Source organism: Rhea pennata, chromosome 10, assembly GCF_028389875.1.
Source record: "Rhea pennata isolate bPtePen1 chromosome 10, bPtePen1.pri, whole genome shotgun sequence".
In the NCBI taxonomy this organism is placed as follows: Eukaryota; Metazoa; Chordata; class Aves; order Rheiformes; family Rheidae; genus Rhea; species Rhea pennata.
Window position 1 is genome coordinate 25,119,592 of NC_084672.1, and position 71,784 is coordinate 25,191,375.

Here is a 71,784-nt window from a genome sequence, read left to right on the forward strand (position 1 = left end):
TCTATGGGCAACTGGGGAGTCCTGGAGAGTAGTATGGTGTCTGGGAGTTGTTGGGACAACTGAATAAACTGGGGGCAACTGGAAAGTCGCAAAGAGTGTCTAAGGGACAGTGAGGGGGTTCTGGGGGCACTAAGGAAAGGTGGTGGGTCCCAGAGAGCTATTGAGTGGTTCAAGGGGAAGAAGAAGTGATCTATGATGATTCTGAGTGCAAGTGAGGGAGTCTCAATATGAGCTTGGGGAGCATCGAGATCCCAGGGGTGTAGGGAGATCCCAAGTGTCTATGGCATCACTGGGCCCCTGGGTCCCCTTGGGGTTTTGTAGGGAATCCTGAAGGGCTGGAGGTCCAGACAGGTTAAGGAAATCCAGGTCCACCCCCCATGGTGGATCTGTGGAGGCCCTGAGATGCCTGGATCTCAGGGGCTCGGTGTTCCTGAGGATTTGGGTGTCCCAGGTTAGGGAGGCTAACACCAGTAGCAGAATGAACCCCATCGAGCAGAGTGCCAGCCCCAGCCCAGTAGCATTCTAGGGTGTGAGGGTGTCCTGCTGTCAGGCCAGCGCAGCACAGCCCTGAACTGTGCCTGGAGTCCCCATTCTGCCTCCACAGTGCCTCCTGACACTGCAAGGGCCCAGGTGCCTGGGCAGGGGGGGCATAGCCTGTCCCCCCCCAGGGTCCCGGGTGTCCTGGGGCTCCTGCTCCACTCCACAAACCTCACTATTTCCATAAGGACCCAGGTGTCCTGGTGCCCCTCTTCCACCCTGTATACCCCACAGGCACTGGGGAGTCTCCATTGCACCTCCTCACCATGGACTCAAGTGACCTGGCAACCTGCTCATACACTCCCACGTACGTTCCTGGATTTCCGCTCCAAGGGCTTCACTCCATACTCCACCTCCCTCCCCACACACACTGTCCCTAGCAGACCCAGGAGCTTGGGAGCATCATTGAGGAAGAAGTACTTGCAGGCCAGGGTCTTAGCGTGGGCTCCCAGGCTGCAGGTGATGGTTCCCAGAGGAGGGATAAGGGTGGGGGGTCCTTCCATGCCCTCCTGCAGCTCTTCAAATAGTGTCAGGTCCTGTGTGCGCAGCTGAGGCATGGGAGGACACATCAGCACAGCCTGGCCCAGGCATGTGATTGCATAGTCATGTCCTTTGCTCACATATGTACATGCACAAATGTGCCCAGCACACACTCCTTGTGCCCCCTGCACATAAATGTGCATGCACAGTCACATCCTACATGTGTGCACACAAGTCAAATCTGTGCAAACACGAGTGACCTGCCTCCTGCTTGCATGCACCCTTCACGTGGGTGCGCACTTGCTAAAGGCCTGTGCGTGCTCACACTTGTGCTACTTATAGAGTAAGTTCTCATGTCAGCTACACAAACAAGTACACAAACATACGAAGGCCTTGCTGCACAGTCCTCTCATGCATACTCAGACACTCTTTGCATGTGCATATGCAACTCACATCCTTGGCGAACATCCAGGTGATGGGCAGCTCGGGGGAGGGGGGGTGGCAAAGGGCACAACACAGTGCAGCATGACAGCTTCACCCTCATGGGTCCACACATCTGTACTAGGGGCATAGGCAGATGAGTGCTCACACATGCTCGTGCACTCACAGGCGGTTGTGTATATGCACATGTGTATGCCCAGCTTTGAGATGGCACTTGTCCCAGCCTTGCCTGGATGCCTGAGTCACCTGTGGCCTCCTTACCTGGGCAGTCCAAGGGGAACTGACAGTCCACAAGACGGCATGTTGCACATTGGAAGGTGCGGGCAGCCAGCTGGTACCCTGAGAAGGAGAGGTTTGGCAGTCCTGGGAACACAAGGGGCATACTACAGGACAGGGGGACAGATGATGGAGGGATGGGTGCTCACCACAGGGTGGGACACAGGCTGGAGCTGGTGTGGGAGGAGAGAATCAACATTAGTTTGGGGGGGGGTCACTGAGGTTTCGCATTCCTGTGATGCACTGCCGGGGCCCAATCCTTGTCCATCCTGGGGATGGAGGGCATGGGGGTCTCTGGAGTGAGAAGCTCCAGGGTAAGGGTCCCAGGTGGGCATCCCCCACTGGTGCCGTACCTTCCTCCAACTGTCTCAGCTTCACCCAGATTCCATTAACAGCCTTCTGCAGCGATACCTTGAAGGGCTCTGAGAGGGTCCAAGGTACAAAAGTGAAACCAGGCTCCTTCACAAATTCTCACACATCTCTCTGATCCTACAGACCCCATACACAAATCACCTGGACCCTGTGTAGCCACTCTGGAGTGCCATCTGTCCCTAAATATCCCATTCAAAGCCACCAGACTCTATAAAACTCCACAGGCACAACCCTCCAGGAGCTTCCAAATGCTCCTTTTCAGCCCCCAAATCCCCAATGGACTCCCCAGACATCCATTCAAGGCCTCCATGTCCCATTCCCCATGTTTGTCCTATGACCTGTGTCCCATCCCTCACCCCGCCCATGCATGTCACCCATCATGTGCCATGTCCCCTGCTTGCCCATGCCCCCCTGAACTTCCAGCAAGTGTAGGGCATCAATTACAATTTCCTGAAGATCCTCACGATGCCCTGACCCTGGGACCAGCACAGGGGCACTTGGACTAGTATATTGTCAGGCTTAGCACATTTCAGTAAGGGCTGGGGGATGCTTGATGTCTCAGTGAGGGTTTAGAGGTTGTGGAGAGGGCCGGGGATCCCTGGGGGTCCCTGAGATCCCAGTCAGGATGTGTGTGGGTCCCTGGAGGCCTTCAGAGTCCCCAGGCAGGAGGGTTGGAGGGTCCTCAAAGTCTCAGTCAGATTTGGAGTCCCTGGGGATCCCTGGGCTCCAGGTCAGTGTTGGAGAAGAGGTCCTAGGCAAGATAAAAGGATCCCTGTTCAGGTCCCTGCAGGTGTAAGTTAGGACAAGGGGATCTGGGCATGGTAGTGGGTCCTTGGGGTCCTGGTCTGAGTGGGGTAGCTGAGATCCCCATTCTGGAGAGAGGTCCCTAAGTGCCCAGTTATAGGCAGTGTCAGGAGGTGCCTGGTCAGGGTGGGAGTCCCTGGTTGTGTAGGGTTCCTGATTGGGGTTGGGGTCCCTAGAGGGCTAGGGAGTGCTGTTCAGAGTAAGGGTCCCAATCAAGGTCATGGGTACTCAGTTGGGGTGGGGATCCTGTGCAGGATGGTAGTCCATGGGCATGGCAGGGCTCACCATCAGGATGGGGGTCCCTAGGTCTCACTACACACCCACTGTGACAGAAGCAAGCGGTGCAGCAGCCTGGACGAGGGCTTCAAGGCAGCGCTGGTGTTGGGGGACTCCAGGGAGGGCACCAGTTACATCATGGCAGAGCCGGGCCCACTGCAGGGGAGGACCAAAGCAGAGCAGGCAGGGGAGCACCCCAGGGATCCAGGGGACCAAGACTACCCACCGCCACCACCCAGGCCCCTCCACCCAGATTCCAGGTCCCTGGGGATCCAGAGGACCAGTGCCAGTATAAGAGGTACCCTTTGCCACCCCGTGGCTGCTTTCCACAGCAGCTGGACACTTCCATGACAGGGACCACTAGGGTTCCAAGACGGGGCTTGCTTGGATCCCTGAGAAACAATGGCATTCTGAGGCAGTGCTGAGATGCCTGGGTCCACTGTGGCAGGGGGATCAGGGGCACCTGGATACCTCAGTACTCTGGGGTGTGGGATGTGTAGGCTGGGCTCCAGACCTCAAGGTCCCCTCATTTGGTCTCCCCAGTCCTCTGCTTTCAGCCTTTGCCAATCACATTTAGTGTCTCCAAATCCCCTCTGTTTGAATCTCTCATCCCCTCCCTTGCATTCCCCACAGTTCTGTGCCTTCAGTACCTCCAATCCAGTCCCTTGCAGGGACTCCCATGCACCCCAGCGTTTTCCCTGCAGGATCAAGCTCTGGGTGCCATATAGGCCCCCAGGGTCATTCTACAGATAGGATGGGAATTCTGGGTGCTGTACAGGTACCTTAGGGTCACCATATGGACTAGCCAGGGGCCATTTGCTCAGAGGCCATAAAGACCGCCAGGGTCACAGTGGAAAGTGAGAGCATCTGCTTCATTGCAATTATCAGATCAAGGAACTTCTCAGAGAGAGTCAGAACTAACAGGAAAAGCACTAAACAAAACACAGAAAAAAACCTAATAGACAAGTGATAAGAGAGACAGTGAAAAGAACAGAAATCTCCAGTCACTAATTGATGGGCAAGTAAGAAACTACAAGCATGGCTTTGGATCTGCGGGACCAGATGTGCCTCAACTGCCCTTCATAATTGATAAGAACCGGGGAAACAAGACATGAGAATTTTGGATATCCAAGGGATGCCTTTAGGACTATGCAAAGTTTATCAAGAAATGTTTAAGGAAGGAGGCCAGAGAAGAACAAAGAGAGGAATAGAAAGGACACAGTATAAAAATGGCTGGTCACATCTAAGTGGCTGCCAGGGAGTGCACCTGTATAACTGAACCCTGTGCCAGGTCACCACTGTCTATCTTATCTTCCTATTTAACCCTTTTCCAGCTGTCTTTTTATGTAGTCTCACTCCCAACTTCTTGTGTAAGTGCAGTAAGGTCAAGGTGCCAGCAACTGAGGAGATAAGAATGAGGTGAATTTGGACCAGCAACTCAAGGGAGACCTTTGGCAATGGTGGCCCCCATGTCTGCGGTACCAGTAACTGGGGGGGATGAGGATCTCAGCATCAGTCACTGACGTGGGATCAGGGGTCATAGGGCCTGTGGGCCCTACATGCCAGCTAATGGCAGGGCTGGGGTGAGAGGAGCAAGGGCCTCAGCATCAGCAGTTGGAGCTGGGTTATAGAGCCTGTGTGCCTGGGCAACAGCTGCTTGTGGAACCACAGTGTTGGCATTTTTCTCTAAGCTAGTGTGCATTGGTATGCATATGTGTAATTTTCTCAAAAACTTCAAGCTAGACTAGCTAGCAAGTAAGAAGCTCATATAGCAGGCAAGAGAGCTCAGGATCCAGGCAGGGTTTTCAGATGGATGGAGTAGCCATGCTGATACTCAAGAGATCCCCAAATGTGCGTGTACTTCTGAACCAGACAGTGAGGGCATGTGTGCTTTCACGAGTGAACTTCAGTCTTTATTAACTGAAGAGGAGGAAGGGGACTGACTATTTGTGTTTTAGGTGGGTTTTGTTAAAGATAGTGTCTTACCTGCAGCAGTCTGTGTCACTGTTCATGTTAGTGTCCTCTGTGTGCATGTATGTGTGTTTTTATCTCTGGGATAAATGCTCAGTCTCACTATTGGCTACACCTGCAAGCAGGAGAGCAGGAGTGGGCTCCTGTGGCATCCACCATCCTGGGATGGAAAGAACTCTGGGTCATCAAGCTCACTGGGCTGGGTTCCAACATCAGGGCAGGGGGAAACCCTGCATCACTGAGCCTACCAGATGCGAAGACCCTCATAGCATCCCTTAACAGCGTGGGTCCTTGTGCAAATCACTTCTCCCTCTGCAGCTGATAGGCCAGAATGAGTTTATGGCTTCAGTGTTTGTTGTGAGGCAAACAACAAGCACAGGGCCAGCAAAGTGGCTGTGAGGTCACTTCTATTTGAGCAGATGACAAGCTAGCCACAGGGATATGGCTTGATATTAATTGTGAGAACACTCCTATCTCTGAAGCTGATAGGCCAGAAGAAGGCTTATGACTTCAATGTTGACTGTGCAGTTGCTCCTGTCTCAGCACTAGATAGGCCAACATGAGACACAAGGCTTTGATCCTGACTGATAGATCACTTCTGCCAGAGAACCGAGGCAGCAGGCAGATGGCTATGGTTTGTGCTTCTGTAATCATGTCTCCCTGAAGACATGAAAGGATAGCAGTAGGCACACAGCTGCTACAAGGTTACAGCTGTCCAGGTACATGATAGGACAGTAGAGGGTACATTGGCAAAGTTCTCTTGGGCCCCTGCACTGGACCTGGCATGTTTTTCCCACCCCAACATATAATCTACACCTGTATTTCCTCTCTCTTCAGAAACTGACACGTGCCTACCAGCAGATTTGCAGCCCAAAAGTGATTCAGGTGGAACAGTCTACTCACCAGTAAGTGCTTGAAAACAAGTTTTGTTGGGTCCCTACACAGACCCTGACATGCTTACTGCAGCTTCACAGCTGCATCTGTGCTTCCTCTCTCTTCCCAGGCTGACATTTTACCTTCTGCCAGATTAAAAGCACAAATGTACTTCTGGCAACAACACTCAACCAACAATGTAGGCTTGCAGAAAAGTTATCTTGGACCTCCACACTGAAAAGCAAAGTTGACTTAGGTCTTTGCCCTGGCATACCTAGTCCAGCCCTACTAATGGAACACTGCACTTCTCTCATCCCAAATGGACATCATGCCTGCTGGCAGGTTAACAACACAAATGCAATACTGGCACTCACCAACAAACCTCTTGCAGTCAGGTTCATGGCAGCCTCTACCCTGGCCTTGCTGTACTAGCCCAGTCCCTCAGCAACTGCTCCTCTTTGCTTTCTATCACTCCTCAAATTGACTTTGTGCATAGGTCAAGATTCATCTCACTCACGAATACTCACCCACTGACAAAGGTGTTGGAGCCAAATTCCCTTCCATCCCTACCATGGCAATGGCATGCCCATTCTGGACTTACTGCACCACTGCACTTCTGCTCTCTTCACACACTGACTCCTTGCCTCGTAGTAGTGAGGAAGCCCAAATTCATTGCTGGAAAATTGGCTCACAGCCAACAAGTGCTCTCTGGCAAGTTCTTCAGGGTGCCCAACCTGGCTGTGGCACACCTACTCCAGTCCCAGAATAGCTCCACTTCATCCTTTCGTCTCTCTTCCCAAAACAAACACATGGCCTACAGGGAGATTCTCAGCCCAAACGTGACACTGGTGTATATACTTGACTATCTACAAAGGAGGCCTTGCAGCCAAGTTTTCTTGTGTTCCTACCCTGGCCATGGCAGGACTATTCCAACCCCAAAGCAACAGAACCTCAGGGCTTCCTCTCTCTTCCTAGACTGGCACAAAGCCTTTTAGCAATTTGCCAGCCCAAATGCGATTCTGCCCCCAAACCTTACCCACCAACAAAAACTCACAGGCAAGTTCTGTTGGTGCTCTATGCAGGCCCAGATGTGCCTATTCTAGGCCTACAACAACTCAATCCTGTGCTTTCTCTGGCTTGCCAAGTTGAAACCTTGCCTTCTGGAAACCCGGTAAAAAAAGTAGGCTTCTGGCAGAAACACTCACCAACTGCAGACACTCACAGACAAGTTCCCTTGAGGCTCTACCCTGGCCTTGGCATAATGACTGCTGACCAACAACTACACCTCTGTCCTTCCTTCCTCTTCCCAAACTTATGACTTATAACATCAGTGTATACTTATACACTGATGGTGTAACCCTGGACCCCTGTAATGCAGTGCTACTTACAGGCCTCCAGCTAGACTTTGTGGCACTGACCACAACCCTCTGAGCTCTGCCATTTGTCCAGTTTTCATTTCACCTCACTATCTGCTCATCTAGCCCATACATCATCAGATTGCCTGTGAGGATGTTATGAGAGACTCTGTCAAAAGCCTTATGAAGTCAAAGGAGGTAACATCCACTGCTCTCTCCTCATCTACCCAGACAGTCATTTGCTCAGGGAAGGTTGTCAGTTGTTTAAGTGTGATTTCCCTTTGGTCAATCCACTCCTGATCACCTTCTTGTCGCTCAAGTGCCTGGAAATAGTACCCAGGATTAGCTGCTCCATCACTTTCCCAAGAATTGAGGTTAGAGTGATTGGCACCCTCAGCAGCTTGTCACACAGAGGATTCCAGCCAGCCAGCTGAAGAGAAAATATCGATCAACTAATCTACTGCTGAGGAACAGGTCTCACCTCACATCACTTTCCAGTGAGATGAACCAGCTGCAGCAGAAGTCGAGGCTCTCAACATGAAGTTCCAAGCAGGCAGGACATTTAGTCATCAGGTACAAGGAGAAGAACAGCACATCCAAAGTAAGAGCTGCTGACATGTCGCGTCCCCTGGCCATGCTTTAGGCTAGCTTAAACAAGTCTGGCTTTAAAGCATGTTTCAAATGCTGAATTTTCTGTTTTCACGGGGTAAGATTCAATAGAGGTTAGCAGCAAAGTGAAATACTGTGAAATTTGATGGCCTTGGACACAATCCATGCAAGCTGGTATCCTTCACATTTGAGAACTAATGCCATTCCACACTCTGTGCTAGAAAGTTGTTAGAAAGACACTGAGTACATCATCATCATCTCTGTAAATGCTTTGGCCTTCTTCAGATCAAACCAAATATTGTCTTATTTTGCCTGTTTTGAAAGGGAATGACTGCTGCACTGATAATTCAAATCCAGTTTCTCTCCTCTCACATTAGGCTGTTGTTCCCAGAGTTATTCAAGTTTTTAGATAATATGTGTCCCTGGAAATGCTGGCAGGGGCATAGTCCACTTCTTCCACTTTGCCTTCACAGTACTGGTAGAGTACTGCCATGCACTGAGTCCTGCCTTAGTTTTCTTTCTAATGCTCCAGTACTGTTGATTCTCTCTGGGGAAAAGGTATCAGGTGTGCCAGGCAAAATGCACTGCATAACCACATGTACCTGGTTATACTCAAGCCAGCTCTCCAAAGGGACCACCACAGCTTGAAAGAGTGCCTCTGACAAGATTGTTTCCTTGTTAACTGCTATATCTTGCATCTTTGATTAAACATCAATTCATGAGACAGGAGACCCCATATGAAATAAGGTATGGAAATAAAGGAGAATAACAGACAAAAAGACAAAGCGTTCAGTAGGCATTCCAATTTATTTCACTGCTCTTTCTATTTTCCTGTACCTGACAATTTTTTCATGTCTCATACATTTCATTTCCTAGTAAGAGTAGAGAAAGTTATTCTAGTCTTCCTGGCCAGAGCAAGTTTGTTATAAACAGGGTAAGTCTATTAACTGACATGTTAAGATGTAATGAAAGCTTTTAAGCTAGAGTTGACAAACTAGAGTTCATCAATTACAATGTTCCCTTGGCACTAGCTTGACATAGTCATGTGTTTCAGTTGCTTCTGGGGGTGTCCCTGGCAGGGGGATGTGCCCATTGTTTGGACTTTCTGACTGCCTGCTGCTGCCCAGGACTTTGTTGGGGTGGGGAGAGTGGAGGGCAAGGCTGCGCCTGATGCACAAAGACAGCTCTGTTTATTTTTGACTTGTTTTGATATCAGGAGTCAAACTGCAATCACAAGATCACAAGCTCCTCAAGGAATAAATAAAGGTGAAACTAAGCTCCTCCTTCTTCAAATGGTTCTCTGGAAACCAAAATGACTTATTATTTGCAGCTGCAGCTGGAATCTAAAACGGTAGCCCAAGATGGTTACTGGAGAGGTATGTGAGAATCGAAATAGCAGTTTTTCTCAGCAAGAAGCACCTAGGAAAAGACAATGTTCATTTAAATGGAAAAATAGCAGGAATAGTAACTGCAGGCAGTTTTCCTCTACCACTCCTAGGGCTTAACATGGATGCATGCCTCCATACCCAGGAAAGGGTAGGCATGGAGCTCTACACATGGGATCTGTGCCCACCAGCACCATCAGCCCCAAAGCCCAATCACTGCTCAGTCCAGGGAATCACTTCCTAGACTGATAGAGTTGCTACTGATGGGTCCACAGTGAACCTGCAGCTCCACAAGTCACACCATCTGGCCAGATCTAGTGCTTGGGCCAGCAAAAAAAGATCTACCAGCAGCACTACAAGGAATAGGGCAGTCAGCAAGCAACCTCCTCCCTGAGGGGTTGCAGTGTGCGTAAAGATGCCTGCTCTCACCAGGTGGTGTTTGCCTCCAGGTAGCAGAGCACCTCATACCTGTTGCAGCCCCAGCTTGGGCGGCCTCCAAGGCCCAGGATACCAACAGGCAACAAGGTCACGAGGAGAGCATGCATTAGGGAGAGACGCCGGCTGAGCATGGTCCCAAGAAAGACATGGAGCTGCTGGAGAGAGTCCAGCGTAGGGCTACGAGGATGATCAGAGGGCTGGAGCATCTGCCCTGTGAGGAACGGCTACAAGAGCTGGGCCTCTTTAGCCTGGGGAAGAGAAGACTGGGGGGGGGGGGGGGGGATCTTATCAATGTCTACAAGTACCTGAAGGGAGGGTGTCAAGGGGATGGGGACAAACTCTTTTCAGTTGTCCTATGCATGGGGCAATGGGCAAAAACTGAACCACAGGAAGTTCCGCCTTAATGTGAGGGGGAATTTCTTCACTGTGAGAATGACAGAGCACTGGATCGGGTTGCCCGGAGAGGTTGTGGAGTCTCCTTCTCTGGAGATAGTCAAATCCTGCCTGGATGCATTGCTGTCTAATATGCTCTAGGTGACCCTGCTTGAGCAGTGGGGTTGGACTAGATGACCTCCAGAGATCCCTTCCAACCTTACCGATTCTGTGATTCCGTGAAACCCAGGATGATGGGCATCACAATTCCCCAGGCATCCCACCAAGGGCGTACTGTCCCTGGGTGGACTTGAAACACCAACTTTTCAGTTAGTAGATGAATGCGCTGTCCTCCTGCACCGCAGGGACACCCCCTCCCCCTCCCCAGGGCTGTCCTGAGGCAACTCTGGCATCATGACAGTCCCTGGTGACGTGGGAATCAGAATGTCTCTTAGCCAAGCCACGTCAGCAGCCCTAGGGAAGGGGATGCTGCCCTTTGCCCACTGCTAGGTGATGTTGGGTGGAGTGGTGTAGGGGGAGGCCTGATGCCTGGGTGAGGGTCTGTGGGCAAATCCTTGCCCAGGATCAGCTCTGCCTGCTCCCGTGGCCCCTCTGACTGCACACCCCAGCAGGGCAGTCAGGTGCCTCATTCTGAGGAGAGCATTTCTTTCACCTTGCTCGGTCCTCCTGCTGCTGCTGGGACAGATGTGACACACACAGGAGTGCTGCACGAGCTGTCAGAGGTGGCCCTGGGAAGGTGTTTGCTCCTGTCCATCGACCCTCCCTGGGAGGGCTGCAGCATAAGGGAGCAGTGCCTGCGGTGACAGTCTCCTGCTGCTCCCATCAACGGCAGAGATGTTGAAGGGGCAGCTCCATGGTGCAGCCCTGGTCCAGGATCAGTCCCAGGTGAGAGACAATCCCAACTTCCCCTATCCCCCTCCTGTGGTCCAGCAGGAGGGTTTGAATACTGCTTTCTTATGAGGATCTAATGGTACCCAGAATAGGGCTGTGCTTGTCAAAGGCACATCATGGAATAAGAGTGTGTCCCACCCCTCAGCAGATTGTAAGGAGATGTACCTCAGTGGAAGAGCACCTACTTTGAATGAAGGAGTTACTGGGTTCAATAACTGGCATCTCCAGGCACACTTTTATCCTGAATCTCCATCCACCCACCATTGGAGCGAGGGCTGGGAAGTGGACACATTGCTTGGTAGGCTTGTCCTCTGATGGAATGGATGGAACAGTGGCTATTGGAGCTCTCCATGTGGGAAGAGCCCAGCTGCGCCCAGACAACACATCAGAAAACCTGTCCAGTCAAAATGACATAACTATGCAAAGTCTGAGGGAGTTAACTGACACTATTGGGACATGGGTTTTTATGTTGCTACTATTGCAGCAATCTGACCAGAAAGAGAAACAGGCAGAAGAGAAACAGGCAGAAGCTGAGAGGCCCTCAAGTGCATTCAAATGCCCTCTCAGCAGAGACCACAAGTTTGTGAGACAGCAGGGGTGGTGTGTATAAAGGTGATGGGACTGGATGCGGACTGGGAGGTTATTTTAGCTGTAGTGGCAGGATTGCTCTGGGCATGCAGTCAGGTGCTGTGAGGGCATCAGGTATGTCAGATGTACCTGATCACAGGAGCTGATAGCTCAGAAGAGGGAACAGGGGAGACAGGTGGAGGTGACTGCTGGGACATTGCTGGTGAATCACTCCTATCCCAGCAGTACCCACCAGCAGCAGACAAATAGGCACAGGGGTCACTGTGGGTGGCAGAAGCTGATTCAGCAGCTGGGGAGGTGAGAGAGGGAGCAGACAAAAGAGGTATGTTAAAAGAGGTGTGTTAATTGTGAGGTCACTTCTATTACACTTACTCAATTGGCTGGCAGTGGGCAGGCAGGCATCTGAGGCCACCAATGGCATCACAAAGGCTGCCCATCAACAAGGAGAGCTTGGTAGAAGGTGAGAAGGAGGGACAGGTGAAGATGACATTGGTGGGTTTGATTGTGAGATCTCTCCTTTCACAGTAGGCAATGGTTTTCCAGGCCCTGCTGTCACCTCCTGGCTCACTTCTGTGGAGCCACAGTCCAGCTAACCCTGTCACTGTAGCTCTGTGGTGGTCTCTGTGCTTTGGGACCAGAGTAATTTGGCAGAACCTCTGGGAAAAGAATAAACAAGGGCACTCCTGTGGTAAGGAGACTGGCCCTCCCTCCTCAGAGGCACATTGTAGGACCCTACAGAGACTCGTTTTGGCTGAAAACTGTGGTTTGCAGGATGGAAGTGTCTCTGCCAGCAGGAATATACTCCAGCTGGGCTGTTCACTATTCCCGTGCTCCATGGACCACATGCACTTGCAGGTGTCCTGAGATGTGCCCCTTTCCCACTGCTATTTTTTTGGTGCTTTGCTCTCCCTGATCAGCCTCAGGGCACTCCGACACTTGGGGAGTGAAGCATCAGCTCTGGATCAAATCTCCAAAGGATTTTTATAAGAACCAATAGATACCAATAGATGTCGGAAGAGTAGAGGAATAAAAAACAAAGGAAAAGTCAAGCTATTCCTGCTACTGATGGAGGAAGGGAGGCTGGTCTCTAGCACTCATAGCTTTCTCAGCTGCACAGACCTCTCTTCCATTTTTTTCCATCCCAGGTGCGCCCTCCTGGCCATGGCCTTAGGGACCATTTGGCGCCAGGGTCCACTCTCATAGCCTTAGAGTCTTTATGAGGATGTGCCAGAGACTCTTCTGCAGCACCATCTTACCTTGTGTCTGCAGGGGGCAGAGATAGAGTGGCTCCCTCAGCTATGGGGGCCCTGTCCCTTCCCTAGCAATGCAGATCTCTTCCTGGAAGCAGTAAGTGTGCATTACAGTTTATCCCATGTGCACGTCCCTCCTAGGCTGCAAACTCCCTTCCTCCCCCTCCTCTTACTGCCTCGAGACCTTCAGCCCATTATCCCACTCCAATTTCCCCACAAGGAAAACCCCTGGGGCAGGTTCCCTCTGTGTCCCAGGAGGTCAAGCTCTCAGTACACAGTGACTCTCTGGGCACTGGGGATGGTACCCCAGGAGCTGGCATTCCCCCCTCCCCACCTCTGTGGGCCTTCCTGGGTCTGTCTCCCTCCTCTACTTTCCTGGATGCTTCCCTGTCTTGCTGCCCAGGAACAAGATCATCTTTGAGGTCAGAGACTTCCCTTGTATCATCATAGCCATCTGTTGGGTTGCCTCTGGGCAGGATGAAGACATCTGAAAGGAGAGGTTGTGGAGTCTCCTTCTCTGGAGATATTCAGAACCCACCTGGATGCGATCCTGTCTAACATGCTCTAGGTGACCCTGTTTGAGCAATGGGGTTGGACTAGATGATCTCCAGTGGTCCTTTCCAACCTCAGCCATTCTGAAATTCTGTGATTCTATGAGAGAGGAGCCGCTGGCAATGAGAAGAGCCCTCCCACAGAGTGGACAAAGGTAGAATGTGCAAGAACAAGGGGCCAAGATGTGTACTGGCAGGGCCATAGGGGAACCGGTGTCTTGCCTACTTCCATAGGGTTGCAGGAGCACATGTGCAGCAGCAGAGATCCCTCTTGCCCAGCTGCATGGTCAGCAGTGCCAGACTCTGCACTGGAACTGGTTGCGGAGACTCCTCGTGTGCTCAGAGACGTGGCAGTGTCTTGAGACACAGCTCCTCAGGGCAAGCTTGGAGCCTGCTAGAGGCCCTTGCCCCTTCACAGCACAGAACTAGCTTCTGATCAGTGCTTTTTTAGATTGAGATTTGAAGGGCAGTAGCCTCATCAGGGGAACTAGCAACACCCATATCGTCTTGCTCCAGTCCTGCTCTCTCAGCAAAGGTAATGCTGTATGGTTGCAATGAAGCATCAGAAGGACCTGGCAAGGACACAGCTCCCCAGATACAGGGAAAGAAGGGGGATGTGGGAGATGTCAAATAAGTGTCCCAAAAGAGTGAGAGACCAAAGGAAAACCCCAAGGTGGCTTTGGGGCCTGGAGGATTCAGTTCCTGGTTGGGGGGGAGAGTTCCGATGTGCTTCATATGTCCACACAGGAGGGTTCCACAGAGATCCATTGCTGTCTGCCAGAGGCATGGTAATCCTGGGAGCATCTGTAAGGTTCTATGACCAAGGTGGTTACTGGGGGGCTTTTGGGGAATGATACACTGGGCATACGATGCTGCACTGCAGAGGCAGCAGCTGGAGCATGGTCTTCCCATGGGAAAGGGTACCAGATCCAAATAAGCTGCAGCACAGTTAAAACTGAACTCCAGCGGGAGGCATCCCCTCTTGTCCGTCCCACTGGAGATGTTTTTGCAAAACTTCCTACTTAGCAAAAGAGAATGCTTTGTAGCAATGATTCAGCTACACTTTTGCTCAAAGAGAAAATCCCGTCATAGGTAGATGAGAGAAGAATTGGAGTGATACTGATACAGTTCTCGCTGGTGCCTACCTTTCAAAGTCTAACCTAAAAAAAATGTGGGAAGGGAACAGGCTCTCTTACTGCTAAGAGACAGGACACAGCACCTCTTGAAAGTGACTTGCTTGGCAGCAGCCAGAAGGCAAAAGGAAATGATAGGGTCAAATGGGAGCAGACAATTGTGCTTGCCCTACAGCCTCTGCTCAAGGCAGGAGATGGCAGTTTTGCTGTCAATGCCTTGTGCCTTTTGGGAAAACAGAGGGGTTTACCCTACTGTATATAGAGGAAAGCTGCCTAGAGGTTTTATTCCAGCAGAAAAATATGCCTGTTGTTCTCCAAGGCTCTTGTTGCTGTGAGATAAGCTGCATTTTGCTTCTTGCCTGCCCCTCCAGTAGCTGTTTGGGGTCACCTTTGCCTTTGGCTGGGCCCAGCTCCCAGTCCTCCCTGCATAGCATCAAACTGCTCCGCCATGCTGCCAGGAATGCTGCAGATGCCCCACAGCCCACTGACAGGGCACTGCGAGCTGCTGGGCAATGCCCCACGCTGGCCAAGCTCCTGCTCACTGAAGATTTGGAGCAGGGCCCAATGCACTTGGGGCTCAGGCCTGCTCTGCTGGTGGGGAGATAGACCCACCATGAGGACAGCAGTGAGAGTGGCCAGGGTCAAAATCTAGCTCCTCTGGCCCTCCCTCGTGCTGGCTTTGGCTTGCTTGCCTGCGGGTGCCTGGGGAAAGGCCTGGTGACATCACAAAGCCTTTGATGACAGTGACTTGAAGCTGATAACATCATCCACTGCCCACTGAGCAGATGCTCAATGCCACCCCTCAATCCTGGCAGTCAGCTGGCCAATCTCAGTGGAGGGTGACAGCCAGCACTTGCAGAGATTTGTCCTTGGGAGGGACTGGGACCATGCTCAGCCAGCGTCTCTCCCTAATGCATGCTCTCCTTGTGACCTTGTTGCCTGTTGGCATCCTGGGCCTTGGAGGCCGCCCCAGCTGGGCCCAGATCGGGTGGGACATTCTCCCCAGGGAGCTGGAGCAATTGGGCAGCAGCCCAGAGTGTCAGCACTGCTGCCTTCCTTACCCCCTGGACCAACTCTGGCCCTCCTGTTCCCAGCTGGATATAAGCTCCGTGGTGCTTCAGGTGCTCTCTCTGTGCAGCCAAGCCCTGGGACTGCTTGGCGGGCTTTTGCTTGTGGGCTCGCTTTGGTACAAAGTCAGAAGTCACTGGAGACAAGTGAGTGCTAGAGGGGAGGCAGATGGGATGGTGACAGGGTGCTGGGAGCAGGGGACAATACAGGCTGTGGGCCAAGTTTGCTTGGAACAAGAGAGAAAGCCCAGAAGGACCAGAAAGCCTTGGTAGAGCAGTCAAAGTCTGTGGCCTCTTCCCCTAGCCTCTTCCTGCCTGCAGGAGGCAGAGGGTGATCTCAACCTCAGAGGAAGAAGTGGGGACATGCTGCCCCATAGGGGTTCAGATTGTTGAGAGGGAAACATACAAGTGCTGCCTGAGGTCTTCTTGGTACAACCTGCCACCTGGAGAAGTGCTGGGATGCTTGAGTTTCTGGAGACAAGGCCAAACCCTGCTGGACAGGTCTGATGCCCCAAGGCCCCTACCTTTTTCATCATGCCCCTGCCCTGTCATTCCAGGAGATGGTCCAGGCTCCCTCAGCACCTGTGGGGACTATCTGCCAGGGCAGGTGCCCCTGCAACAGCTATGATGTGCTCTTCCAGCTGGAGGCAAACACTGCCTGGACAATGAAGTACCTGAGGCACCTGTGTCACTGGCACCCGAAGAGGGGCAGGCTCCAGACACCAAATAAAGAGAAGGAGGAAGACGGGGAAGAGGAAGGGAGGGTTTTCTCCATCTGCACATACAGCCACCACTCCAGTGTGGTTCCAGGGGTGCTGGGAGATTAAAGGGAATGCCATGAGCGCTGCTGTCCCTGCGCCTTTGGAGGAGGCCGCTCCAGAAGTGAAGAGGGAAGCCATGCGCAGAAAGGTCCCTGTTGCCCACTCTCCCCAGATATTGCACCTCAGAGCTTGAGCCTGAGTGGAGCCACACAAGAACTGCCTGGGTAGGACTCTCTGGCCCAGGTACAGCACCTGGAAGAGTGGAGGTAGCCTGAGTGTGGGCATGGATATTGGATGAACATCAGTCCTAGGCTGATATTTAGGGAAGCTGTGAGAGTGGTGTGCATGTGGAGGTGGGAGGTGTTTGCACTCATGCCTGTCAGATGTGCCCAGGGGCAAGGAGGACTGAACAAGGCTCTCCGTGCCTACAGTGATATGAGCACTGTGTGTTTTGGTGGGTGCTGATGGCACAGCTCTGTCTGCACCAGGTTGTGTGGACTACAAGGCAGCAGCTAGAGCATGCTCTTCCCCCCGAAAGAGACTGCTCAACTCAAAGAAGCAGGTGCACAGCTAAATACGAGCTCTGGGGTGGGCCAGGCCTCAAGGCAATGTGTGGTCCTGGTCATTGCACTCCCCCACCCAAGCTTGCCTGGAAAAAGATCCCCTCTGCAAAAGGTGCTGCTGAAAACAGAAAATTGTGCTTGCCCTACAGCCTCTGCTCAAGGCAGGAGATGGCAGTTTTGCTGTCAATGCCTTGTGCCTTTTTTGGGAAAAAAGAGGGGTTTACCCTACTGTATACAGAGGAAAGCTGCCTAGAGGTTTTATTCCAGCAGAAAAATATGCCTGTTCTCCAAGTCTCTTGTTGCTGTGAGATAAGCGGCATTTTGCTTCTTGCCTAAACCAGGCAGGGAAGCATCCAGGAAAGTAGAGGAGGGAGACAGACCCAGGAAGGCCCACAGAGGTGGGGAGGGGGGAATGCCAGCTCCTGGGGTACCATCCCCAGTGCCCAGAGAGTCACTGTGTACTGAGAGCTTGACCTCCTGGGACACAGAGGGAACCTGCCCCAGGGGTTTTCCTGGTGGGGAAATTGGAGTGGGACAATGGGCTGAAGGTCTCGAGGCAGTGAGAGGAGGGGGAGGAAGGGAGTTTGCAGCCTAGGAGGGACGTGCACATGGGATAAACTGTAATGCACACTTACTGCTTCCAGGAAGAGATCTGCATTGCTAGGGAAGGGACAGGGCCCCCATAGCTGAGGGAGCCACTCTATCTCTGCCCCCTGCAGACACAAGGTAAGATGGTGCTGCAGAAGAGTCTCTGGCACATCCTCATAAAGACTCTAAGGCTATGAGAGTGGACCCTGGCGCCAAATGGTCCCTAAGGCCATGGCCAGGAGGGCGCACCTGGGATGGAAAAAAATGGAAGAGAGGTCTGTGCAGCTGAGAAAGCTATGAGTGCTAGAGACCAGCCTCCCTTCCTCCATCAGTAGCAGGAATAGCTTGACTTTTCCTTTGTTTTTTATTCCTCTACTCTTCCGACATCTATTGGTATCTATTGGTTCTTATAAAAATCCTTTGGAGATTTGATCCAGAGCTGATGCTTCACTCCCCAAGTGTCGGAGTGCCCTGAGGCTGATCAGGGAGAGCAAAGCACCAAAAAAATAGCAGTGGGAAAGGGGCACATCTCAGGACACCTGCAAGTGCATGTGGTCCATGGAGCACGGGAATAGTGAACAGCCCAGCTGGAGTATATTCCTGCTGGCAGAGACACTTCCATCCTGCAAACCACAGTTTTCAGCCAAAACGAGTCTCTGTAGGGTCCTACAATGTGCCTCTGAGGAGGGAGGGCCAGTCTCCTTACCACAGGAGTGCCCTTGTTTATTCTTTTCCCAGAGGTTCTGCCAAATTACTCTGGTCCCAAAGCACAGAGACCACCACAGAGCTACAGTGACAGGGTTAGCTGGACTGTGGCTCCACAGAAGTGAGCCAGGAGGTGACAGCAGGGCCTGGAAAACCATTGCCTACTGTGAAAGGAGAGATCTCACAATCAAACCCACCAATGTCATCTTCACCTGTCCCTCCTTCTCACCTTCTACCAAGCTCTCCTTGTTGATGGGCAGCCTTTGTGATGCCATTGGTGGCCTCAGATGCCTGCCTGCCCACTGCCAGCCAATTGAGTAAGTGTAATAGAAGTGACCTCACAATTAACACACCTCTTTTAACATACCTCTTTTGTCTGCTCCCTCTCTCACCTCCCCAGCTGCTGAATCAGCTTCTGCCACCCACAGTGACCCCTGTGCCTATTTGTCTGCTGCTGGTGGGTACTGCTGGGATAGGAGTGATTCACCAGCAATGTCCCAGCAGTCACCTCCACCTGTCTCCCCTGTTCCCTCTTCTGAGCTATCAGCTCCTGTGATCAGGTACATCTGACATACCTGATGCCCTCACAGCACCTGACTGCATGCCCAGAGCAATCCTGCCACTACAGCTAAAATAACCTCCCAGTCCGCATCCAGTCCCATCACCTTTATACACACCACCCCTGCTGTCTCACAAACTTGTGGTCTCTGCTGAGAGGGCATTTGAATGCACTTGAGGGCCTCTCAGCTTCTGCCTGTTTCTCTTCTGCCTGTTTCTCTTTCTGGTCAGATTGCTGCAATAGTAGCAACATAAAAACCCATGTCCCAATAGTGTCAGTTAACTCCCTCAGACTTTGCATAGTTATGTCATTTTGACTGGACAGGTTTTCTGATGTGTTGTCTGGGCGCAGCTGGGCTCTTCCCACATGGAGAGCTCCAATAGCCACTGTTCCATCCATTCCATCAGAGGACAAGCCTACCAAGCAATGTGTCCACTTCCCAGCCCTCGCTCCAATGGTGGGTGGATGGAGATTCAGGATAAAAGTGTGCCTGGAGATGCCAGTTATTGAACCCAGTAACTCCTTCATTCAAAGTAGGTGCTCTTCCACTGAGGTACATCTCCTTACAATCTGCTGAGGGGTGGGACACACTCTTATTCCATGATGTGCCTTTGACAAGCACAGCCCTATTCTGGGTACCATTAGATCCTCATAAGAAAGCAGTATTCAAACCCTCCTGCTGGACCACAGGAGGGGGATAGGGGAAGTTGGGATTGTCTCTCACCTGGGACTGATCCTGGACCAGGGCTGCACCATGGAGCTGCCCCTTCAACATCTCTGCCGTTGATGGGAGCAGCAGGAGACTGTCACCGCAGGCACTGCTCCCTTATGCTGCAGCCCTCCCAGGGAGGGTCGATGGACAGGAGCAAACACCTTCCCAGGGCCACCTCTGACAGCTCGTGCAGCACTCCTGTGTGTGTCACATCTGTCCCAGCAGCAGCAGGAGGACCGAGCAAGGTGAAAGAAATGCTCTCCTCAGAATGAGGCACCTGACTGCCCTGCTGGGGTGTGCAGTCAGAGGGGCCACGGGAGCAGGCAGAGCTGATCCTGGGCAAGGATTTGCCCACAGACCCTCACCCAGGCATCAGGCCTCCCCCTACACCACTCCACCCAACATCACCTAGCAGTGGGCAAAGGGCAGCATCCCCTTCCCTAGGGCTGCTGACGTGGCTTGGCTAAGAGACATTCTGATTCCCACGTCACCAGGGACTGTCATGATGCCAGAGTTGCCTCAGGACAGCCCTGGGGAGGGGGAGGGGGTGTCCCTGCGGTGCAGGAGGACAGCGCATTCATCTACTAACTGAAAAGTTGGTGTTTCAAGTCCACCCAGGGACAGTACGCCCTTGGTGGGATGCCTGGGGAATTGTGATGCCCATCATCCTGGGTTTCACGGAATCACAGAATCGGTAAGGTTGGAAGGGATCTCTGGAGGTCATCTAGTCCAACCCCACTGCTCAAGCAGGGTCACCTAGAGCATATTAGACAGCAATGCATCCAGGCAGGATTTGACTATCTCCAGAGAAGGAGACTCCACAACCTCTCCGGGCAACCCGATCCAGTGCTCTGTCATTCTCACAGTGAAGAAATTCCCCCTCACATTAAGGCGGAACTTCCTGTGGTTCAGTTTTTGCCCATTGCCCCATGCATAGGACAACTGAAAAGAGTTTGTCCCCATCCCCTTGACACCCTCCCTTCAGGTACTTGTAGACATTGATAAGATCCCCCCCCCCCCCCAGTCTTCTCTTCCCCAGGCTAAAGAGGCCCAGCTCTTGTAGCCGTTCCTCACAGGGCAGATGCTCCAGCCCTCTGATCATCCTCGTAGCCCTACGCTGGACTCTCTCCAGCAGCTCCATGTCTTTCTTGGGACCATGCTCAGCCGGCGTCTCTCCCTAATGCATGCTCTCCTCGTGACCTTGTTGCCTGTTGGTATCCTGGGCCTTGGAGGCCGCCCAAGCTGGGGCTGCAACAGGTATGAGGTGCTCTGCTACCTGGAGGCAAACACCACCTGGTGAGAGCAGGCATCTTTACGCACACTGCAACCCCTCAGGGAGGAGGTTGCTTGCTGACTGCCCTATTCCTTGTAGTGCTGCTGGTAGATCTTTTTTTGCTGGCCCAAGCACTAGATCTGGCCAGATGGTGTGACTTGTGGAGCTGCAGGTTCACTGTGGACCCATCAGTAGCAACTCTATCAGTCTAGGAAGTGATTCCCTGGACTGAGCAGTGATTGGGCTTTGGGGCTGATGGTGCTGGTGGGCACAGATCCCATGTGTAGAGCTCCATGCCTACCCTTTCCTGGGTATGGAGGCATGCATCCATGTTAAGCCCTAGGAGTGGTAGAGGAAAACTGCCTGCAGTTACTATTCCTGCTATTTTTCCATTTAAATGAACATTGTCTTTTCCTAGGTGCTTCTTGCTGAGAAAAACTGCTATTTCGATTCTCACATACCTCTCCAGTAACCATCTTGGGCTACCGTTTTAGATTCCAGCTGCAGCTGCAAATAATAAGTCATTTTGGTTTCCAGAGAACCATTTGAAGAAGGAGGAGCTTAGTTTCACCTTTATTTATTCCTTGAGGAGCTTGTAATCTTGTGATTGCAGTTTGACTCCTGATATCAAAACAAGTCAAAAATAAACAGAGCTGTCTTTGTGCATCAGGCGCAGCCTTGCCCTCCACTCTCCCCACCCCAACAAAGTCCTGGGCAGCAGCAGGCAGTCAGAAAGTCCAAACGATGGGCACATCCCCCTGCCAGGGACACCCCCAGAAGCAACTGAAACACATGACTATGTCAAGCTAGTGCCAAGGGAACATTGTAATTGATGAACTCTAGTTTGTCAACTCTAGCTTAAAAGCTTTCATTACATCTTAACATGTCAGTTAATAGACTTACCCTGTTTATAACAAACTTGCTCTGGCCAGGAAGACTAGAATAACTTTCTCTACTCTTACTAGGAAATGAAATGTATGAGACATGAAAAAATTGTCAGGTACAGGAAAATAGAAAGAGCAGTGAAATAAATTGGAATGCCTACTGAACGCTTTGTCTTTTTGTCTGTTATTCTCCTTTATTTCCATACCTTATTTCATATGGGGTCTCCTGTCTCATGAATTGATGTTTAATCAAAGATGCAAGATATAGCAGTTAACAAGGAAACAATCTTGTCAGAGGCACTCTTTCAAGCTGTGGTGGTCCCTTTGGAGAGCTGGCTTGAGTATAACCAGGTACATGTGGTTATGCAGTGCATTTTGCCTGGCACACCTGATACCTTTTCCCCAGAGAGAATCAACAGTACTGGAGCATTAGAAAGAAAACTAAGGCAGGACTCAGTGCATGGCAGTACTCTACCAGTACTGTGAAGGCAAAGTGGAAGAAGTGGACTATGCCCCTGCCAGCATTTCCAGGGACACATATTATCTAAAAACTTGAATAACTCTGGGAACAACAGCCTAATGTGAGAGGAGAGAAACTGGATTTGAATTATCAGTGCAGCAGTCATTCCCTTTCAAAACAGGCAAAATAAGACAATATTTGGTTTGATCTGAAGAAGGCCAAAGCATTTACAGAGATGATGATGATGTACTCAGTGTCTTTCTAACAACTTTCTAGCACAGAGTGTGGAATGGCATTAGTTCTCAAATGTGAAGGATACCAGCTTGCATGGATTGTGTCCAAGGCCATCAAATTTCACAGTATTTCACTTTGCTGCTAACCTCTATTGAATCTTACCCCGTGAAAACAGAAAATTCAGCATTTGAAACATGCTTTAAAGCCAGACTTGTTTAAGCTAGCCTAAAGCATGGCCAGGGGACGCGACATGTCAGCAGCTCTTACTTTGGATGTGCTGTTCTTCTCCTTGTACCTGATGACTAAATGTCCTGCCTGCTTGGAACTTCATGTTGAGAGCCTCGACTTCTGCTGCAGCTGGTTCATCTCACTGGAAAGTGATGTGAGGTGAGACCTGTTCCTCAGCAGTAGATTAGTTGATCGATATTTTCTCTTCAGCTGGCTGGCTGGAATCCTCTGTGTGACAAGCTGCTGAGGGTGCCAATCACTCTAACCTCAATTCTTGGGAAAGTGATGGAGCAGCTAATCCTGGGTACTATTTCCAGGCACTTGAGCGACAAGAAGGTGATCAGGAGTGGATTGACCAAAGGGAAATCACACTTAAACAACTGACAACCTTCCCTGAGCAAATGACTGTCTGGGTAGATGAGGAGAGAGCAGTGGATGTTACCTCCTTTGACTTCAGTAAGGCTTTTGACAGAGTCTCTCATAACATCCTCACAGGCAATCTGATGATGTATGGGCTAGATGAGCAGATAGTGAGGTGAAATGAAAACTGGACAAATGGCAGAGCTCAGAGGGTTGTGGTCAGTGCCACAAAGTCTAGCTGGAGGCCTGTAAGTAGCACTGCATTACAGGGGTCCAGGGTTACACCATCAGTGTATAAGTATACACTGATGTTATAAGTCATAAGTTTGGGAAGAGGAAGGAAGGACAGAGGTGTAGTTGTTGGTCAGCAGTCATTATGCCAAGGCCAGGGTAGAGCCTCAAGGGAACTTGTCTGTGAGTGTCTGCAGTTGGTGAGTGTTTCTGCCAGAAGCCTACTTTTTTTACCGGGTTTCCAGAAGGCAAGGTTTCAACTTGGCAAGCCAGAGAAAGCACAGGATTGAGTTGTTGTAGGCCTAGAATAGGCACATCTGGGCCTGCATAGAGCACCAACAGAACTTGCCTGTGAGTTTTTGTTGGTGGGTAAGGTTTGGGGGCAGAATCGCATTTGGGCTGGCAAATTGCTAAAAGGCTTTGTGCCAGTCTAGGAAGAGAGAGGAAGCCCTGAGGTTCTGTTGCTTTGGGGTTGGAATAGTCCTGCCATGGCCAGGGTAGGAACACAAGAAAACTTGGCTGCAAGGCCTCCTTTGTAGATAGTCAAGTATATACACCAGTGTCACGTTTGGGCTGAGAATCTCCCTGTAGGCCAAGTGTTTGTTTTGGGAAGAGAGACGAAAGGATGAAGTGGAGCTATTCTGGGACTGGAGTAGGTGTGCCACAGCCAGGTTGGGCACCCTGAAGAACTTGCCAGAGAGCACTTGTTGGCTGTGAGCCAATTTTCCAGCAATGAATTTGGGCTTCCTCACTACTACGAGGCAAGGAGTCAGTGTGTGAAGAGAGCAGAAGTGCAGTGGTGCAGTAGGTCCAGAATGGGCATGCCATTGCCATGGTAGGGATGGAAGGGAATTTGGCTCCAACACCTTTGTCAGTGGGTGAGTATTCCTGAGTGAGATGAATCTTGACCTATGCACAAAGTCAATTTGAGGAGTGATAGAAAGCAAAGAGGAGCAGTTGCTGAGGGACTGGGCTAGTACAGCAAGGCCAGGGTAGAGGCTGCCATGAACCTGACTGCAAGAGGTTTGTTGGTGAGTGCCAGTATTGCATTTGTGTTGCTAACCTGCCAGCAGGCATGATGTCCATTTGGGATGAGAGAAGTACAGTGTTCCATTAGTAGGGCTGGACTAGGTATGCCAGGGCAAAGACCTAAGTCAACTTTGCTTTTCAGTGTGGAGGTCCAAGATAACTTTTCTGCAAGCCTACATTGTTGGTTGAGTGTTGTTGCCAGAAGTACATTTGTGCTTTTAATCTGGCAGAAGGTAAAATGTCAGCCTGGGAAGAGAGAGGAAGCACAGATGCAGCTGTGAAGCTGCAGTAAGCATGTCAGGGTCTGTGTAGGGACCCAACAAAACTTGTTTTCAAGCACTTACTGGTGAGTAGACTGTTCCACCTGAATCACTTTTGGGCTGCAAATCTGCTGGTAGGCACGTGTCAGTTTCTGAAGAGAGAGGAAATACAGGTGTAGATTATATGTTGGGGTGGGAAAAACATGCCAGGTCCAGTGCAGGGGCCCAAGAGAACTTTGCCAATGTACCCTCTACTGTCCTATCATGTACCTGGACAGCTGTAACCTTGTAGCAGCTGTGTGCCTACTGCTATCCTTTCATGTCTTCAGGGAGACATGATTACAGAAGCACAAACCATAGCCATCTGCCTGCTGCCTCGGTTCTCTGGCAGAAGTGATCTATCAGTCAGGATCAAAGCCTTGTGTCTCATGTTGGCCTATCTAGTGCTGAGACAGGAGCAACTGCACAGTCAACATTGAAGTCATAAGCCTTCTTCTGGCCTATCAGCTTCAGAGATAGGAGTGTTCTCACAATTAATATCAAGCCATATCCCTGTGGCTAGCTTGTCATCTGCTCAAATAGAAGTGACCTCACAGCCACTTTGCTGGCCCTGTGCTTGTTGTTTGCCTCACAACAAACACTGAAGCCATAAACTCATTCTGGCCTATCAGCTGCAGAGGGAGAAGTGATTTGCACAAGGACCCACGCTGTTAAGGGATGCTATGAGGGTCTTCGCATCTGGTAGGCTCAGTGATGCAGGGTTTCCCCCTGCCCTGATGTTGGAACCCAGCCCAGTGAGCTTGATGACCCAGAGTTCTTTCCATCCCAGGATGGTGGATGCCACAGGAGCCCACTCCTGCTCTCCTGCTTGCAGGTGTAGCCAATAGTGAGACTGAGCATTTATCCCAGAGATAAAAACACACATACATGCACACAGAGGACACTAACATGAACAGTGACACAGACTGCTGCAGGTAAGACACTATCTTTAACAAAACCCACCTAAAACACAAATAGTCAGTCCCCTTCCTCCTCTTCAGTTAATAAAGACTGAAGTTCACTCGTGAAAGCACACATGCCCTCACTGTCTGGTTCAGAAGTACACGCACATTTGGGGATCTCTTGAGTATCAGCATGGCTACTCCATCCATCTGAAAACCCTGCCTGGATCCTGAGCTCTCTTGCCTGCTATATGAGCTTCTTACTTGCTAGCTAGTCTAGCTTGAAGTTTTTGAGAAAATTACACATATGCATACCAATGCACACTAGCTTAGAGAAAAATGCCAACACTGTGGTTCCACAAGCAGCTGTTGCCCAGGCACACAGGCTCTATAACCCAGCTCCAACTGCTGATGCTGAGGCCCTTGCTCCTCTCACCCCAGCCCTGCCATTAGCTGGCATGTAGGGCCCACAGGCCCTATGACCCCTGATCCCACGTCAGTGACTGATGCTGAGATCCTCATTCCCCCCAGTTACTGGTACCGCAGACATGGGGGCCACCATTGCCAAAGGTCTCCCTTGAGTTGCTGGTCCAAATTCACCTCATTCTTATCTCCTCAGTTGCTGGCACCTTGACCTTACTGCACTTACACAAGAAGTTGGGAGTGAGACTACATAAAAAGACAGCTGGAAAAGGGTTAAATAGGAAGATAAGATAGACAGTGGTGACCTGGCACAGGGTTCAGTTATACAGGTGCACTCCCTGGCAGCCACTTAGATGTGACCAGCCATTTTTATACTGTGTCCTTTCTATTCCTCTCTTTGTTCTTCTCTGGCCTCCTTCCTTAAACATTTCTTGATAAACTTTGCATAGTCCTAAAGGCATCCCTTGGATATCCAAAATTCTCATGTCTTGTTTCCCCGGTTCTTATCAATTATGAAGGGCAGTTGAGGCACATCTGGTCCCGCAGATCCAAAGCCATGCTTGTAGTTTCTTACTTGCCCATCAATTAGTGACTGGAGATTTCTGTTCTTTTCACTGTCTCTCTTATCACTTGTCTATTAGGTTTTTTTCTGTGTTTTGTTTAGTGCTTTTCCTGTTAGTTCTGACTCTCTCTGAGAAGTTCCTTGATCTGATAATTGCAATGAAGCAGATGCTCTCACTTTCCACTGTGACCCTGGCGGTCTTTATGGCCTCTGAGCAAATGGCCCCTGGCTAGTCCATATGGTGACCCTAAGGTACCTGTACAGCACCCAGAATTCCCATCCTATCTGTAGAATGACCCTGGGGGCCTATATGGCACCCAGAGCTTGATCCTGCAGGGAAAACGCTGGGGTGCATGGGAGTCCCTGCAAGGGACTGGATTGGAGGTACTGAAGGCACAGAACTGTGGGGAATGCAAGGGAGGGGATGAGAGATTCAAACAGAGGGGATTTGGAGACACTAAATGTGATTGGCAAAGGCTGAAAGCAGAGGACTGGGGAGACCAAATGAGGGGACCTTGAGGTCTGGAGCCCAGCCTACACATCCCACACCCCAGAGTACTGAGGTATCCAGGTGCCCCTGATCCCCCTGCCACAGTGGACCCAGGCATCTCAGCACTGCCTCAGAATGCCATTGTTTCTCAGGGATCCAAGCAAGCCCCGTCTTGGAACCCTAGTGGTCCCTGTCATGGAAGTGTCCAGCTGCTGTGGAAAGCAGCCACGGGGTGGCAAAGGGTACCTCTTATACTGGCACTGGTCCTCTGGATCCCCAGGGACCTGGAATCTGGGTGGAGGGGCCTGGGTGGTGGCGGTGGGTAGTCTTGGTCCCCTGGATCCCTGGGGTGCTCCCCTGCCTGCTCTGCTTTGGTCCTCCCCTGCAGTGGGCCCGGCTCTGCCATGATGTAACTGGTGCCCTCCCTGGAGTCCCCCAACACCAGCGCTGCCTTGAAGCCCTCGTCCAGGCTGCTGCACCGCTTGCTTCTGTCACAGTGGGTGTGTAGTGAGACCTAGGGACCCCCATCCTGATGGTGAGCCCTGCCATGCCCATGGACTACCATCCTGCACAGGATCCCCACCCCAACTGAGTACCCATGACCTTGATTGGGACCCTTACTCTGAACAGCACTCCCTAGCCCTCTAGGGACCCCAACCCCAATCAGGAACCCTACACAACCAGGGACTCCCACCCTGACCAGGCACCTCCTGACACTGCCTATAACTGGGCACTTAGGGACCTCTCTCCAGAATGGGGATCTCAGCTACCCCACTCAGACCAGGACCCCAAGGACCCACTACCATGCCCAGATCCCCTTGTCCTAACTTACACCTGCAGGGACCTGAACAGGGATCCTTTTATCTTGCCTAGGACCTCTTCTCCAACACTGACCTGGAGCCCAGGGATCCCCAGGGACTCCAAATCTGACTGAGACTTTGAGGACCCTCCAACCCTCCTGCCTGGGGACTCTGAAGGCCTCCAGGGACCCACACACATCCTGACTGGGATCTCAGGGACCCCCAGGGATCCCCGGCCCTCTCCACAACCTCTAAACCCTCACTGAGACATCAAGCATCCCCCAGCCCTTACTGAAATGTGCTAAGCCTGACAATATACTAGTCCAAGTGCCCCTGTGCTGGTCCCAGGGTCAGGGCATCGTGAGGATCTTCAGGAAATTGTAATTGATGCCCTACACTTGCTGGAAGTTCAGGGGGGCATGGGCAAGCAGGGGACATGGCACATGATGGGTGACATGCATGGGCGGGGTGAGGGATGGGACACAGGTCATAGGACAAACATGGGGAATGGGACATGGAGGCCTTGAATGGATGTCTGGGGAGTCCATTGGGGATTTGGGGGCTGAAAAGGAGCATTTGGAAGCTCCTGGAGGGTTGTGCCTGTGGAGTTTTATAGAGTCTGGTGGCTTTGAATGGGATATTTAGGGACAGATGGCACTCCAGAGTGGCTACACAGGGTCCAGGTGATTTGTGTATGGGGTCTGTAGGATCAGAGAGATGTGTGAGAATTTGTGAAGGAGCCTGGTTTCACTTTTGTACCTTGGACCCTCTCAGAGCCCTTCAAGGTATCGCTGCAGAAGGCTGTTAATGGAATCTGGGTGAAGCTGAGACAGTTGGAGGAAGGTACGGCACCAGTGGGGGATGCCCACCTGGGACCCTTACCCTGGAGCTTCTCACTCCAGAGACCCCCATGCCCTCCATCCCCAGGATGGACAAGGATTGGGCCCCGGCAGTGCATCACAGGAATGCGAAACCTCAGTGACCCCCCCCCAAACTAATGTTGATTCTCTCCTCCCACACCAGCTCCAGCCTGTGTCCCACCCTGTGGTGAGCACCCATCCCTCCATCATCTGTCCCCCTGTCCTGTAGTATGCCCCTTGTGTTCCCAGGACTGCCAAACCTCTCCTTCTCAGGGTACCAGCTGGCTGCCCGCACCTTCCAATGTGCAACATGCCGTCTTGTGGACTGTCAGTTCCCCTTGGACTGCCCAGGTAAGGAGGCCACAGGTGACTCAGGCATCCAGGCAAGGCTGGGACAAGTGCCATCTCAAAGCTGGGCATACACATGTGCATATACACAACCGCCTGTGAGTGCACGAGCATGTGTGAGCACTCATCTGCCTATGCCCCTAGTACAGATGTGTGGACCCATGAGGGTGAAGCTGTCATGCTGCACTGTGTTGTGCCCTTTGCCACCCCCCCTCCCCCGAGCTGCCCATCACCTGGATGTTCGCCAAGGATGTGAGTTGCATATGCACATGCAAAGAGTGTCTGAGTATGCATGAGAGGACTGTGCAGCAAGGCCTTCGTATGTTTGTGTACTTGTTTGTGTAGCTGACATGAGAACTTACTCTATAAGTAGCACAAGTGTGAGCACGCACAGGCCTTTAGCAAGTGCGCACCCACGTGAAGGGTGCATGCAAGCAGGAGGCAGGTCACTCGTGTTTGCACAGATTTGACTTGTGTGCACACATGTAGGACGTGACTGTGCATGCACATTTATGTGCAGGGGGCACAAGGAGTGTGTGCTGGGCACATTTGTGCATGTACATATGTGAGCAAAGGACATGACTATGCAATCACATGCCTGGGCCAGGCTGTGCTGATGTGTCCTCCCATGCCTCAGCTGCGCACACAGGACCTGACACTATTTGAAGAGCTGCAGGAGGGCATGGAAGGACCCCCCACCCTTATCCCTCCTCTGGGAACCATCACCTGCAGCCTGGGAGCCCACGCTAAGACCCTGGCCTGCAAGTACTTCTTCCTCAATGATGCTCCCAAGCTCCTGGGTCTGCTAGGGACAGTGTGTGTGGGGAGGGAGGTGGAGTATGGAGTGAAGCCCTTGGAGCGGAAATCCAGGAACGTACGTGGGAGTGTATGAGCAGGTTGCCAGGTCACTTGAGTCCATGGTGAGGAGGTGCAATGGAGACTCCCCAGTGCCTGTGGGGTATACAGGGTGGAAGAGGGGCACCAGGACACCTGGGTCCTTATGGAAATAGTGAGGTTTGTGGAGTGGAGCAGGAGCCCCAGGACACCCGGGACCCTGGGGGGGGACAGGCTATGCCCCCCCTGCCCAGGCACCTGGGCCCTTGCAGTGTCAGGAGGCACCGTGGAGGCAGAATGGGGACTCCAGGCACAGTTCAGGGCTGTGCTGCGCTGGCCTGACAGCAGGACACCCTCACACCCTAGAATGCTACTGAGCTGGGGCTGGCACTCGGCTCGATGGGGTTCATTCTGCTACTGGTGTTAGCCTCCCTAACCTGGGACACCCAAATCCTCAGGAACACCGAGCCCCTGAGATCCAGGCATCTCAGGGCCTCCACAGATCCACCATAGGGGGTGGACCTGGATTTCCTTAACCTGTCTGGACCTCCAGCCCTTCAGGATTCCCTACAAAACCCCAAGGGGACCCAGGGGCCCAGTGATGCCATAGACACTTGGGATCTCCCTACACCCCTGGGATCTCGATGCTCCCCAAGCTCATATTGAGACTCCCTCACTTGCACTCAGAATCATCATAGATCACTTCTTCTTCCCCTTGAACCACTCAATAGCTCTCTGGGACCCACCACCTTTCCTTAGTGCCCCCAGAACCCCCTCACTGTCCCTTAGACACTCTTTGCGACCTTCCAGTTGCCCCCAGTTTATTCAGTTGTCCCAACAACTCCCAGACACCATACTACTCTCCAGGACTCCCCAGTTGCCCATAGATCCTCCAGTTGCCCCTCAAACCCATTTGGGGACCCAACCAGTTGCCTTCAAATCTCTTAGTTTCCTTCTGGCTGCCAGGAGAACCCAACGTATCCTTCCCCCTCCCTCCCACGGATGGTGAGATGGGGGTCTTCCTCCTCCTCCTCCTCCTCTTTCTTGACTCCTCTTTCTTTCCCCCAGGGCCACCTGGCAATAGCTCCGGACCCCTTGAAAGACTCCCAGACCCAGTGATCACCTCGCATCACACAGAGTGGGCCACTAGGGTCCCCTCGGGAAGCCCAGAAACCCGACTTCACTCTAAGGGAATTTGACACATGGATCCATTTTGGGGGAACAAAATTCCTGTAATTTCTCCTTTTGTGCTGGGGGGAGGGGGTTAACTTGGACACTTAAGTCCTTCGCTCAACTTGCTTGGATGGGGCAGAGGGGAACTTGGATTTGTTTTTGTTACAAATTATAATTATAATTTTTCATCTCTTATCATGGAAAGAGGGCTATTGGATGAGATGGAAGGCTCAGCCCCACAGGGGACCTAGGAGATGGGGGAGCCATGTGCTGGGAGTCACTGCCCTGCTCTGCCCTGCAGGAGCTGCCTGGGTCCGTGCCCTGGCAAAGCCCTGGGGTCCTCACCTCATACTGCAGCCACATACTACATTTATGTGCCACACACAGAGCCATGTGCTGAATGCCTGTCCCTGGTGAGCAGTATGGTAATTTGTGGTCTCGGGGAGTGCTGTGTCAGGGTTCCTGCCCCGCCCTGGGGAAGCTGTGTGTTGGGGCCCTGCCCTGCTCTGCCCTGGGAGGGCCATGTGACATGTCCCTGCCCTGCCCCAAGGGAGCTGTGTTTCAGGTCCCTACCCTCCCTAGGGAGGTCATGGGCAGGAAAGCCCCAAGAGGGCTCCCTAAGTTGGGGCTCACCCCCAGCACTGTGAGTTCCCTGCCCTCTGTCATGTTCCCAGAAAGGGACACTGGGCTACAAGTGCTGGCAGCAGGGAACTGCACTGCCATGTCCCCTGAAGGGAAGTTTGAAGGAAGGAAGGAACAAAGGAGAGGGCTGTGACAGCTCTCCCTCAGACCCTCGGGAAGGGAGAACTGGGGCTGGTTAGGCTTTTATTAGACCATAGTCACGGAGATAGCCTACCCTGGTGAAGGAGCAGAGAGTTTTCCTTCCTTCCTTGAGAAATGTTTACATAGGTACCATCAGGGAATTTAAGGCAAATGCACAAGGTCTGTCTCTGTATGGTACCAAAACCTCTACAGGATATTAAGTCTTTACTTACTTTTCTTCACTAAAATCTCTCTACTAGGAAATACTTGTGCAAAAGCATACATACATATATATATATATATATATATTTATATATATATACATGCTCAAAATCTAGCACCATGGTTGCAGAGTGTGCAGTAGGTACAGGAACTGCAATTCTAAATTCATTTGAATCATAATTGGGTGTTTGAGAAATGATTTTCTTCATCATCTTAAACAGAGAAATTTTCTACTAATTCTTTTTTTCAGGGTACATTTCAGCTCCTCATTTCTCAGTGTTCACAGTGTTTATAACAAGAGTGACCATACTGTACATGAAGGTGGGAATCCCATCTTTCTCAGGAGACATTACAGAGGAGCCAGGCATGTGGTTATCATGGGCTAGCTTGGAGACAAAGGACACCACAGCAATGTGGAAGTTGCAAATTGTGAAGGCTTTGCTTCTGCTTCTGCTCAATCAGACTTTCATAAGAACAAAGGAGATGATGTACAAGTAAAGGAATGTCATTATGATGCTCACCAACACAGTGTTCCCAGAGGCAAGGTTAAGGATACTTTAAACTTAGGTGGGTGCTGCTGCAGGACAGACTCTGCAGGGGTTTGATGTCGCAGAAGGAGTGGTGCCACAGAAATACAGCCATGAGGTCATGAGTGAGTGTATCAGGGCATGAACAATGCCAAGAAAGCAAACAGCCCCTTACAGTAGTAAGTAGATCAATGAGCTCTTAACCAGCATAAAATGCAAAGGGCTGCAAATGGCCAGGCATTGCTAATGGGCCATGGCAGCTAACCGTATGGCCTCTGTGCTACCCAGGAAGTAGAAGAAATGGAGATGGACCAAGCAGCCAATGTAGGAAATGCCCTGCTGTCTGGAAATTAAGCCCTCCCAGCATGGTCTCACCAGTGCCAGGCAGAGGGGCAGCCCCACTGCCCTCAACCTGCTGGCCACATACCAATGCCACTTAGGAGAAGGAGGGGGGTGTCCTTCATGCAGGACATTTATCAGAGTCAAATATGCTGTGACGAGGTTCTTTTAGAACAATGCTGATGGGGTTTAATGGTGCTGCCTTGAAACACCTCACCAATGGTCTGTAAAAGAAATGCAGACCTGGACATGGACACAATGAGTTTTCAGGGAACAAAGAGGTAATGCAGAAGGCAGGTCCATAGTGATGAGACAGGTCCAAGGGTGGGCTGGGCAGCCAGACCACAGGTTGCAGTCCACATCAATGAGACCCATGGCCAGGCAAGGGCACAGCTGTGGCAAAGATCCAGACCGGCACTCCTCTGTTGTCACTCAGGTGGGGATTGAAAGTCCCAGGCGTGGCTGAAAGGGGTCCTGAGCTCATTGGCAGAGGTGGGTGCAGGCTCCGGGGGAGGCTAGTTAGGGCCAACAAGGCCTATTGTTGCCCATAGGGCCCAGACAGATTGCCAGGTCATCTTTATCGCTGCAGAGACCATCAGTACTCACCCAGGATTTGTTATTGTATTCCTCCATTGCAACTTGTCCTTCCTTTGGCCTCCTGAATGCTGCCATTTTTGCGTTGGAGCTCTGCCATGAGTTACCTGTTTAGCCAAGGCAGTCTCATGACATGTCTGCTTGTTTTCTGGAGTATCCAAAGTAGTCCATTCTGGCACTTGGGGGATGCTGTCCTTAAAGACCTGCCAGCTTTCTGGAGATCCTTTGCCTTTCCTTGTTCTGTCCTCCGCTGCTCTCCTTCCTTGCTCCCTTCAGGCTCTGCAACTCCACTATTTCATGGTCACTACAGGCAAGGTGACCACAGACTGTCATGGCGCCAGCTCTCCTGGTTGTGAGCTTCCCCTTCTGGAGCTTGGGACACTCATTATTCCCCTCACACTCTGTTGTAGTCAGGTACACTCCGAACAAAGGAGATGACATGAATTTGGGAATAACTATGACTGCAAGTTTATTTGGATGGCTGGAATGGCAGTCACAATTTACTACACATACTATTCAACTACCAGGAAGGGAGAAAAGGGAAAGAGGAGAAGAAAGAAAAAAAGAAACACTAAGGGGAATTTTTTGCTAGTGTTACCAGTTTCGTTATTCACCTTGACCTCCTAGTCAACTGTGAGGATCTCTCAACCTCAAGGAGTATCCTTCAGGGGTGTCCCACCTCAAGGGAAGATCTTGCTGCCAACCAAGAGAGCCCAGAAAAGCTCTCCGTGGATCCCTATTTATATCTTAGTTGAGGTTATTGCTCTATTGATATGAGGTAATGGGCTTGATGATTGACTGAGCGATTCTTTCCACATTGGCAAGTTTGGTATGTTCACTGCATGCACCGTGCGGGATAGGTGGAGCCACCACATACCCCCAAAACCTCAGCACTCAAATGCACCAAACACAAACAAGAGTTGGGAGTCTCCTCCAACCATGCAGCCAGGACTGGACACAGGAAGGGAGGCTCAGGCTCAATCTCTTCTCTGCCTCAGAGGGCTAAATCTCTCTGCATTTCTCTGAGGGGTTAACGGGACTACAGAACCCAGTTCTGGCACAGCACATCTTCTCCCCAGACTCCTCTTGTCACCAGAGCATGTACTGGCTATGGCAGAGCCCTCTCCATGGTTTTCCCGGGCATCAAGAGAAGCAGAAAATCCCTAAGCCACAGCCACCACCACTGTAGCCAGAGAATGACTTGGGAGAGCATGACCTTGGGAGAGAGCTGCCCGCCAGCACGGACTGACAGCCAAGCCTGGACTCCTGAGCTATTGCCTTCTGGCCTCTCCAATGCTCACGTCCTGTGAATGGCAGAGTTCACATTACACTTAGGAAGGATGCACAGCAGTTGGGGGATTTAGTTTAAGTCAACACAACAAAACTTCATGTGTGCCTGCATGGCTGACAGTCACCGCTTCTTCTTTTCCTTCTCTCTCTGGACATGGCTCTTCTTCCCAGTGCTAAGGATGGAGAAAGAAAGGGGTTGTGTTACACACAGGGAGAAAAGCAGAGAAATACTGGAGACTAGTTCAGGCCATGCATGTTTGGATGTTCTTCTGATGGTATTTCCATGCTCAACGTCAAGTAACACAGGCCCCCTTGTCTGAACAAGATCCCACTTCACAGAATCAGTGAGGTTAGAAGGGACCTCTGGAGGTCATCTAGTCCAACCTCTCAAAGATTTCCTGGTGCTGGTTCCACTGGCGCTTGAACCCAGGACCTTCAGCATGTAAAGCAAATGTGACAACCACTACACTATCCCTTGTGCAACTCATCAGCCTGGGGCAGAGTTCACTGGGGGCCAAGACTGGAGATGAACCTGTCTCTTGGCTTCAGCATTCAGGGAGAGATTTGATAAGGTGCAGACAAACACTGGAGGAATCCCTTTGTGCTCAGCTGCTCGGGCTTTCTAGGTCCCACAGCTGAAGTTTATCCTCTTGCATGGAAGGGAAGTCTGATTCAAGGTCAGTGTGGCTTGATCATGGTGAAATGCGACTGCGGCAGCAATGACACCTTCTCTCACTCTGGCAGAGACCTCTCCTGCTGCTCTCCTCCCTCAGCCCCTGCAGCCCTGGGCCCATTTGCAGCCACAACCCTTCACCTCCAAAGGAGTGCTGGGCATTTGACTGGGGATGCAGCGAGGCACTTGGTGTCAGGGTCCAACCCAGGTCAATCACATGTCATGAAAAGTCACGGAATGCTCTGTCCAACTCAGTAGCTCCAGAATTGGGAGCATGACCCCACAGGAGGTCACTGCTACTACACTGTCACAAGCTTTTCCTGGAGTTGGCACACACGTACCCTGTTTGCTGTGCCCCCTGTTGCTTGGCCAGCCTTTTCGCCTCCTCCTCCTCTATGTGGGAGAAGTAAACCTTCACGGTCACTTCCCTATCTTGTCCAAAGCAGTACTTGACAACTTCCTGAATACTTGGCTTTTCTTCAGCCAGCTTCTCAACAGCTATCTTCGCTTTCCTTCTTCGGGGCAGGACTGAGCCCGCCTGAAGCCACAGCTGGGTTTGAGTTCCCTGCTGAACCTGCAAGACAATTCCACGCAGATTTGTGCCCCACTTCCAAGCCCACTCAGCTGCTCTCAACGTGCACCTCTACAGCAGCCAGAGACTGCAGAACCTGTGCAGTTACCATCTCCTTGGTCTGGCCTGGCCCCAAGCACCCCAGCTGACAACTGCTATCCGAGGCAGGGACACTGCAGCACAAGATGGAGAATAGCGAGAGGAGCTGCAACATGCCCCAGGTTATGTCACAGCCTGACCGGGATTTACTGTCTTCCCCATTGGAACTTCTCACTCAGTCTAAGCTTTCTCCTGGTGTCATAAAAGAACAGAGGGAACATCACTTGCAGAGCAGGAAATCTGCAGTGCAGTCCTGCTATGGAGTGAGGACAAAGGACAGGTACAGCAGGTCTGTTTTTTCCCTGAAGCAAAGGGTATTTCTCACACTCTCCTCTGGTCCCTGCCTTGAGCGTGCCTCTCAGCACCGATCTGCCCTTAAGGCAATCCTAGCAAACCTAAAAATCCTTTTTCTTTCTTTCTTTCTTTTGTGTGTGTTTAGGGGTGTGTGTGTAGGGGTGTGTGTGTGTGTGTGTGTGTGTGTGTGTGTGCTGATCAGTCATCTAAACGTTCACGGAACTGAACAGAAACTCCATTTTCTATCCCAGAAAGGTCCAGCAGTGATCTTTCCACCAGAAACAGGGCCCAAGTGGGTCTTCTGGTGTGATTGTGGAGAATGCAGCAGCAACAGATGTATTGCAAAACCAGGGCACAACCGGTGTCTTTGAAAGCAAGACCCAAACAAAAGCACTAAGTGCTGAAAGGAACATATCAGAAGGGGTCTGGTACAGCCACTGTCCATATGATGATTCTTTTCCATACTTCAGGCTGGCACAGAAAGGAGCACTTCTATCAGGAGCATCTACCTGTCCTGTGCCCTGTTGGCTTTCACTCACTGGCCATGCAGCTGATGATCTGGCTTCAAGCAATTGCCTTCTCATAGCTTGTGTTGCCGTCCGTGTGGAACACCCTGGGATAGCTGGGAGCACACTGCAAATACACACCGCAGGGAGTTGGTGTGAGTACAGGGGGAGCTAGTCTCCACCTCATGCTCACAAGCTGCGTACCTGCTTCTGCAGCAGAAAGCAGTTCTGGAGCAGAAGCACATGGGCTCAATGCACTGTGGTCACATCAATGCAGACAGTGAGCACCCTCCACCAAAACACCCAGGGGTGCACAACATGCCCAAAGGAATGCTCAGGGTGCTCACTTCGCAGCTCTCTATCCATAGAGCAAGGACAGCATCAGGGTCATCTACAAGGACAAGCTTCAAGCTCCCTTCAGGCTCTGCAACTCCACTATTTCATGGTCACTACAGGCAAGGTGACCACAGACTGTCATGGCGCCAGCTCTCCTGGTTGTGAGCTTCCCCTTCTGGAGCTTGGGACACTCATTATTCCCCTCACACTCTGTTGTAGTCAGGTACACTCCGAACAAAGGAGATGACATGAATTTGGGAATAACTATGACTGCAAGTTTATTTGGATGGCTGGAACGGCAGTCACAATTTACTACACATACTATTCAACTACCAGGAAGGGAGAAAAGGGAAAGAGGAGAAGAAAGAAAAAAAGAAACACTAAGGGGAATTTTTTGCTAGTGTTACCAGTTTCGTTACTCACCTTGACCTCCTAGTCAACTGTGAGGATCTCTCAACCTCAAGGAGTATCCTTCAGGGGTGTCCCACCTCAAGGGAAGATCTTGCTGCCAACCAAGAGAGCCCAGAAAAGCTCTCCGTGGATCCCTATTTATATCTTAGTTGAGGTTATTGCTCTAGTGATATGAGGTAATGGGCTTGATGATTGACTGAGCGATTCTTTCCACATTGGCAAGTTTGGTATGTTCACTGCATGCACCGTGCGGGATAGGTGGAGCCACCACATACCCCCAAAACCTCAGCACTCAAATGCACCAAACACAAACAAGAGTTGGGAGTCTCCTCCAACCATGCAGCCAGGACTGGACACAGGAAGGGAGGCTCAGGCTCAATCTCTTCTCTGCCTCAGAGGGCTAAATCTCTCTGCATTTCTCTGAGGGGTTAACGGGACAACAGAACCCAGTTCTGGCACAGCACATCTTCTCCCCAGACTCCTCTTGTCACCAGAGCATGTACTGGCTATGGCAGAGCCCTCTCCATGGTTTTCCCGGGCATCAAGAGAAGCAGAAAATCCCTAAGCCACAGCCACCACCACTGTAGCCAGAGAATGACTTGGGAGAGCATGACCTTGGGAGAGAGCTGCCCGCCAGCACGGACTGACAGCCAAGCCTGGACTCCTGAGCTATTGCCTTCTGGCCTCTCCAATGCTCACGTCCTGTGAATGGCAGAGTTCACATTACACTTAGGAAGGATGCACAGCAGTTGGGGGATTTAGTTTAAGTCAACACAACAAAACTTCATGTGTGCCTGCATGGCTGACAGTCACCGCTTCTTCTTTTCCTTCTCTCTCTGGACATGGCTCTTCTTCCCAGTGCTAAGGATGGAGAAAGAAAGGGGTTGTGTTACACACAGGGAGAAAAGCAGAGAAATACTGGAGACTAGTTCAGGCCATGCATGTTTGGATGTTCTTCTGATGGTATTTCCATGCTCAACGTCAAGTAACACAGGCCCCCTTGTCTGAACAAGATCCCACTTCACAGAATCAGTGAGGTTAGAAGGGACCTCTGGAGGTCATCTAGTCCAACCTCTCAAAGATTTCCTGGTGCTGGTTCCACTGGCGCTTGAACCCAGGACCTTCAGCATGTAAAGCAAATGTGACAACCACTACACTATCCCTTGTGCAACTCATCAGCCTGGGGCAGAGTTCACTGGGGGTCAAGACTGGAGATGAACCTGTCTCTTGGCTTCAGCATTCAGGGAGAGATTTGATAAGGTGCAGACAAACACTGGAGGAATCCCTTTGTGCTCAGCTGCTCGGGCTTTCTAGGTCCCACAGCTGAAGTTTATCCTCTTGCATGGAAGGGAAGTCTGATTCAAGGTCAGTGTGGCTTGATCATGGTGAAATGCGACTGCGGCAGCAATGACACCTTCTCTCACTCTGGCAGAGACCTCTCCTGCTGCTCTCCTCCCTCAGCCCCTGCAGCCCTGGGCCCATTTGCAGCCACAACCCTTCACCTCCAAAGGAGTGCTGGGCATTTGACTGGGGATGCAGCGAGGCACTTGGTGTCAGGGTCCAACCCAGGTCAATCACATGTCATGAAAAGTCACGGAATGCTCTGTCCAACTCAGTAGCTCCAGAATTGGGAGCATGACCCCACAGGAGGTCACTGCTACTACACTGTCACAAGCTTTTCCTGGAGTTGGCACACACGTACCCTGTTTGCTGTGCCCCCTGTTGCTTGGCCAGCCTTTTCGCCTCCTCCTCCTCTATGTGGGAGAAGTAAACCTTCACGGTCACTTCCCTATCTTGTCCAAAGCAGTACTTGACAACTTCCTGAATACTTGGCTTTTCTTCAGCCAGCTTCTCAACAGCTATCTTCGCTTTCCTTCTTCGGGGCAGGACTGAGCCCGCCTGAAGCCACAGCTGGGTTTGAGTTCCCTGCTGAACCTGCAAGACAATTCCACGCAGATTTGTGCCCCACTTCCAAGCCCACTCAGCTGCTCTCAACGTGCACCTCTACAGCAGCCAGAGACTGCAGAACCTGTGCAGTTACCATCTCCTTGGTCTGGCCTGGCCCCAAGCACCCCAGCTGACAACTGCTATCCGAGGCAGGGACACTGCAGCACAAGATGGAGAATAGCAAGAGGAGCTGCAACATGCCCCAGGTTATGTCACAGCCTGACCGGGATTTACTGTCTTCCCCATTGGAACTTCTCACTCAGTCTAAGCTTTCTCCTGGTGTCATAAAAGAACAGAGGGAACATCACTTGCAGAGCAGGAAATCTGCAGTGCAGTCCTGCTATGGAGTGAGGACAAAGGACAGGTACAGCAGGTCTGTTTTTTCCCTGAAGCAAAGGGTATTTCTCACACTCTCCTCTGGTCCCTGCCTTGAGCGTGCCTCTCAGCACCGATCTGCCCTTAAGGCAATCCTAGCAAACCTAAAAATCCGTTTTCTTTCTTTCTTTCTTTTGTGTGTGTTTAGGGGTGTGTGTGTGTGTGTGTGTGTGTGTGTGTGTGTGTGCTGATCAGTCATCTAAACGTTCACGGAACTGAACAGAAACTCCATTTTCTATCCCAGAAAGGTCCAGCAGTGATCTTTCCACCAGAAACAGGGCCCAAGTGGGTCTTCTGGTGTGATTGTGGAGAATGCAGCAGCAACAGATGTATTGCAAAACCAGGGCACAACCGGTGTCTTTGAAAGCAAGACCCAAACAAAAGCACTAAGTGCTGAAAGGAACATATCAGAAGGGGTCTGGTACAGCCACTGTCCATATGATGATTCTTTTCCATACTTCAGGCTGGCACAGAAAGGAGCACTTCTATCAGGAGCATCTACCTGTCCTGTGCCCTGTTGGCTTTCACTCACTGGCCATGCAGCTGATGATCTGGCTTCAAGCAATTGCCTTCTCATAGCTTGTGTTGCCGTCCGTGTGGAACACCCTGGGATAGCTGGGAGCACACTGCAAATACACACCGCAGGGAGTTGGTGTGAGTACAGGGGGAGCTAGTCTCCACCTCATGCTCACAAGCTGCGTACCTGCTTCTGCAGCAGAAAGCAGTTCTGGAGCAGAAGCACATGGGCTCAATGCACTGTGGTCACATCAATGCAGACAGTGAGCACCCTCCACCAAAACACCCAGGGGTGCACAACATGCCCAAAGGAATGCTCAGGGTGCTCACTTCGCAGCTCTCTATCCATAGAGCAAGGACAGCATCAGGGTCATCTACAAGGACAAGCTTCAAGCTCCCTTCAGGCTCTGCAACTCCACTATTTCATGGTCACTACAGGCAAGGTGACCACAGACTGTCATGGCGCCAGCTCTCCTGGTTGTGAGCTTCCCCTTCTGGAGCTTGGGACACTCATTATTCCCCTCACACTCTGTTGTAGTCAGGTACACTCCGAACAAAGGAGATGACATGAATTTGGGAATAACTATGACTGCAAGTTTATTTGGATGGCTGGAATGGCAGTCACAATTTACTACACATACTATTCAACTACCAGGAAGGGAGAAAAGGGAAAGAGGAGAAGAAAGAAAAAAAGAAACACTAAGGGGAATTTTTTGCTAGTGTTACCAGTTTCGTTACTCACCTTGACCTCCTAGTCAACTGTGAGGATCTCTCAACCTCAAGGAGTATCCTTCAGGGGTGTCCCACCTCAAGGGAAGATCTTGCTGCCAACCAAGAGAGCCCAGAAAAGCTCTCCGTGGATCCCTATTTATATCTTAGTTGAGGTTATTGCTCTAGTGATATGAGGTAATGGGCTTGATGATTGACTGAGCGATTCTTTCTACATTGGCAAGTTTGGTATGTTCACTGCATGCACCGTGCGGGATAGGTGGAGCCACCACATACCCCCAAAACCTCAGCACTCAAATGCACCAAACACAAACAAGAGTTGGGAGTCTCCTCCAACCATGCAGCCAGGACTGGACACAGGAAGGGAGGCTCAGGCTCAATCTCTTCTCTGCCTCAGAGGGCTAAATCTCTCTGCATTTCTCTGAGGGGTTAACGGGACAACAGAACCCAGTTCTGGCACAGCACATCTTCTCCCCAGACTCCTCTTGTCACCAGAGCATGTACTGGCTATGGCAGAGCCCTCTCCATGGTTTTCCCGGGCATCAAGAGAAGCAGAAAATCCCTAAGCCACAGCCACCACCACTGTAGCCAGAGAATGACTTGGGAGAGCATGACCTTGGGAGAGAGCTGCCCGCCAGCACGGACTGACAGCCAAGCCTGGACTCCTGAGCTATTGCCTTCTGGCCTCTCCAATGCTCACGTCCTGTAAATGGCAGAGTTCACATTACACTTAGGAAGGATGCACAGCAGTTGGGGGATTTAGTTTAAGTCAACACAACAAAACTTCATGTGTGCCTGCATGGCTGACAGTCACCGCTTCTTCTTTTCCTTCTCTCTCTGGACATGGCTCTTCTTCCCAGTGCTAAGGATGGAGAAAGAAAGGGGTTGTGTTACACACAGGGAGAAAAGCAGAGAAATACTGGAGACTAGTTCAGGCCATGCATGTTTGGATGTTCTTCTGATGGTATTTCCATGCTCAACGTCAAGTAACACAGGCCCCCTTGTCTGAACAAGATCCCACTTCACAGAATCAGTGAGGTTAGAAGGGACCTCTGGAGGTCATCTAGTCCAACCTCTCAAAGATTTCCTGGTGCTGGTTCCACTGGCGCTTGAACCCAGGACCTTCAGCATGTAAAGCAAATGTGACAACCACTACACTATCCCTTGTGCAACTCATCAGCCTGGGGCAGAGTTCACTGGGGGCCAAGACTGGAGATGAACCTGTCTCTTGGCTTCAGCATTCAGGGAGAGATTTGATAAGGTGCAGACAAACACTGGAGGAATCCCTTTGTGCTCAGCTGCTCGGGCTTTCTAGGTCCCACAGCTGAAGTTTATCCTCTTGCATGGAAGGGAAGTCTGATTCAAGGTCAGTGTGGCTTGATCATGGTGAAATGCGACTGCGGCAGCAATGACACCTTCTCTCACTCTGGCAGAGACCTCTCCTGCTGCTCTCCTCCCTCAGCCCCTGCAGCCCTGGGCCCATTTGCAGCCACAACCCTTCACCTCCAAAGGAGTGCTGGGCATTTGACTGGGGATGCAGCGAGGCACTTGGTGTCAGGGTCCAACCCAGGTCAATCACATGTCATGAAAAGTCACGGAATGCTCTGTCCAACTCAGTAGCTCCAGAATTGGGAGCATGACCCCACAGGAGGTCACTGCTACTACACTGTCACAGGCTTTTCCTGGAGTTGGCACACACGTACCCTGTTTGCTGTGCCCCCTGTTGCTTGGCCAGCCTTTTTGCCTCCTCCTCCTCTATGTGGGAGAAGTAAACCTTCACGGTCACTTCCCTATCTTGTCCAAAGCAGTACTTGACAACTTCCTGAATACTTGGCTTTTCTTCAGCCAGCTTCTCAACAGCTATCTTCGCTTTCCTTCTTCGGGGCAGGACTGAGCCCGCCTGAAGCCACAGCTGGGTTTGAGTTCCCTGCTGAACCTGCAAGACAATTCCACGCAGATTTGTGCCCCACTTCCAAGCCCACTCAGCTGCTCTCAACGTGCACCTCTACAGCAGCCAGAGACTGCAGAACCTGTGCAGTTACCATCTCCTTGGTCTGGCCTGGCCCCAAGCACCCCAGCTGACAACTGCTATCCGAGGCAGGGACACTGCAGCACAAGATGGAGAATAGCGAGAGGAGCTGCAACATGCCCCAGGTTATGTCACAGCCTGACCGGGATTTACTGTCTTCCCCATTGGAACTTCTCACTCAGTCTAAGCTTTCTCCTGGTGTCATAAAAGAACAGAGGGAACATCACTTGCAGAGCAGGAAATCTGCAGTGCAGTCCTGCTATGGAGTGAGGACAAAGGACAGGTACAGCAGGTCTGTTTTTTCCCTGAAGCAAAGGGTATTTCTCACACTCTCCTCTGGTCCCTGCCTTGAGCGTGCCTCTCAGCACCGATCTGCCCTTAAGGCAATCCTAGCAAACCTAAAAATCCTTTTTCTTTCTTTCTTTCTTTTGTGTGTGTTTAGGGGTGTGTGTGTAGGGGTGTGTGTGTGTGTGTGTGTGTGTGTGTGTGTGTGCTGATCAGTCATCTAAACGTTCACGGAACTGAACAGAAACTCCATTTTCTATCCCAGAAAGGTCCAGCAGTGATCTTTCCACCAGAAACAGGGCCCAAGTGGGTCTTCTGGTGTGATTGTGGAGAATGCAGCAGCAACAGATGTATTGCAAAACCAGGGCACAACCGGTGTCTTTGAAAGCAAGACCCAAACAAAAGCACTAAGTGCTGAAAGGAACATATCAGAAGGGGTCTGGTACAGCCACTGTCCATATGATGATTCTTTTCCATACTTCAGGCTGGCACAGAAAGGAGCACTTCTATCAGGAGCATCTACCTGTCCTGTGCCCTGTTGGCTTTCACTCACTGGCCATGCAGCTGATGATCTGGCTTCAAGCAATTGCCTTCTCATAGCTTGTGTTGCCGTCCGTGTGGAACACCCTGGGATAGCTGGGAGCACACTGCAAATACACACCGCAGGGAGTTGGTGTGAGTACAGGGGGAGCTAGTCTCCACCTCATGCTCACAAGCTGCGTACCTGCTTCTGCAGCAGAAAGCAGTTCTGGAGCAGAAGCACATGGGCTCAATGCACTGTGGTCACATCAATGCAGACAGTGAGCACCCTCCACCAAAACACCCAGGGGTGCACAACATGCCCAAAGGAATGCTCAGGGTGCTCACTTCGCAGCTCTCTATCCATAGAGCAAGGACAGCATCAGGGTCATCTACAAGGACAAGCTTCAAGCTCCCTTCAGGCTCTGCAACTCCACTATTTCATGGTCACTACAGGCAAGGTGACCACAGACTGTCATGGCGCCAGCTCTCCTGGTTGTGAGCTTCCCCTTCTGGAGCTTGGGACACTCATTATTCCCCTCACACTCTGTTGTAGTCAGGTACACTCCGAACAAAGGAGATGACATGAATTTGGGAATAACTATGACTGCAAGTTATTTGGATGGCTGGAATGGCAGTCACAATTTACTACACATACTATTCAACTACCAGGAAGGGAGAAAAGGGAAAGAGGAGAAGAAAGAAAAAAAGAAACACTAAGGGGAATTTTTTGCTAGTGTTACCAGTTTCGTTACTCACCTTGACCTCCTAGTCAACTGTGAGGATCTCTCAACCTCAAGGAGTATCCTTCAGGGGTGTCCCACCTCAAGGGAAGATCTTGCTGCCAACCAAGAGAGCCCAGAAAAGCTCTCCGTGGATCCCTATTTATATCTTAGTTGAGGTTATTGCTCTAGTGATATGAGGTAATGGGCTTGATGATTGACTGAGCGATTCTTTCTACATTGGCAAGTTTGGTATGTTCACTGCATGCACCGTGCGGGATAGGTGGAGCCACCACATACCCCCAAAACCTCAGCACTCAAATGCACCAAACACAAACAAGAGTTGGGAGTCTCCTCCAACCATGCAGCCAGGACTGGACACAGGAAGGGAGGCTCAGGCTCAATCTCTTCTCTGCCTCAGAGGGCTAAATCTCTCTGCATTTCTCTGAGGGGTTAACGGGACAACAGAACCCAGTTCTGGCACAGCACATCTTCTCCCCAGACTCCTCTTGTCACCAGAGCATGTACTGGCTATGGCAGAGCCCTCTCCATGGTTTTCCCGGGCATCAAGAGAAGCAGAAAATCCCTAAGCCACAGCCACCACCACTGTAGCCAGAGAATGACTTGGGAGAGCATGACCTTGGGAGAGAGCTGCCCGCCAGCACGGACTGACAGCCAAGCCTGGACTCCTGAGCTATTGCCTTCTGGCCTCTCCAATGCTCACGTCCTGTAAATGGCAGAGTTCACATTACACTTAGGAAGGATGCACAGCAGTTGGGGGATTTAGTTTAAGTCAACACAACAAAACTTCATGTGTGCCTGCATGGCTGACAGTCACCGCTTCTTCTTTTCCTTCTCTCTCTGGACATGGCTCTTCTTCCCAGTGCTAAGGATGGAGAAAGAAAGGGGTTGTGTTACACACAGGGAGAAAAGCAGAGAAATACTGGAGACTAGTTCAGGCCATGCATGTTTGGATGTTCTTCTGATGGTATTTCCATGCTCAACGTCAAGTAACACAGGCCCCCTTGTCTGAACAAGATCCCACTTCACAGAATCAGTGAGGTTAGAAGGGACCTCTGGAGGTCATCTAGTCCAACCTCTCAAAGATTTCCTGGTGCTGGTTCCACTGGCGCTTGAACCCAGGACCTTCAGCATGTAAAGCAAATGTGACAACCACTACACTATCCCTTGTGCAACTCATCAGCCTGGGGCAGAGTTCACTGGGGGCCAAGACTGGAGATGAACCTGTCTCTTGGCTTCAGCATTCAGGGAGAGATTTGATAAGGTGCAGACAAACACTGGAGGAATCCCTTTGTGCTCAGCTGCTCGGGCTTTCTAGGTCCCACAGCTGAAGTTTATCCTCTTGCATGGAAGGGAAGTCTGATTCAAGGTCAGTGTGGCTTGATCATGGTGAAATGCGACTGCGGCAGCAATGACACCTTCTCTCACTCTGGCAGAGACCTCTCCTGCTGCTCTCCTCCCTCAGCCCCTGCAGCCCTGGGCCCATTTGCAGCCACAACCCTTCACCTCCAAAGGAGTGCTGGGCATTTGACTGGGGATGCAGCGAGGCACTTGGTGTCAGGGTCCAACCCAGGTCAATCACATGTCATGAAAAGTCACGGAATGCTCTGTCCAACTCAGTAGCTCCAGAATTGGGAGCATGACCCCACAGGAGGTCACTGCTACTACACTGTCACAGGCTTTTCCTGGAGTTGGCACACACGTACCCTGTTTGCTGTGCCCCCTGTTGCTTGGCCAGCCTTTTTGCCTCCTCCTCCTCTATGTGGGAGAAGTAAACCTTCACGGTCACTTCCCTATCTTGTCCAAAGCAGTACTTGACAACTTCCTGAATACTTGGCTTTTCTTCAGCCAGCTTCTCAACAGCTATCTTCGCTTTCCTTCTTCGGGGCAGGACTGAGCCCGCCTGAAGCCACAGCTGGGTTTGAGTTCCCTGCTGAACCTGCAAGACAATTCCACGCAGATTTGTGCCCCACTTCCAAGCCCACTCAGCTGCTCTCAACGTGCACCTCTACAGCAGCCAGAGACTGCAGAACCTGTGCAGTTACCATCTCCTTGGTCTGGCCTGGCCCCAAGCACCCCAGCTGACAACTGCTATCCGAGGCAGGGACACTGCAGCACAAGATGGAGAATAGCGAGAGGAGCTGCAACATGCCCCAGGTTATGTCACAGCCTGACCGGGATTTACTGTCTTCCCCATTGGAACTTCTCACTCAGTCTAAGCTTTCTCCTGGTGTCATAAAAGAACAGAGGGAACATCACTTGCAGAGCAGGAAATCTGCAGTGCAGTCCTGCTATGGAGTGAGGACAAAGGACAGGTACAGCAGGTCTGTTTTTTCCCTGAAGCAAAGGGTATTTCTCACACTCTCCTCTGGTCCCTGCCTTGAGCGTGCCTCTCAGCACCGATCTGCCCTTAAGGCAATCCTAGCAAACCTAAAAATCCTTTTTCTTTCTTTCTTTCTTTTGTGTGTGTTTAGGGGTGTGTGTGTAGGGGTGTGTGTGTGTGTGTGTGTGTGTGTGTGTGTGTGCTGATCAGTCATCTAAACGTTCACGGAACTGAACAGAAACTCCATTTTCTATCCCAGAAAGGTCCAGCAGTGATCTTTCCACCAGAAACAGGGCCCAAGTGGGTCTTCTGGTGTGATTGTGGAGAATGCAGCAGCAACAGATGTATTGCAAAACCAGGGCACAACCGGTGTCTTTGAAAGCAAGACCCAAACAAAAGCACTAAGTGCTGAAAGGAACATATCAGAAGGGGTCTGGTACAGCCACTGTCCATATGATGATTCTTTTCCATACTTCAGGCTGGCACAGAAAGGAGCACTTCTATCAGGAGCATCTACCTGTCCTGTGCCCTGTTGGCTTTCACTCACTGGCCATGCAGCTGATGATCTGGCTTCAAGCAATTGCCTTCTCATAGCTTGTGTTGCCGTCCGTGTGGAACACCCTGGGATAGCTGGGAGCACACTGCAAATACACACCGCAGGGAGTTGGTGTGAGTACAGGGGGAGCTAGTCTCCACCTCATGCTCACAAGCTGCGTACCTGCTTCTGCAGCAGAAAGCAGTTCTGGAGCAGAAGCACATGGGCTCAATGCACTGTGGTCACATCAATGCAGACAGTGAGCACCCTCCACCAAAACACCCAGGGGTGCACAACATGCCCAAAGGAATGCTCAGGGTGCTCACTTCGCAGCTCTCTATCCATAGAGCAAGGACAGCATCAGGGTCATCTACAAGGACAAGCTTCAAGCTCCCTTCAGGCTCTGCAACTCCACTATTTCATGGTCACTACAGGCAAGGTGACCACAGACTGTCATGGCGCCAGCTCTCCTGGTTGTGAGCTTCCCCTTCTGGAGCTTGGGACACTCATTATTCCCCTCACACTCTGTTGTAGTCAGGTACACTCCGAACAAAGGAGATGACATGAATTTGGGAATAACTATGACTGCAAGTTTATTTGGATGGCTGGAATGGCAGTCACAATTTACTACACATACTATTCAACTACCAGGAAGGGAGAAAAGGGAAAGAGGAGAAGAAAGAAAAAAAGAAACACTAAGGGGAATTTTTTGCTAGTGTTACCAGTTTCGTTACTCACCTTGACCTCCTAGTCAACTGTGAGGATCTCTCAACCTCAAGGAGTATCCTTCAGGGGTGTCCCACCTCAAGGGAAGATCTTGCTGCCAACCAAGAGAGCCCAGAAAAGCTCTCCGTGGATCCCTATTTATATCTTAGTTGAGGTTATTGCTCTAGTGATATGAGGTAATGGGCTTGATGATTGACTGAGCGATTCTTTCTACATTGGCAAGTTTGGTATGTTCACTGCATGCACCGTGCGGGATAGGTGGAGCCACCACATACCCCCAAAACCTCAGCACTCAAATGCACCAAACACAAACAAGAGTTGGGAGTCTCCTCCAACCATGCAGCCAGGACTGGACACAGGAAGGGAGGCTCAGGCTCAATCTCTTCTCTGCCTCAGAGGGCTAAATCTCTCTGCATTTCTCTGAGGGGTTAACGGGACAACAGAACCCAGTTCTGGCACAGCACATCTTCTCCCCAGACTCCTCTTGTCACCAGAGCATGTACTGGCTATGGCAGAGCCCTCTCCATGGTTTTCCCGGGCATCAAGAGAAGCAGAAAATCCCTAAGCCACAGCCACCACCACTGTAGCCAGAGAATGACTTGGGAGAGCATGACCTTGGGAGAGAGCTGCCCGCCAGCACGGACTGACAGCCAAGCCTGGACTCCTGAGCTATTGCCTTCTGGCCTCTCCAATGCTCATGTCCTGTAAATGGCAGAGTTCACATTACACTTAGGAAGGATGCACAGCAGTTGGGGGATTTAGTTTAAGTCAACACAACAAAACTTCATGTGTGCCTGCATGGCTGACAGTCACCGCTTCTTCTTTTCCTTCTCTCTCTGGACATGGCTCTTCTTCCCAGTGCTAAGGATGGAGAAAGAAAGGGGTTGTGTTACACACAGGGAGAAAAGCAGAGAAATACTGGAGACTAGTTCAGGCCATGCATGTTTGGATGTTCTTCTGATGGTATTTCCATGCTCAACGTCAAGTAACACAGGCCCCCTTGTCTGAACAAGATCCCACTTCACAGAATCAGTGAGGTTAGAAGGGACCTCTGGAGGTCATCTAGTCCAACCTCTCAAAGATTTCCTGGTGCTGGTTCCACTGGCGCTTGAACCCAGGACCTTCAGCATGTAAAGCAAATGTGACAACCACTACACTATCCCTTGTGCAACTCATCAGCCTGGGGCAGAGTTCACTGGGGGCCAAGACTGGAGATGAACCTGTCTCTTGGCTTCAGCATTCAGGGAGAGATTTGATAAGGTGCAGACAAACACTGGAGGAATCCCTTTGTGCTCAGCTGCTCGGGCTTTCTAGGTCCCACAGCTGAAGTTTATCCTCTTGCATGGAAGGGAAGTCTGATTCAAGGTCAGTGTGGCTTGATCATGGTGAAATGCGACTGCGGCAGCAATGACACCTTCTCTCACTCTGGCAGAGACCTCTCCTGCTGCTCTCCTCCCTCAGCCCCTGCAGCCCTGGGCCCATTTGCAGCCACAACCCTTCACCTCCAAAGGAGTGCTGGGCATTTGACTGGGGATGCAGCGAGGCACTTGGTGTCAGGGTCCAACCCAGGTCAATCACATGTCATGAAAAGTCACGGAATGCTCTGTCCAACTCAGTAGCTCCAGAATTGGGAGCATGACCCCACAGGAGGTCACTGCTACTACACTGTCACAGGCTTTTCCTGGAGTTGGCACACACGTACCCTGTTTGCTGTGCCCCCTGTTGCTTGGCCAGCCTTTTCGCCTCCTCCTCCTCTATGTGGGAGAAGTAAACCTTCACGGTCACTTCCCTATCTTGTCCAAAGCAGTACTTGACAACTTCCTGAATACTTGGCTTTTCTTCAGCCAGCTTCTCAACAGCTATCTTCGCTTTCCTTCTTCGGGGCAGGACTGAGCCCGCCTGAAGCCACAGCTGGGTTTGAGTTCCCTGCTGAACCTGCAAGACAATTCCACGCAGATTTGTGCCCCACTTCCAAGCCCACTCAGCTGCTCTCAACGTGCACCTCTACAGCAGCCAGAGACTGCAGAACCTGTGCAGTTACCATCTCCTTGGTCTGGCCTGGCCCCAAGCACCCCAGCTGACAACTGCTATCCGAGGCAGGGACACTGCAGCACAAGATGGAGAATAGCGAGAGGAGCTGCAACATGCCCCAGGCTATGTCACAGCCTGACCGGGATTTACTGTCTTCCCCATTGGAACTTCTCACTCAGTCTAAGCTTTCTCCTGGTGTCATAAAAGAACAGAGGGAACATCACTTGCAGAGCAGGAAATCTGCAGTGCAGTCCTGCTATGGAGTGAGGACAAAGGACAGGTACAGCAGGTCTGTTTTTTCCCTGAAGCAAAGGGTATTTCTCACACTCTCCTCTGGTCCCTGCCTTGAGCGTGCCTCTCAGCACCGATCTGCCCTTAAGGCAATCCTAGCAAACCTAAAAATCCTTTTTCTTTCTTTCTTTCTTTTGTGTGTGTTTAGGGGTGTGTGTGTAGGGGTGTGTGTGTGTGTGTGTGTGTGTGTGTGTGTGTGCTGATCAGTCATCTAAACGTTCACGGAACTGAACAGAAACTCCATTTTCTATCCCAGAAAGGTCCAGCAGTGATCTTTCCACCAGAAACAGGGCCCAAGTGGGTCTTCTGGTGTGATTGTGGAGAATGCAGCAGCAACAGATGTATTGCAAAACCAGGGCACAACCGGTGTCTTTGAAAGCAAGACCCAAACAAAAGCACTAAGTGCTGAAAGGAACATATCAGAAGGGGTCTGGTACAGCCACTGTCCATATGATGATTCTTTTCCATACTTCAGGCTGGCACAGAAAGGAGCACTTCTATCAGGAGCATCTACCTGTCCTGTGCCCTGTTGGCTTTCACTCACTGGCCATGCAGCTGATGATCTGGCTTCAAGCAATTGCCTTCTCATAGCTTGTGTTGCCGTCCGTGTGGAACACCCTGGGATAGCTGGGAGCACACTGCAAATACACACCGCAGGGAGTTGGTGTGAGTACAGGGGGAGCTAGTCTCCACCTCATGCTCACAAGCTGCGTACCTGCTTCTGCAGCAGAAAGCAGTTCTGGAGCAGAAGCACATGGGCTCAATGCACTGTGGTCACATCAATGCAGACAGTGAGCACCCTCCACCAAAACACCCAGGGGTGCACAACATGCCCAAAGGAATGCTCAGGGTGCTCACTTCGCAGCTCTCTATCCATAGAGCAAGGACAGCATCAGGGTCATCTACAAGGACAAGCTTCAAGCTCCCTTCAGGCTCTGCAACTCCACTATTTCATGGTCACTACAGGCAAGGTGACCACAGACTGTCATGGCGCCAGCTCTCCTGGTTGTGAGCTTCCCCTTCTGGAGCTTGGGACACTCATTATTCCCCTCACACTCTGTTGTAGTCAGGTACACTCCGAACAAAGGAGATGACATGAATTTGGGAATAACTATGACTGCAAGTTTATTTGGATGGCTGGAACGGCAGTCACAATTTACTACACATACTATTCAACTACCAGGAAGGGAGAAAAGGGAAAGAGGAGAAGAAAGAAAAAAAGAAACACTAAGGGGAATTTTTTGCTAGTGTTACCAGTTTCGTTACTCACCTTGACCTCCTAGTCAACTGTGAGGATCTCTCAACCTCAAGGAGTATCCTTCAGGGGTGTCCCACCTCAAGGGAAGATCTTGCTGCCAACCAAGAGAGCCCAGAAAAGCTCTCCGTGGATCCCTATTTATATCTTAGTTGAGGTTATTGCTCTAGTGATATGAGGTAATGGGCTTGATGATTGACTGAGCGATTCTTTCCACATTGGCAAGTTTGGTATGTTCACTGCATGCACCGTGCGGGATAGGTGGAGCCACCACATACCCCCAAAACCTCAGCACTCAAATGCACCAAACACAAACAAGAGTTGGGAGTCTCCTCCAACCATGCAGCCAGGACTGGACACAGGAAGGGAGGCTCAGGCTCAATCTCTTCTCTGCCTCAGAGGGCTAAATCTCTCTGCATTTCTCTGAGGGGTTAACGGGACAACAGAACCCAGTTCTGGCACAGCACATCTTCTCCCCAGACTCCTCTTGTCACCAGAGCATGTACTGGCTATGGCAGAGCCCTCTCCATGGTTTTCCCGGGCATCAAGAGAAGCAGAAAATCCCTAAGCCACAGCCACCACCACTGTAGCCAGAGAATGACTTGGGAGAGCATGACCTTGGGAGAGAGCTGCCCGCCAGCACGGACTGACAGCCAAGCCTGGACTCCTGAGCTATTGCCTTCTGGCCTCTCCAATGCTCACGTCCTGTAAATGGCAGAGTTCACATTACACTTAGGAAGGATGCACAGCAGTTGGGGGATTTAGTTTAAGTCAACACAACAAAACTTCATGTGTGCCTGCATGGCTGACAGTCACCGCTTCTTCTTTTCCTTCTCTCTCTGGACATGGCTCTTCTTCCCAGTGCTAAGGATGGAGAAAGAAAGGGGTTGTGTTACACACAGGGAGAAAAGCAGAGAAATACTGGAGACTAGTTCAGGCCATGCATGTTTGGATGTTCTTCTGATGGTATTTCCATGCTCAACGTCAAGTAACACAGGCCCCCTTGTCTGAACAAGATCCCACTTCACAGAATCAGTGAGGTTAGAAGGGACCTCTGGAGGTCATCTAGTCCAACCTCTCAAAGATTTCCTGGTGCTGGTTCCACTGGCGCTTGAACCCAGGACCTTCAGCATGTAAAGCAAATGTGACAACCACTACACTATCCCTTGTGCAACTCATCAGCCTGGGGCAGAGTTCACTGGGGGCCAAGACTGGAGATGAACCTGTCTCTTGGCTTCAGCATTCAGGGAGAGATTTGATAAGGTGCAGACAAACACTGGAGGAATCCCTTTGTGCTCAGCTGCTCGGGCTTTCTAGGTCCCACAGCTGAAGTTTATCCTCTTGCATGGAAGGGAAGTCTGATTCAAGGTCAGTGTGGCTTGATCATGGTGAAATGCGACTGCGGCAGCAATGACACCTTCTCTCACTCTGGCAGAGACCTCTCCTGCTGCTCTCCTCCCTCAGCCCCTGCAGCCCTGGGCCCATTTGCAGCCACAACCCTTCACCTCCAAAGGAGTGCTGGGCATTTGACTGGGGATGCAGCGAGGCACTTGGTGTCAGGGTCCAACCCAGGTCAATCACATGTCATGAAAAGTCACGGAATGCTCTGTCCAACTCAGTAGCTCCAGAATTGGGAGCATGACCCCACAGGAGGTCACTGCTACTACACTGTCACAGGCTTTTCCTGGAGTTGGCACACACGTACCCTGTTTGCTGTGCCCCCTGTTGCTTGGCCAGCCTTTTCGCCTCCTCCTCCTCTATGTGGGAGAAGTAAACCTTCACGGTCACTTCCCTATCTTGTCCAAAGCAGTACTTGACAACTTCCTGAATACTTGGCTTTTCTTCAGCCAGCTTCTCAACAGCTATCTTCGCTTTCCTTCTTCGGGGCAGGACTGAGCCCGCCTGAAGCCACAGCTGGGTTTGAGTTCCCTGCTGAACCTGCAAGACAATTCCACGCAGATTTGTGCCCCACTTCCAAGCCCACTCAGCTGCTCTCAACGTGCACCTCTACAGCAGCCAGAGACTGCAGAACCTGTGCAGTTACCATCTCCTTGGTCTGGCCTGGCCCCAAGCACCCCAGCTGACAACTGCTATCCGAGGCAGGGACACTGCAGCACAAGATGGAGAATAGCGAGAGGAGCTGCAACATGCCCCAGGCTATGTCACAGCCTGACCGGGATTTACTGTCTTCCCCATTGGAACTTCTCACTCAGTCTAAGCTTTCTCCTGGTGTCATAAAAGAACAGAGGGAACATCACTTGCAGAGCAGGAAATCTGCAGTGCAGTCCTGCTATGGAGTGAGGACAAAGGACAGGTACAGCAGGTCTGTTTTTTCCCTGAAGCAAAGGGTATTTCTCACACTCTCCTCTGGTCCCTGCCTTGAGCGTGCCTCTCAGCACCGATCTGCCCTTAAGGCAATCCTAGCAAACCTAAAAATCCTTTTTCTTTCTTTCTTTCTTTTGTGTGTGTTTAGGGGTGTGTGTGTAGGGGTGTGTGTGTGTGTGTGTGTGTGTGTGTGTGTGTGCTGATCAGTCATCTAAACGTTCACGGAACTGAACAGAAACTCCATTTTCTATCCCAGAAAGGTCCAGCAGTGATCTTTCCACCAGAAACAGGGCCCAAGTGGGTCTTCTGGTGTGATTGTGGAGAATGCAGCAGCAACAGATGTATTGCAAAACCAGGGCACAACCGGTGTCTTTGAAAGCAAGACCCAAACAAAAGCACTAAGTGCTGAAAGGAACATATCAGAAGGGGTCTGGTACAGCCACTGTCCATATGATGATTCTTTTCCATACTTCAGGCTGGCACAGAAAGGAGCACTTCTATCAGGAGCATCTACCTGTCCTGTGCCCTGTTGGCTTTCACTCACTGGCCATGCAGCTGATGATCTGGCTTCAAGCAATTGCCTTCTCATAGCTTGTGTTGCCGTCCGTGTGGAACACCCTGGGATAGCTGGGAGCACACTGCAAATACACACCGCAGGGAGTTGGTGTGAGTACAGGGGGAGCTAGTCTCCACCTCATGCTCACAAGCTGCGTACCTGCTTCTGCAGCAGAAAGCAGTTCTGGAGCAGAAGCACATGGGCTCAATGCACTGTGGTCACATCAATGCAGACAGTGAGCACCCTCCACCAAAACACCCAGGGGTGCACAACATGCCCAAAGGAATGCTCAGGGTGCTCACTTCGCAGCTCTCTATCCATAGAGCAAGGACAGCATCAGGGTCATCTACAAGGACAAGCTTCAAGCTCCCTTCAGGCTCTGCAACTCCACTATTTCATGGTCACTACAGGCAAGGTGACCACAGACTGTCATGGCGCCAGCTCTCCTGGTTGTGAGCTTCCCCTTCTGGAGCTTGGGACACTCATTATTCCCCTCACACTCTGTTGTAGTCAGGTACACTCCGAACAAAGGAGATGACATGAATTTGGGAATAACTATGACTGCAAGTTTATTTGGATGGCTGGAACGGCAGTCACAATTTACTACACATACTATTCAACTACCAGGAAGGGAGAAAAGGGAAAGAGGAGAAGAAAGAAAAAAAGAAACACTAAGGGGAATTTTTTGCTAGTGTTACCAGTTTCGTTACTCACCTTGACCTCCTAGTCAACTGTGAGGATCTCTCAACCTCAAGGAGTATCCTTCAGGGGTGTCCCACCTCAAGGGAAGATCTTGCTGCCAACCAAGAGAGCCCAGAAAAGCTCTCCGTGGATCCCTATTTATATCTTAGTTGAGGTTATTGCTCTAGTGATATGAGGTAATGGGCTTGATGATTGACTGAGCGATTCTTTCCACATTGGCAAGTTTGGTATGTTCACTGCATGCACCGTGCGGGATAGGTGGAGCCACCACATACCCCCAAAACCTCAGCACTCAAATGCACCAAACACAAACAAGAGTTGGGAGTCTCCTCCAACCATGCAGCCAGGACTGGACACAGGAAGGGAGGCTCAGGCTCAATCTCTTCTCTGCCTCAGAGGGCTAAATCTCTCTGCATTTCTCTGAGGGGTTAACGGGACAACAGAACCCAGTTCTGGCACAGCACATCTTCTCCCCAGACTCCTCTTGTCACCAGAGCATGTACTGGCTATGGCAGAGCCCTCTCCATGGTTTTCCCGGGCATCAAGAGAAGCAGAAAATCCCTAAGCCACAGCCACCACCACTGTAGCCAGAGAATGACTTGGGAGAGCATGACCTTGGGAGAGAGCTGCCCGCCAGCACGGACTGACAGCCAAGCCTGGACTCCTGAGCTATTGCCTTCTGGCCTCTCCAATGCTCACGTCCTGTAAATGGCAGAGTTCACATTACACTTAGGAAGGATGCACAGCAGTTGGGGGATTTAGTTTAAGTCAACACAACAAAACTTCATGTGTGCCTGCATGGCTGACAGTCACCGCTTCTTCTTTTCCTTCTCTCTCTGGACATGGCTCTTCTTCCCAGTGCTAAGGATGGAGAAAGAAAGGGGTTGTGTTACACACAGGGAGAAAAGCAGAGAAATACTGGAGACTAGTTCAGGCCATGCATGTTTGGATGTTCTTCTGATGGTATTTCCATGCTCAACGTCAAGTAACACAGGCCCCCTTGTCTGAACAAGATCCCACTTCACAGAATCAGTGAGGTTAGAAGGGACCTCTGGAGGTCATCTAGTCCAACCTCTCAAAGATTTCCTGGTGCTGGTTCCACTGGCGCTTGAACCCAGGACCTTCAGCATGTAAAGCAAATGTGACAACCACTACACTATCCCTTGTGCAACTCATCAGCCTGGGGCAGAGTTCACTGGGGGCCAAGACTGGAGATGAACCTGTCTCTTGGCTTCAGCATTCAGGGAGAGATTTGATAAGGTGCAGACAAACACTGGAGGAATCCCTTTGTGCTCAGCTGCTCGGGCTTTCTAGGTCCCACAGCTGAAGTTTATCCTCTTGCATGGAAGGGAAGTCTGATTCAAGGTCAGTGTGGCTTGATCATGGTGAAATGCGACTGCGGCAGCAATGACACCTTCTCTCACTCTGGCAGAGACCTCTCCTGCTGCTCTCCTCCCTCAGCCCCTGCAGCCCTGGGCCCATTTGCAGCCACAACCCTTCACCTCCAAAGGAGTGCTGGGCATTTGACTGGGGATGCAGCGAGGCACTTGGTGTCAGGGTCCAACCCAGGTCAATCACATGTCATGAAAAGTCACGGAATGCTCTGTCCAACTCAGTAGCTCCAGAATTGGGAGCATGACCCCACAGGAGGTCACTGCTACTACACTGTCACAGGCTTTTCCTGGAGTTGGCACACACGTACCCTGTTTGCTGTGCCCCCTGTTGCTTGGCCAGCCTTTTCGCCTCCTCCTCCTCTATGTGGGAGAAGTAAACCTTCACGGTCACTTCCCTATCTTGTCCAAAGCAGTACTTGACAACTTCCTGAATACTTGGCTTTTCTTCAGCCAGCTTCTCAACAGCTATCTTCGCTTTCCTTCTTCGGGGCAGGACTGAGCCCGCCTGAAGCCACAGCTGGGTTTGAGTTCCCTGCTGAACCTGCAAGACAATTCCACGCAGATTTGTGCCCCACTTCCAAGCCCACTCAGCTGCTCTCAACGTGCACCTCTACAGCAGCCAGAGACTGCAGAACCTGTGCAGTTACCATCTCCTTGGTCTGGCCTGGCCCCAAGCACCCCAGCTGACAACTGCTATCCGAGGCAGGGACACTGCAGCACAAGATGGAGAATAGCGAGAGGAGCTGCAACATGCCCCAGGCTATGTCACAGCCTGACCGGGATTTACTGTCTTCCCCATTGGAACTTCTCACTCAGTCTAAGCTTTCTCCTGGTGTCATAAAAGAACAGAGGGAACATCACTTGCAGAGCAGGAAATCTGCAGTGCAGTCCTGCTATGGAGTGAGGACAAAGGACAGGTACAGCAGGTCTGTTTTTTCCCTGAAGCAAAGGGTATTTCTCACACTCTCCTCTGGTCCCTGCCTTGAGCGTGCCTCTCAGCACCGATCTGCCCTTAAGGCAATCCTAGCAAACCTAAAAATCCTTTTTCTTTCTTTCTTTCTTTTGTGTGTGTTTAGGGGTGTGTGTGTAGGGGTGTGTGTGTGTGTGTGTGTGTGTGTGTGTGTGTGCTGATCAGTCATCTAAACGTTCACGGAACTGAACAGAAACTCCATTTTCTATCCCAGAAAGGTCCAGCAGTGATCTTTCCACCAGAAACAGGGCCCAAGTGGGTCTTCTGGTGTGATTGTGGAGAATGCAGCAGCAACAGATGTATTGCAAAACCAGGGCACAACCGGTGTCTTTGAAAGCAAGACCCAAACAAAAGCACTAAGTGCTGAAAGGAACATATCAGAAAGGGTCTGGTACAGCCACTGTCCATATGATGATTCTTTTCCATACTTCAGGCTGGCACAGAAAGGAGCACTTCTGTCAGGAGCATCTACCTGTCCTGTGCCCTGTTGGCTTTCACTCACTGGCCATGCAGCTGATGATCTGGCTTCAAGCAATTGCCTTCTCATAGCTTGTGTTGCCGTCCGTGTGGAACACCCTGGGATAGCTGGGAGCACACTGCAAATACACACCGCAGGGAGTTGGTGTGAGTACAGGGGGAGCTAGTCTCCACCTCATGCTCACAAGCTGCGTACCTGCTTCTGCAGCAGAAAGCAGTTCTGGAGCAGAAGCACATGGGCTCAATGCACTGTGGTCACATCAATGCAGACAGTGAGCACCCTCCACCAAAACACCCAGGGGTGCACAACATGCCCAAAGGAATGCTCAGGGTGCTCACTTCGCAGCTCTCTATCCATAGAGCAAGGACAGCATCAGGGTCATCTACAAGGACAAGCTTCAAGCTCCCTTCAGGCTCTGCAACTCCACTATTTCATGGTCACTACAGGCAAGGTGACCACAGACTGTCATGGCGCCAGCTCTCCTGGTTGTGAGCTTCCCCTTCTGGAGCTTGGGGCACTCATTATTCCCCTCACACTCTGTTGTAGTCAGGTACACTCCGAACAAAGGAGATGACATGAATTTGGGAATAACTATGACTGCAAGTTTATTTGGATGGCTGGAATGGCAGTCACAATTTACTACACATACTATTCAACTACCAGGAAGGGAGAAAAGGGAAAGAGGAGAAGAAAGAAAAAAAGAAACACTAAGGGGAATTTTTTGCTAGTGTTACCAGTTTCGTTACTCACCTTGACCTCCTAGTCAACTGTGAGGATCTCTCAACCTCAAGGAGTATCCTTCAGGGGTGTCCCACCTCAAGGGAAGATCTTGCTGCCAACCAAGAGAGCCCAGAAAAGCTCTCCGTGGATCCCTATTTATATCTTAGTTGAGGTTATTGCTCTAGTGATATGAGGTAATGGGCTTGATGATTGACTGAGCGATTCTTTCCACATTGGCAAGTTTGGTATGTTCACTGCATGCACCGTGCGGGATAGGTGGAGCCACCACATACCCCCAAAACCTCAGCACTCAAATGCACCAAACACAAACAAGAGTTGGGAGTCTCCTCCAACCATGCAGCCAGGACTGGACACAGGAAGGGAGGCTCAGGCTCAATCTCTTCTCTGCCTCAGAGGGCTAAATCTCTCTGCATTTCTCTGAGGGGTTAACGGGACAACAGAACCCAGTTCTGGCACAGCACATCTTCTCCCCAGACTCCTCTTGTCACCAGAGCATGTACTGGCTATGGCAGAGCCCTCTCCATGGTTTTCCCGGGCATCAAGAGAAGCAGAAAATCCCTAAGCCACAGCCACCACCACTGTAGCCAGAGAATGACTTGGGAGAGCATGACCTTGGGAGAGAGCTGCCCGCCAGCACGGACTGACAGCCAAGCCTGGACTCCTGAGCTATTGCCTTCTGGCCTCTCCAATGCTCACGTCCTGTAAATGGCAGAGTTCACATTACACTTAGGAAGGATGCACAGCAGTTGGGGGATTTAGTTTAAGTCAACACAACAAAACTTCATGTGTGCCTGCATGGCTGACAGTCACCGCTTCTTCTTTTCCTTCTCTCTCTGGACATGGCTCTTCTTCCCAGTGCTAAGGATGGAGAAAGAAAGGGGTTGTGTTACACACAGGGAGAAAAGCAGAGAAATACTGGAGACTAGTTCAGGCCATGCATGTTTGGATGTTCTTCTGATGGTATTTCCATGCTCAACGTCAAGTAACACAGGCCCCCTTGTCTGAACAAGATCCCACTTCACAGAATCAGTGAGGTTAGAAGGGACCTCTGGAGGTCATCTAGTCCAACCTCTCAAAGATTTCCTGGTGCTGGTTCCACTGGCGCTTGAACCCAGGACCTTCAGCATGTAAAGCAAATGTGACAACCACTACACTATCCCTTGTGCAACTCATCAGCCTGGGGCAGAGTTCACTGGGGGCCAAGACTGGAGATGAACCTGTCTCTTGGCTTCAGCATTCAGGGAGAGATTTGATAAGGTGCAGACAAACACTGGAGGAATCCCTTTGTGCTCAGCTGCTCGGGCTTTCTAGGTCCCACAGCTGAAGTTTATCCTCTTGCATGGAAGGGAAGTCTGATTCAAGGTCAGTGTGGCTTGATCATGGTGAAATGCGACTGCGGCAGCAATGACACCTTCTCTCACTCTGGCAGAGACCTCTCCTGCTGCTCTCCTCCCTCAGCCCCTGCAGCCCTGGGCCCATTTGCAGCCACAACCCTTCACCTCCAAAGGAGTGCTGGGCATTTGACTGGGGATGCAGCGAGGCACTTGGTGTCAGGGTCCAACCCAGGTCAATCACATGTCATGAAAAGTCACGGAATGCTCTGTCCAACTCAGTAGCTCCAGAATTGGGAGCATGACCCCACAGGAGGTCACTGCTACTACACTGTCACAGGCTTTTCCTGGAGTTGGCACACACGTACCCTGTTTGCTGTGCCCCCTGTTGCTTGGCCAGCCTTTTCGCCTCCTCCTCCTCTATGTGGGAGAAGTAAACCTTCACGGTCACTTCCCTATCTTGTCCAAAGCAGTACTTGACAACTTCCTGAATACTTGGCTTTTCTTCAGCCAGCTTCTCAACAGCTATCTTCGCTTTCCTTCTTCGGGGCAGGACTGAGCCCGCCTGAAGCCACAGCTGGGTTTGAGTTCCCTGCTGAACCTGCAAGACAATTCCACGCAGATTTGTGCCCCACTTCCAAGCCCACTCAGCTGCTCTCAACGTGCACCTCTACAGCAGCCAGAGACTGCAGAACCTGTGCAGTTACCATCTCCTTGGTCTGGCCTGGCCCCAAGCACCCCAGCTGACAACTGCTATCCGAGGCAGGGACACTGCAGCACAAGATGGAGAATAGCGAGAGGAGCTGCAACATGCCCCAGGCTATGTCACAGCCTGACCGGGATTTACTGTCTTCCCCATTGGAACTTCTCACTCAGTCTAAGCTTTCTCCTGGTGTCATAAAAGAACAGAGGGAACATCACTTGCAGAGCAGGAAATCTGCAGTGCAGTCCTGCTATGGAGTGAGGACAAAGGACAGGTACAGCAGGTCTGTTTTTTCCCTGAAGCAAAGGGTATTTCTCACACTCTCCTCTGGTCCCTGCCTTGAGCGTGCCTCTCAGCACCGATCTGCCCTTAAGGCAATCCTAGCAAACCTAAAAATCCTTTTTCTTTCTTTCTTTCTTTTGTGTGTGTTTAGGGGTGTGTGTGTAGGGGTGTGTGTGTGTGTGTGTGTGTGTGTGTGTGTGTGTGCTGATCAGTCATCTAAACGTTCACGGAACTGAACAGAAACTCCATTTTCTATCCCAGAAAGGTCCAGCAGTGATCTTTCCACCAGAAACAGGGCCCAAGTGGGTCTTCTGGTGTGATTGTGGAGAATGCAGCAGCAACAGATGTATTGCAAAACCAGGGCACAACCGGTGTCTTTGAAAGCAAGACCCAAACAAAAGCACTAAGTGCTGAAAGGAACATATCAGAAAGGGTCTGGTACAGCCACTGTCCATATGATGATTCTTTTCCATACTTCAGGCTGGCACAGAAAGGAGCACTTCTGTCAGGAGCATCTACCTGTCCTGTGCCCTGTTGGCTTTCACTCACTGGCCATGCAGCTGATGATCTGGCTTCAAGCAATTGCCTTCTCATAGCTTGTGTTGCCGTCCGTGTGGAACACCCTGGGATAGCTGGGAGCACACTGCAAATACACACCGCAGGGAGTTGGTGTGAGTACAGGGGGAGCTAGTCTCCACCTCATGCTCACAAGCTGCGTACCTGCTTCTGCAGCAGAAAGCAGTTCTGGAGCAGAAGCACATGGGCTCAATGCACTGTGGTCACATCAATGCAGACAGTGAGCACCCTCCACCAAAACACCCAGGGGTGCACAACATGCCCAAAGGAATGCTCAGGGTGCTCACTTCGCAGCTCTCTATCCATAGAGCAAGGACAGCATCAGGGTCATCTACAAGGACAAGCTTCAAGCTCCCTTCAGGCTCTGCAACTCCACTATTTCATGGTCACTACAGGCAAGGTGACCACAGACTGTCATGGCGCCAGCTCTCCTGGTTGTGAGCTTCCCCTTCTGGAGCTTGGGGCACTCATTATTCCCCTCACACTCTGTTGTAGTCAGGTACACTCCGAACAAAGGAGATGACATGAATTTGGGAATAACTATGACTGCAAGTTTATTTGGATGGCTGGAATGGCAGTCACAATTTACTACACATACTATTCAACTACCAGGAAGGGAGAAAAGGGAAAGAGGAGAAGAAAGAAAAAAAGAAACACTAAGGGGAATTTTTTGCTAGTGTTACCAGTTTCGTTACTCACCTTGACCTCCTAGTCAACTGTGAGGATCTCTCAACCTCAAGGAGTATCCTTCAGGGGTGTCCCACCTCAAGGGAAGATCTTGCTGCCAACCAAGAGAGCCCAGAAAAGCTCTCCGTGGATCCCTATTTATATCTTAGTTGAGGTTATTGCTCTAGTGATATGAGGTAATGGGCTTGATGATTGACTGAGCGATTCTTTCCACATTGGCAAGTTTGGTATGTTCACTGCATGCACCGTGCGGGATAGGTGGAGCCACCACATACCCCCAAAACCTCAGCACTCAAATGCACCAAACACAAACAAGAGTTGGGAGTCTCCTCCAACCATGCAGCCAGGACTGGACACAGGAAGGGAGGCTCAGGCTCAATCTCTTCTCTGCCTCAGAGGGCTAAATCTCTCTGCATTTCTCTGAGGGGTTAACGGGACAACAGAACCCAGTTCTGGCACAGCACATCTTCTCCCCAGACTCCTCTTGTCACCAGAGCATGTACTGGCTATGGCAGAGCCCTCTCCATGGTTTTCCCGGGCATCAAGAGAAGCAGAAAATCCCTAAGCCACAGCCACCACCACTGTAGCCAGAGAATGACTTGGGAGAGCATGACCTTGGGAGAGAGCTGCCCGCCAGCACGGACTGACAGCCAAGCCTGGACTCCTGAGCTATTGCCTTCTGGCCTCTCCAATGCTCACGTCCTGTAAATGGCAGAGTTCACATTACACTTAGGAAGGATGCACAGCAGTTGGGGGATTTAGTTTAAGTCAACACAACAAAACTTCATGTGTGCCTGCATGGCTGACAGTCACCGCTTCTTCTTTTCCTTCTCTCTCTGGACATGGCTCTTCTTCCCAGTGCTAAGGATGGAGAAAGAAAGGGGTTGTGTTACACACAGGGAGAAAAGCAGAGAAATACTGGAGACTAGTTCAGGCCATGCATGTTTGGATGTTCTTCTGATGGTATTTCCATGCTCAACGTCAAGTAACACAGGCCCCCTTGTCTGAACAAGATCCCACTTCACAGAATCAGTGAGGTTAGAAGGGACCTCTGGAGGTCATCTAGTCCAACCTCTCAAAGATTTCCTGGTGCTGGTTCCACTGGCGCTTGAACCCAGGACCTTCAGCATGTAAAGCAAATGTGACAACCACTACACTATCCCTTGTGCAACTCATCAGCCTGGGGCAGAGTTCACTGGGGGCCAAGACTGGAGATGAACCTGTCTCTTGGCTTCAGCATTCAGGGAGAGATTTGATAAGGTGCAGACAAACACTGGAGGAATCCCTTTGTGCTCAGCTGCTCGGGCTTTCTAGGTCCCACAGCTGAAGTTTATCCTCTTGCATGGAAGGGAAGTCTGATTCAAGGTCAGTGTGGCTTGATCATGGTGAAATGCGACTGCGGCAGCAATGACACCTTCTCTCACTCTGGCAGAGACCTCTCCTGCTGCTCTCCTCCCTCAGCCCCTGCAGCCCTGGGCCCATTTGCAGCCACAACCCTTCACCTCCAAAGGAGTGCTGGGCATTTGACTGGGGATGCAGCGAGGCACTTGGTGTCAGGGTCCAACCCAGGTCAATCACATGTCATGAAAAGTCACGGAATGCTCTGTCCAACTCAGTAGCTCCAGAATTGGGAGCATGACCCCACAGGAGGTCACTGCTACTACACTGTCACAGGCTTTTCCTGGAGTTGGCACACACGTACCCTGTTTGCTGTGCCCCCTGTTGCTTGGCCAGCCTTTTCGCCTCCTCCTCCTCTATGTGGGAGAAGTAAACCTTCACGGTCACTTCCCTATCTTGTCCAAAGCAGTACTTGACAACTTCCTGAATACTTGGCTTTTCTTCAGCCAGCTTCTCAACAGCTATCTTCGCTTTCCTTCTTCGGGGCAGGACTGAGCCCGCCTGAAGCCACAGCTGGGTTTGAGTTCCCTGCTGAACCTGCAAGACAATTCCACGCAGATTTGTGCCCCACTTCCAAGCCCACTCAGCTGCTCTCAACGTGCACCTCTACAGCAGCCAGAGACTGCAGAACCTGTGCAGTTACCATCTCCTTGGTCTGGCCTGGCCCCAAGCACCCCAGCTGACAACTGCTATCCGAGGCAGGGACACTGCAGCACAAGATGGAGAATAGCGAGAGGAGCTGCAACATGCCCCAGGCTATGTCACAGCCTGACCGGGATTTACTGTCTTCCCCATTGGAACTTCTCACTCAGTCTAAGCTTTCTCCTGGTGTCATAAAAGAACAGAGGGAACATCACTTGCAGAGCAGGAAATCTGCAGTGCAGTCCTGCTATGGAGTGAGGACAAAGGACAGGTACAGCAGGTCTGTTTTTTCCCTGAAGCAAAGGGTATTTCTCACACTCTCCTCTGGTCCCTGCCTTGAGCGTGCCTCTCAGCACCGATCTGCCCTTAAGGCAATCCTAGCAAACCTAAAAATCTGTTTTCTTTCTTTCTTTCTTTTGTGTGTGTTTAGGGGTGTGTGTGTGTGTGTGTGTGTGTGTGTGTGTGTGTGTGTGTGCTGATCAGTCATCTAAACGTTCACGGAACTGAACAGAAACTCCATTTTCTATCCCAGAAAGGTCCAGCAGTGATCTTTCCACCAGAAACAGGGCCCAAGTGGGTCTTCTGGTGTGATTGTGGAGAATGCAGCAGCAACAGATGTATTGCAAAACCAGGGCACAACCGGTGTCTTTGAAAGCAAGACCCAAACAAAAGCACTAAGTGCTGAAAGGAACATATCAGAAGGGGTCTGGTACAGCCACTGTCCATATGATGATTCTTTTCCATACTTCAGGCTGGCACAGAAAGGAGCACTTCTGTCAGGAGCATCTACCTGTCCTGTGCCCTGTTGGCTTTCACTCACTGGCCATGCAGCTGATGATCTGGCTTCAAGCAATTGCCTTCTCATAGCTTGTGTTGCCGTCCGTGTGGAACACCCTGGGATAGCTGGGAGCACACTGCAAATACACACCGCAGGGAGTTGGTGTGAGTACAGGGGGAGCTAGTCTCCACCTCATGCTCACAAGCTGCGTACCTGCTTCTGCAGCAGAAAGCAGTTCTGGAGCAGAAGCACATGGGCTCAATGCACTGTGGTCACATCAATGCAGACAGTGAGCACCCTCCACCAAAACACCCAGGGGTGCACAACATGCCCAAAGGAATGCTCAGGGTGCTCACTTCGCAGCTCTCTATCCATAGAGCAAGGTCAGCATCAGGGTCATCTACAAGGACAAGCTTCAAGCTCCCTTCAGGCTCTGCAACTCCACTATTTCATGGTCACTACAGGCAAGGTGACCACAGACTGTCATGGCGCCAGCTCTCCTGGTTGTGAGCTTCCCCTTCTGGAGCTTGGGACACTCATTATTCCCCTCACACTCTGTTGTAGTCAGGTACACTCCGAACAAAGGAGATGACATGAATTTGGGAATAACTATGACTGCAAGTTTATTTGGATGGCTGGAATGGCAGTCACAATTTACTACACATACTATTCAACTACCAGGAAGGGAGAAAAGGGAAAGAGAAGAAGAAAGAAAAAAAGAAACACTAAGGGGAATTTTTTGCTAGTGTTACCAGTTTCGTTACTCACCTTGACCTCCTAGTCAACTGTGAGGATCTCTCAACCTCAAGGAGTATCCTTCAGGGGTGTCCCACCTCAAGGGAAGATCTTGCTGCCAACCAAGAGAGCCCAGAAAAGCTCTCCGTGGATCCCTATTTATATCTTAGTTGAGGTTATTGCTCTATTGATATGAGGTAATGGGCTTGATGATTGACTGAGCGATTCTTTCCACATTGGCAAGTTTGGTATGTTCACTGCATGCACCGTGCGGGATAGGTGGAGCCACCACATACCCCCAAAATCTCAGCACTCAAATGCACCAAACACAAACAAGAGTTGGGAGTCTCCTCCAACCATGCAGCCAGGACTGGACACAGGAAGGGAGGCTCAGGCTCAATCTCTTCTCTGCCTCAGAGGGCTAAATCTCTCTGCATTTCTCTGAGGGGTTAACGGGACAACAGAACCCAGTTCTGGCACAGCACATCTTCTCCCCAGACTCCTCTTGTCACCAGAGCATGTACTGGCTATGGCAGAGCCCTCTCCATGGTTTTCCCGGGCATCAAGAGAAGCAGAAAATCCCTAAGCCACAGCCACCACCACTGTAGCCAGAGAATGACTTGGGAGAGCATGACCTTGGGAGAGAGCTGCCCGCCAGCACGGACTGACAGCCAAGCCTGGACTCCTGAGCTATTGCCTTCTGGCCTCTCCAATGCTCACGTCCTGTAAATGGCAGAGTTCACATTACACTTAGGAAGGATGCACAGCAGTTGGGGGATTTAGTTTAAGTCAACACAACAAAACTTCATGTGTGCCTGCATGGCTGACAGTCACCGCTTCTTCTTTTCCTTCTCTCTCTGGACATGGCTCTTCTTCCCAGTGCTAAGGATGGAGAAAGAAAGGGGTTGTGTTACACACAGGGAGAAAAGCAGAGAAATACTGGAGACTAGTTCAGGCCATGCATGTTTGGATGTTCTTCTGATGGTATTTCCATGCTCAACGTCAAGTAACACAGGCCCCCTTGTCTGAACAAGATCCCACTTCACAGAATCAGTGAGGTTAGAAGGGACCTCTGGAGGTCATCTAGTCCAACCTCTCAAAGATTTCCTGGTGCTGGTTCCACTGGCGCTTGAACCCAGGACCTTCAGCATGTAAAGCAAATGTGACAACCACTACACTATCCCTTGTGCAACTCATCAGCCTGGGGCAGAGTTCACTGGGGGCCAAGACTGGAGATGAACCTGTCTCTTGGCTTCAGCATTCAGGGAGAGATTTGATAAGGTGCAGACAAACACTGGAGGAATCCCTTTGTGCTCAGCTGCTCGGGCTTTCTAGGTCCCACAGCTGAAGTTTATCCTCTTGCATGGAAGGGAAGTCTGATTCAAGGTCAGTGTGGCTTGATCATGGTGAAATGCGACTGCGGCAGCAATGACACCTTCTCTCACTCTGGCAGAGACCTCTCCTGCTGCTCTCCTCCCTCAGCCCCTGCAGCCCTGGGCCCATTTGCAGCCACAACCCTTCACCTCCAAAGGAGTGCTGGGCATTTGACTGGGGATGCAGCGAGGCACTTGGTGTCAGGGTCCAACCCAGGTCAATCACATGTCATGAAAAGTCACGGAATGCTCTGTCCAACTCAGTAGCTCCAGAATTGGGAGCATGACCCCACAGGAGGTCACTGCTACTACACTGTCACAGGCTTTTCCTGGAGTTGGCACACACGTACCCTGTTTGCTGTGCCCCCTGTTGCTTGGCCAGCCTTTTCGCCTCCTCCTCCTCTATGTGGGAGAAGTAAACCTTCACGGTCACTTCCCTATCTTGTCCAAAGCAGTACTTGACAACTTCCTGAATACTTGGCTTTTCTTCAGCCAGCTTCTCAACAGCTATCTTCGCTTTCCTTCTTCGGGGCAGGACTGAGCCCGCCTGAAGCCACAGCTGGGTTTGAGTTCCCTGCTGAACCTGCAAGACAATTCCACGCAGATTTGTGCCCCACTTCCAAGCCCACTCAGCTGCTCTCAACGTGCACCTCTACAGCAGCCAGAGACTGCAGAACCTGTGCAGTTACCATCTCCTTGGTCTGGCCTGGCCCCAAGCACCCCAGCTGACAACTGCTATCCGAGGCAGGGACACTGCAGCACAAGATGGAGAATAGCGAGAGGAGCTGCAACATGCCCCAGGTTATGTCACAGCCTGACCGGGATTTACTGTCTTCCCCATTGGAACTTCTCACTCAGTCTAAGCTTTCTCCTGGTGTCATAAAAGAACAGAGGGAACATCACTTGCAGAGCAGGAAATCTGCAGTGCAGTCCTGCTATGGAGTGAGGACAAAGGACAGGTACAGCAGGTCTGTTTTTTCCCTGAAGCAAAGGGTATTTCTCACACTCTCCTCTGGTCCCTGCCTTGAGCGTGCCTCTCAGCACCGATCTGCCCTTAAGGCAATCCTAGCAAACCTAAAAATCCGTTTTCTTTCTTTCTTTCTTTTGTGTGTGTTTAGGGGTGGGTGTGTGTGTGTGTGTGTGTGTGTGTGTGTGTGTGTGTGCTGATCAGTCATCTAAACGTTCACGGAACTGAACAGAAACTCCATTTTCTATCCCAGAAAGGTCCAGCAGTGATCTTTCCACCAGAAACAGGGCCCAAGTGGGTCTTCTGGTGTGATTGTGGAGAATGCAGCAGCAACAGATGTATTGCAAAACCAGGGCACAACCGGTGTCTTTGAAAGCAAGACCCAAACAAAAGCACTAAGTGCTGAAAGGAACATATCAGAAGGGGTCTGGTACAGCCACTGTCCATATGATGATTCTTTTCCATACTTCAGGCTGGCACAGAAAGGAGCACTTCTGTCAGGAGCATCTACCTGTCCTGTGCCCTGTTGGCTTTCACTCACTGGCCATGCAGCTGATGATCTGGCTTCAAGCAATTGCCTTCTCATAGCTTGTGTTGCCGTCCGTGTGGAACACCCTGGGATAGCTGGGAGCACACTGCAAATACACACCGCAGGGAGTTGGTGTGAGTACAGGGGGAGCTAGTCTCCACCTCATGCTCACAAGCTGCGTACCTGCTTCTGCAGCAGAAAGCAGTTCTGGAGCAGAAGCACATGGGCTCAATGCACTGTGGTCACATCAATGCAGACAGTGAGCACCCTCCACCAAAACACCCAGGGGTGCACAACATGCCCAAAGGAATGCTCAGGGTGCTCACTTCGCAGCTCTCTATCCATAGAGCAAGGACAGCATCAGGGTCATCTACAAGGACAAGCTTCAAGCTCCCTTCAGGCTCTGCAACTCCACTATTTCATGGTCACTACAGGCAAGGTGACCACAGACTGTCATGGCGCCAGCTCTCCTGGTTGTGAGCTTCCCCTTCTGGAGCTTGGGACACTCATTATTCCCCTCACACTCTGTTGTAGTCAGGTACACTCCGAACAAAGGAGATGACATGAATTTGGGAATAACTATGACTGCAAGTTTATTTGGATGGCTGGAATGGCAGTCACAATTTACTACACATACTATTCAACTACCAGGAAGGGAGAAAAGGGAAAGAGGAGAAGAAAGAAAAAAAGAAACACTAAGGGGAATTTTTTGCTAGTGTTACCAGTTTCGTTACTCACCTTGACCTCCTAGTCAACTGTGAGGATCTCTCAACCTCAAGGAGTATCCTTCAGGGGTGTCCCACCTCAAGGGAAGATCTTGCTGCCAACCAAGAGAGCCCAGAAAAGCTCTCCGTGGATCCCTATTTATATCTTAGTTGAGGTTATTGCTCTAGTGATATGAGGTAATGGGCTTGATGATTGACTGAGCGATTCTTTCCACATTGGCAAGTTTGGTATGTTCACTGCATGCACCGTGCGGGATAGGTGGAGCCACCACATACCCCCAAAACCTCAGCACTCAAATGCACCAAACACAAGAGTTGGGAGTCTCCTCCAACCATGCAGCCAGGTGACACAGGAAGGGAGGCTCAGGCTCAATCTCTTCTCTGCTTCAGAGGGCTAAATCTCTCTGCATTTCTCTGAGGGGTTAACGGGACAACAGAACCCAGTTCTGGCACAGCACATCTTCTCCCCAGACTCCTCTTGTCACCAGAGCATGTACTGGCTATGGCAGAGCCCTCTCCATGGTTTTCCCGGGCATCAAGAGAAGCAGAAAATCCCTAAGCCACAGCCACCACCACTGTAGCCAGAGAATGACTTGGGAGAGCATGACCTTGGGAGAGAGCTGCCCGCCAGCACGGACTGACAGCCAAGCCTGGACTCCTGAGCTATTGCCTTCTGGCCTCTCCAATGCTCACGTCCTGTAAATGGCAGAGTTCACATTACACTTAGGAAGGATGCACAGCAGTTGGGGGATTTAGTTTAAGTCAACACAACAAAACTTCATGTGTGCCTGCATGGCTGACAGTCACCGCTTCTTCTTTTCCTTCTCTCTCTGGACATGGCTCTTCTTCCCAGTGCTAAGGATGGAGAAAGAAAGGGGTTGTGTTACACACAGGGAGAAAAGCAGAGAAATACTGGAGACTAGTTCAGGCCATGCATGTTTGGATGTTCTTCTGATGGTATTTCCATGCTCAACGTCAAGTAACACAGGCCCCCTTGTCTGAACAAGATCCCACTTCACAGAATCAGTGAGGTTAGAAGGGACCTCTGGAGGTCATCTAGTCCAACCTCTCAAAGATTTCCTGGTGCTGGTTCCACTGGCGCTTGAACCCAGGACCTTCAGCATGTAAAGCAAATGTGACAACCACTACACTATCCCTTGTGCAACTCATCAGCCTGGGGCAGAGTTCACTGGGGGCCAAGACTGGAGATGAACCTGTCTCTTGGCTTCAGCATTCAGGGAGAGATTTGATAAGGTGCAGACAAACACTGGAGGAATCCCTTTGTGCTCAGCTGCTCGGGCTTTCTAGGTCCCACAGCTGAAGTTTATCCTCTTGCATGGAAGGGAAGTCTGATTCAAGGTCAGTGTGGCTTGATCATGGTGAAATGCGACTGCGGCAGCAATGACACCTTCTCTCACTCTGGCAGAGACCTCTCCTGCTGCTCTCCTCCCTCAGCCCCTGCAGCCCTGGGCCCATTTGCAGCCACAACCCTTCACCTCCAAAGGAGTGCTGGGCATTTGACTGGGGATGCAGCGAGGCACTTGGTGTCAGGGTCCAACCCAGGTCAATCACATGTCATGAAAAGTCACGGAATGCTCTGTCCAACTCAGTAGCTCCAGAATTGGGAGCATGACCCCACAGGAGGTCACTGCTACTACACTGTCACAGGCTTTTCCTGGAGTTGGCACACACGTACCCTGTTTGCTGTGCCCCCTGTTGCTTGGCCAGCCTTTTCGCCTCCTCCTCCTCTATGTGGGAGAAGTAAACCTTCACGGTCACTTCCCTATCTTGTCCAAAGCAGTACTTGACAACTTCCTGAATACTTGGCTTTTCTTCAGCCAGCTTCTCAACAGCTATCTTCGCTTTCCTTCTTCGGGGCAGGACTGAGCCCGCCTGAAGCCACAGCTGGGTTTGAGTTCCCTGCTGAACCTGCAAGACAATTCCACGCAGATTTGTGCCCCACTTCCAAGCCCACTCAGCTGCTCTCAACGTGCAC

The 71,784-nt window shown here is 51.1% G+C and overlaps 2 pseudogenes; one reads left to right on the forward strand and one right to left on the reverse strand.

Annotated features, from left to right (window-relative positions):
• Positions 1–461: 461 nt before the first annotated feature.
• Positions 462–4,727, reverse strand: LOC134144848 (sperm acrosome membrane-associated protein 6-like; annotated as a pseudogene).
• A 6,317-nt stretch (positions 4,728–11,044) lies between these two features.
• Positions 11,045–30,222, forward strand: LOC134144849 (sperm acrosome membrane-associated protein 6-like; annotated as a pseudogene).
• Positions 30,223–71,784: the final 41,562 nt, after the last annotated feature.